The 72,089-nt window shown below is 34.0% G+C and overlaps 2 protein-coding genes and 1 long non-coding RNA gene across 7 annotated transcripts; all 3 read right to left on the bottom strand.

Moving 5' to 3' along the window:
• Positions 1-30,857: 30,857 nt before the first annotated feature.
• On the bottom strand, positions 30,858-46,034 carry LOC139849445 (uncharacterized). Its single transcript, XM_071839102.1, has 4 exons — positions 45,636-46,034; positions 31,895-32,172; positions 31,560-31,699; positions 30,858-30,928 (listed from the first exon to the last, which is right to left on the bottom strand). Exons 1-4 carry the CDS (start codon positions 46,032-46,034, stop codon positions 30,858-30,860), a joined length of 888 nt encoding a protein of 295 aa, XP_071695203.1.
• A 206-nt stretch (positions 46,035-46,240) lies between these two features.
• Positions 46,241-49,572, bottom strand: LOC139849444 (uncharacterized). The gene is made up of 3 exons (XM_071839101.1): positions 49,560-49,572; positions 47,763-47,817; positions 46,241-47,525 (listed from the first exon to the last, which is right to left on the bottom strand). Exons 1-3 carry the CDS (start codon positions 49,570-49,572, stop codon positions 46,241-46,243), a joined length of 1,353 nt encoding a protein of 450 aa, XP_071695202.1.
• Positions 49,573-51,055: 1,483 nt separating this feature from the next.
• LOC139847798 (uncharacterized) lies at positions 51,056-54,112 on the bottom strand. Of its 5 annotated transcripts, none has more exons than XR_011759686.1 (5): positions 53,541-54,112; positions 52,513-52,624; positions 51,683-52,217; positions 51,338-51,580; positions 51,056-51,242 (listed from the first exon to the last, which is right to left on the bottom strand). It is a non-coding gene; the product is annotated as an uncharacterized lncRNA (long non-coding RNA). The 5 variants fall into 5 exon arrangements; XR_011759687.1 differs by having other exon boundaries at positions 52,513-52,613; positions 53,574-54,112; XR_011759684.1 differs by having other exon boundaries at positions 53,574-54,110.
• Between the last annotated feature and the right edge of the window lie 17,977 nt (positions 54,113-72,089).

The raw sequence follows: 72,089 nt of genomic DNA, 5'->3' as shown, positions 1-72,089 counted from the left end.
ACGAAAGGACAAAAACTCCGAAATAGAAATTGGGGTATAAATCACAGCAAATAAAAGAGAGCATTAATTGGGGATGACAATGATTATAGAAGACAGAAGCAGGGACATCGAAATATAAGGGAAGATATAAAACCTAACAACAACCCAGAAACTATAAACCGTATATATCGATGCATATAGCAATATAAAAATACGAGAGAACTAAAAACACTATAAAACCAAGAGTATAGTAGAAGTAAATAGATTCTTCCAGAGGTAGATGAAAAAGAAGAATGACAGATATGAAAGTGAGGAGTATATCTAGAATCAGCACTGGATGAAGCATATTGACGAATAATTTTAAAGTAAGAATTGAGGGAGAAAGAATAGAAGGTGTGAATTAAAAGGAAACGAAGGAGGTGGATTTATAGTGAAATATCTGACAAAAAAATTGAGATGAATCATCGCATTAAATCGAAGAGGATCATAATTTCCTTAATCACCGAAGAATCAAATCCTATATAGATTACAAAGATTTTTTTTTAATCCGGATATCAACCATGATGACGTCAAAAGATAAGGCAAATCTCTATTTTCTCATTTCACTCTTTTACGATAGCTTCACTCATACGCTTCGAGTAATCGAGGTATTTTATCCATATTTCTCAATCATGATAAAACCCTATGAATCAACTTATATTCATCATAATAACATTCTTATTGTTAGCCATGATGATCTCGATCAAATTTCGGGACGAAATTTCTTTAACGGGTAGGTACTGTGACGACCCGGAAATTTCCGACCAAATTTAAACTTAATCTTTATATAATTCCGACTTGATAAGCAATGAATTTTTAATAAATCTTGAACCTCTAGAAAGAGTTTTACACAAGCTTTCGTTCACCTTTTTATTCCGACGATTCACAAACGTCATAACTTGATTTAATTATTTAATTGTTTAATTATTGTGTATATATATGGATTTATATATATATAACTTGAAAATATGATAACTAAATATCTCATTAAGTATATTACCAAAGTATTGTATATATATTTTCATACTACTAATTTAAAGAGTTTTTGAACAATATATATGTTACTATTTAAACTACGTAATTAACTTATGTTAAAATGTATTTACATATAATGTATTACGAGTGTAAATACATCCTTACAAGTATTGAATACACTTTATAATATACCAATACATATAAAGTGTAAGACCCGAATATTTATTTTGTATACTTGTTTATAAAAGACATACGAGAACGGGCTTCGTTTAATATTTATATTTAGTTAAAAAGCAAAAGAACCTGAAACTGACTACTTGCGCGCCGCGCGGGTCTGGTGCGCGCCGCGCCGAATCGCGCTGACAGAATCCTTTGTTTTTAATTATTTTAAATGAAGGGTAATTTGGTAAATTCACTTGGGGCCGGATTTGTGAGCCATATCAGTTGGTTTAGATCTAACTTTGGATCATTTCACATCCATTCATCATCTTCATCCATTCTTAGAGAGAGATTTGAGGTTTTGGTGAAGAAGAAGCTCGAATCGTTCAAAGTCTCGGGTTTTAAAGTTGTTCCTTTCGTTCCTAGCTACGTTGTGGTGGTATTGGTAAGCTCAAACTCCGAATTTCATTTATTTGATTTGATATTCAAGTTAGGGTTTTGAGTTAAATTGTTGTGTAACCCTTTTAGGTGATGAAATGGGTTTATGGTGACTAGTTATTCTTGTCACTTGGCGGGTTTTGGGTTGGATGACGATTTGGCCTTGATTAGGCTTTGGTTTGGAGTTTAATCACTAGGTATAGTGATTATTGAAGTATTGGAACCCATTTAGGGTATTATGGTTGACTAATTGTGACTTTGGGTCAAATTAGGGTTCGGTGGTAATTATGACCCAATTGGCGATTTAATGATGTTTATAAACTTAAAATGGATTAAGTTGAAGTATAGAACCGAGTTAAATGTGTTTAGGTGTCAAAACTTGTAAAGTATGTGATTTTGACCTTTATGGGTCAAAATTAGGGTTTAAGTGTCAAAATGGGTATGACACGTGTTTAACACTTGAGTTCGAGTTTAATTGACATATTGGGACCATTCTCACTTGTGTTAGTGATTATGGGTTAGTTTGGGCACGGTTTGTGCTTGGAAGTGCATTTGGGTCGAAATTACACTAATGGTTGAATTGGGTTGAATTGTGAATCCACTCTAAGTGTAATGTTGTAATTGTGATAATGGATTAGGTATTTTCCATTGGCGAGTTGCGGTTTACTTGGAAGCACTCTTCAAGACTTCAAGGTGAGTGATATTATCCTATGTACATATGTATGTGTAGGATGGGTGCGGGTCGGGTGGAGTGATTCTCGGCTATAGAGCTCACTTCACATGTAGGTGGACTTGATGGACTTTTGTATAAGTCCAATTGGCACGGCTGTGCGTTTGGTTGACCATCTTTGGCGAAGTACACGTTCGTGTGTACATTATCACACGTGATTGTGATTTGGATGTTGTAGCCCCGATGTGGTGGATTTTATAATCCCGTGACCGTGGGTTTGAGTTGGAGATGTGAATCGCGTGTGGTTTCGGATTCACGATGATGCGTGTGGTTTCCGTCATCTTATCAAATGAATCTCGTGTAGTTCGGATTCATGGTGACTCGTGTAGTTCGGTCATCTTATTGAGGTAGTAATCTCGTGTGGTTTCGGATTACTAAGGCTCGTGTAGTTCGGCCAACCTCGATGTTGTGAAGATAGTAATCTCGTGTGGTTTCGGATTACTAAGGCTCGTGTAGTTCGGCCAATCTTCATTGTGGTATTTGGTTCTCGGTATTGGGTTAAGGTGTTAACCTTGTTCATTTATATTGTTATATATTAATGTATTGTTGTGTTGTAGCTAACCCTCCGGGTGTAGCTATTTGGCGTTGTTCACATCGTCGTTGGTGAACTTATATTGTTGTATCTTTAGCTCGTTGCTTAGAGATCGTACGGTATGCTTAGTGTAGTGCCTTATATGGATGCCTCGGTATGCGGTATTTGTTATTTTTGTGACGTGTCCATTTTATACATATATATGTATGTAGTATATTATCATTCACTAAGCGTTAGCTTACCCTCTCGTTATTGACTCTTTTTATAGATTGCATGCGGATGGTGGCTCGGGTAAGCGCGAGGATTAGAGGACTTGCATAGTTTGCGTAGAAGGCTTGCTTTTGGATTTATTAGGATTGGGTAGCGTATCCCCAATCGCCATGCTCGGCTTTATTTTGTATTAAAAGTCTTATGGTCGAAAATTGTATTTTGATACTTAAAGGGTAATTTGGGTCGATGTGGGCCCCGCTTCGTAAACATAATTTTATTAATAGAACGTGCTAGTTTTTATATATGGAACATGGGGTTAAAAGCGTTACGCCTAAATATGTCGGGAACTAGTCAAACATTTTCGCATTTAAAGACTTTCCGGACAGTCAGGTTTGGCGCGCCGCGCAGCCTATATGGCGCGCCGCGCCAGGTGGCAGTTCAGCAATTTTTTTTTTATTTTGTAAATTTAACGCGGTTTAATGCGGGTTGGTTTGGGTTGTTACAAGTGGTATCAGAGCATGGTCTAAGGGATTTAGGTGACTTGAGATAGGTGCCTAGACTTAGACTTGTGTGTGCTTAAATTGTTGCGGGACTTGTAGGATTACGGGTCGGAATGGGTTTGGTTAGTGCCTTGTTTATAGGTCGACTAACGTTTATATTAGTAATGCGGATATTATTAATATATTATTTGTGTTGTGGTAATAATTCTCGCGTGTGTTTGTACCGCGTAGAATTTTGGTTGTGTTTGTTTATATCATCGAGCGAGACGGTCGTTGTACTAACGAGTCGATGCGGCGTGTGTGCGTAATAAGAACTTGCAAACCTTATTACGGGTGCAAATCGTGTCTAACAAGTGATGTACGATGGGTGTTTAGCAAGATGGGGCTGTGTCGTGCGTACGGTTTTACACGTTCGTGGACTAATCGTTTTGCATTCTTTAGAATGACGACGCGAAACGAGACCGAGGCGAATGACGCGGAGTTTAACACTAGAGTTGCGGCCGCCGTTGCGGAGCAAATGGGTGCGTTAGAAGAAAGAATGGAAATGAGGTATTCCGAACTTCAAAGTAGTGGTGAAATGGAGCGTTATCTTAAGAGCTTCATGAGGACTAAACCCCCGATGTATGACGGAAAGCCGAATCCTTTGGTAAGCACAACTTGGATTTCGGACGTCGAAGGGTGTTTCCGTACTATTGATTGCCCTCCCGAGAGAAAGACGAGACTCGCTACGAGTTTGTTGCGGGGTAGGGCAAGGGATTGGTTGGATGGTAAGATTGATCTTGTCGGTGGCGAGACGTTTATGGCTTTATCGTGGGACGACTTTAAGGAGGAATTCTTCGAGGAGTTCCGGACTTCGGCCGATTTGTGGGAATTGCGTAATGAGTTGCGAAATTTGCGACAAGGATCTATGGATTTGAGTACTCTCAAGACGACCTTTATGGCGAAGGCTCGTTTTTGTCCGGAGTATTTGGGGAATGATCGTTTGTTGATGGGAGATTTCTATCGGACCTTGAATGATGACTTGAAAAGTAAAATTAGCGGGGGTCAAGCGAAATCATTTTCGGAATTTTTCGACTTGGCTAGAGGTTTCGAGTCGTATTCACGATCGAAAAAGGGTGAACCTTCAAGTGAGCGAATGGTCGTTTCTTATGGTGCTCCGAGTAAGAGGGCTAAGGGTCCGAGTGTGAGCACGGGTGGTACGCAAACGGGTATGTCGGATTCTAGTGCGGCTAGATGTTACAATTGTGGCATGAGGGGTCACAAGTCTTGGGAATGTTCGGTACCAAAGGGTGATGGTATGGTGTGCTTCAATTGCCAAAAAGAAGGACATCGTAAGTCGGGATGTCCCAAGTTAGCGGGGACGGGTGCGGCCAGGATACGTTAAGGTACGTTTAATTTTGATAAATATGTCTTTTGATTATTTATTAAATGTCGTTTGAGTTTGAGTTGCATGCCTTGTTGTGCATGTTATGCTATGGGTGACGTTCCTAATGGAAGTACCCTATGTTGATGTTTGATTGACGGGCGAAGGGCGTAAGACTTGGTGCAACCAAGCATTCCTTAGTATTTGGGAAACGTTTCTACCAAGCCACGGAAATGGTTTTGGTGTTTGGTTGTTAAGCGCGTGTTCACTTTTATGTTGAAGTGACGAATCATGAGGTTCGTCGGTTGGTGGGAACCCTTGAGATCAAGTGTTTTAAATCTCGATGTGTGTTGGTAATGGAGTCTTTATGACGCGACATTAGGTGCCTCTTTTATACCTACTAGCGTGGTGTTCGACTCCGATTGTGTTGCGGTACACTTTTCGTACAAAGTGTTTAAGGGTTGGTTAAAATCCTTCGTGTGCCCAAGGTTGGAGCAAGATGTGGTAATGGGTCCTGTGAGCCCAATTGTTGGTAAAGTCTACTTGTGGTAGCATTGTGCGGTTGTACGAGTTGTGGATATGGAACGTGGTTCTAAGTGGGGGAGTTACACTCCCGCACGAGGAAGTTTTAGTGTGAGATTTCGGATGATGCTATTGGTAGATCCGGAAAATGCTGTCGAGACCTGGTTGGGTCGATTTGTGGTAGAGCACAATTTTGGATAAATTGTACTTATGATTTTGGATTTGAATTATCACCAAGGTGGTAATGTGGTAAATCTCGTTGAGGGATAATGGACGTATTTGGCGAGCAAGGTGAAATCCTCCGGTTAAGGGAGGTGTGTGTCGGGTTCTCTTGTGGAGAATTATTGTTTGGTACCTATGTTTGGTATAGGTGGTTCTTGCTCGATTATGGTATGGTTGTTTGATGAAGCATGATCTTTAGGGTCCGCTGACTTCATCATGGGAATACGTGATTGGTGGAGCATGACTTTCGGGGTCCGCTGACTTCATCATGAGCGTGGTGTTATATCGGTGAAGCATGATCTTCGGGTCCGCTGACTTCATCCGGTGTTGTGATCGGTGAAGCATGATCTTCGGGTCCGCTGACTTCATCCGGTGTTGTGATTGGTGGAGCATGACCTTCGGGGTCCGCTGACTTCATCAAGGGAGTAGTGTTATGTCGGTATGGTGTAACACTATCGGGAAATGCGAGTACCGGTGGGAAATGCGAGTACCATTCCTATGTTGAGATTGTGAATCGCGTGTGGTTTCGGATTCACGATGACGCGTGTAGTTCGGTCATCTTATTGGAATGAATCTCGTGTAGTTCGGATTCATGGTGACTCGTGTAGTTCGGTCATCTTATTGAGGTAGTAATCTCGTGTGGTTTCGGATTACTAAGGCTCGTGTAGTTCGGCCAACCTCGATGTTGTGGAAGTGAATCTCGTGTAGTTCGGATTCACAAATGACTCGTGTGGTTTCGGTCATTGTATTGAGGAGTGAGTCTCGTGTAGTTCGGATTCACAAATGACTCGTGTAGTTCGGTCATTCCTCCGGGATAGTGACTCTCGTGTAGTTCGGATTCACTATGGCGCGTGTAGTTCGGCCATTCCCGATTGTGTTGTGGTGAAGGTAGTGAGTCGCGTGTAGTTCGGATTCACTAAGGCGCGTGTGTTTTCGGCCATCCTTCGTGTTGTGTGATCTGTCGGTTGTTTTATACACCGATGGTGGGGTCGTGAGGACCATGTTGTGAGATTAGTGATGCGATAGCCGTGTTTCGCTCACATGTTGGTTACGGGTGTGACGATGGTTGATTTCGTACACCTTGGGATTTGCGTTTCCATAGTCGTTTGGGCGCTATCGGTTTTTAACCGTTGGATTATGATGTTACGGTAGTTGCGTATTGGTCGTGTTGCGCACTACAAGGGATGTCTATTGAGTGGTGTTATCCGTAAGGATTCGTTTGGATCGGTCTTCATCGGTTCGGGTTGTTGACCTTAGGTTGGGACTTGGGTGCTTTTAGCGTTGTACTCGGCAATAGTACGCTAAGGGATTTATATCTCGGTACGAGATTGGTTGAGTTTTCCCGATGTTAGGGAAGGACCATGGTTTTAGTGCTCGGATTGTGGATTGAGAAAATCGCGGATGACGATTTTAGTGTTAAAGGTGCTTCAATGAGAATAGTTGTCTAGGAAAGTCGGGTTGGAACTTATGTCTAGGACCGTAAGTGGGGTCCGTTTGGTTAAGTGACGAGGATCACGAGGACGTGATCGAGTTTAAGTGGGGGAGAGTTGTAAGACCCGAATATTTATTTTGTATACTTGTTTATAAAAGACATACGAGAACGGGCTTCGTTTAATATTTATATTTAGTTAAAAAGCAAAAGAACCTGAAACTGACTACTTGCGCGCCGCGCGGGTCTGGTGCGCGCCGCGCCGAATCGCGCTGACAGAATCCTTTGTTTTTAATTATTTTAAATGAAGGGTAATTTGGTAAATTCACTTGGGGCCGGATTTGTGAGCCATATCAGTTGGTTTAGATCTAACTTTGGATCATTTCACATCCATTCATCATCTTCATCCATTCTTAGAGAGAGAGAGGTCTAGAGAGAGATTTGAGGTTTTGGTGAAGAAGAAGCTCGAATCGTTCAAAGTCTCGGGTTTTAAAGTTGTTCCTTTCGTTCCTAGCTACGTTGTGGTGGTATTGGTAAGCTCAAACTCCTAATTTCATTTATTTGATTTGATATTCAAGTTAGGGTTTTGAGTTAAATTGTTGTGTAACCCTTTTAGGTGATGAAATGGGTTTATGGTGACTAGTTATTCTTGTCACTTGGCGGGTTTTGGGTTGGATGACGATTTGGCCTTGATTAGGCTTTGGTTTGGAGTTTAATCACTAGGTATAGTGATTATTGAAGTATTGGAACCCATTTAGGGTATTATGGTTGACTAATTGTGACTTTGGGTCAAATTAGGGTTTGGTGGTAATTATGACCCAATTGGCGATTTAATGATGTTTATAAACTTAAAATGGATTAAGTTGAAGTATAGAACCGAGTTAAATGTGTTTAGGTGTCAAAACTTGTAAAGTATGAGATTTTGACCTTTATGGGTCAAAATTAGGGTTTAAGTGTCAAAATGGGTATGACACGTGTTTAACACTTGAGTTCGAGTTTAATTGACATATTGGGACCATTCTCACTTGTGTTAGTGATTATGGGTTAGTTTGGGCACGGTTTGTGCTTGGAAATGCATTTGGGTCGAAATTGCACTAATGGTTGAATCGGGTTGAATTGTGAATCCACTCTAAGTGTAATGTTGTAATTGTGATAATGGATTAGGTATTTTCCATTGGCGAGTTGCGGTTTACTTGGAAGCACTCTTCAAGACTTCAAGGTGAGTGATATTACCCTATGTACATATGTATGTGTAGGATGGGTGCGGGTCGGGTGGAGTGATTCTCGGCTATAGAGCTCACTTCACATGTAGGTGGACTTGATGGACTTTTGTATAAGTCCAATTGGCACGGCTGTGCGTTTGGTTGACCATCTTTGGCGAAGTACACGTTCGTGTGTACATTATCACACGTGATTGTGATTTGGATGTTGTAGCCCCGATGTGGTGGATTTTATAATCCCGTGACCGTGGGTTTGAGTTGGAGATGTGAATCGCGTGTGGTTTCGGATTCACGATGACGCGTGTGGTTTCGGTCATCTTATCAAATGAATCTCGTGTAGTTCGGATTCATGGTGACTCGTGTAGTTCGGTCATCTTATTGAGGTAGTAATCTCGTGTGGTTTCGGATTACTAAGGCTCGTGTAGTTCGGCCAACCTCGATGTTGTGAAGATAGTAATCTCGTGTGGTTTCGGATTACTAAGGCTCGTGTAGTTCGGCCAATCTTCATTGTGGTATTTGGTTCTCGGTATTGGGTTAAGGTGTTAACCTTGTTCATTTATATTGTTATATATTAATGTATTGTTGTGTTGTAGCTAACCCTCCGGGTGTAGCTATTTGGCGTTGTTCACATCGTCGTTGGTGAACTTATATTGTTGTATCTTTAGCTCGTTGCTTAGAGATCGTACGGTATGCTTAGTGTAGTGCCTTATATGGATGCCTCGGTATGCGGTATTTGTTATTTTTGTGGCGTATCCATTTTATACATATATATGTATGTAGTATATTATCATTCACTAAGCGTTAGCTTACCCTCTCGTTGTTGACTCTTTTTATAGATTGCATGCGGATGGTGGCTCGGGTAAGCGCGAGGATTAGAGGACTTGCATAGTTTGCGTAGAAGGCTTGCTTTTGGATTTATTAGGATTGGGTAGCGTATCCCCAATCGCCATGCTCGGCTTTATTTTGTATTAAAAGTCTTATGGTCGAAAATTGTATTTTGATACTTAAAGGGTAATTTGGGTCGATGTGGGCCCCGCTTCGTAAACATAATTTTATTAATAGAACGTGCTAGTTTTTATATATGGAACATGGGGTTAAAAGCGTTACGCCTAAATATGTCGGGAACTAGTCAAACATTTTCGCATTTAAAGACTTTCCGGACAGTCAGGTTTGGCGCGCCGCGCAGCCTATATGGCGCGCCGCGCCAGGTGGCAGTTCAGCAATTTTTTTTTTTATTTTGTAAATTTAACGCGGTTTAATGCGGGTTGGTTTGGGTTGTTACATAAAGGATAGCTATACTCGTATTTCTGTTCAATTTTCTCAAGAATTCTACTCGCATTCATACGATATTTTTACCCGTATTATACACAGCTTCTAGAAGTATTTACTATTGGTATATACCAATAAAAATCTGCAATTATTTGTGTAATATGTCATCCATGACCTAATCAATTTAATATGTCATCCATGACTTAATACATTTTAACTTATCTTAGATATTTTCACTAAAAGCCAAATTTTCAAGCCTATAAATAAGCACCATTTATAACTCATTTTTACACATTCATTTTCCAAATTTTACTTCCAATTTTCACACACACTTGCAAGAACTCTCTCAAGTTTTATTCTACTACTTCTTTCCAGCAACTTTACATTCTAAACTTGAGGTAAAAACTCTACTTCAACTCTTGTTCAATTCATATGTTTATAGCTATTTATATAAGAGTTTATAAACTAGAACATAGTTTAGTTGATTCTAAACTTGTTTGAAAAACTAATCTAATCTTTCTAACTTAATTCTAATAACACTTATTTATATGTATTATGATGTTATATTAAGTTAATATAAGAACTTATAACTTGTACATATGAAGAACACCTTGAAACTTAACATATATCCTTTAATCTCCATTCAGTAAAAAGCGGGCTGTTTTGGGTTGGGAATTAAAAACCTATCTTAGACTTTGAGTTCGAGGCTAAGACTTTGGAAATATGTTAATATATGTAAATAAGATTTCCAGTATTTTTTTCATGATTTTAGACAAAGTGGAAGTATTTTATCAAAAATCATATATTGGGTGGATGCCGGGATTTTTCCAAATCTGTCCACTGACACAAAAAGAGGGTAAAGCTCTAAAAATTACTTCTTGGGATAAACTTTTCGAATTGGTTTTGTAAAATTGACTTCTTAAGGAATCCATAGCAATTTGATTCACTTTAAACGGAGTTGTAATGAATATTTGGCGAGCAAAACAAAATCTGCTAAAATTAACGTGGTATGGACGAAATTTATAATATAAAAACTATATTAACCATATCCTTGTTAACTTTTCATATATCCTATATATATTTGGACATGTTATCGTTAGTATAACAAAATATCATAATCTTGATTAATTTCGAGATTGTATATATATAATAATCTTGGTACGTTCCATGACAATACGTGCACAATACGTTTTGATAAATCCTAAGACAATACGTCTTAGTTAATTCTAAGACAATACGTGTACAATACGTCTCTGGATTGATGCAAGACAATAAATACACAATACGTCGTGGGGTAATGCTAAGATTATATATATATATATACCGATTATTGGACTGTTGGACTATTGAACTTTTCGGACTATTTTGGACTACTAAACTTGACAACTTAAATAATCACATGTGATTGAAAATATAAACTTAAATAATCACATGTGATTGAAAATATAAACTTAAACAATCACATGTGATTGAATATATGATATGAACTTGCTATATTAATTTTGTTCACATGTATTATTATCTGAATCGTTATTATTATTATAGGTTCGTGAATCCAAGGACGACGGCCATATTTTTAATAAGTTAAAAACTTATTATTAATATACTTTTACTACCGTGAGTATATAGTCCCATTTTTAAACTCTAAAAATATTTTGGGATGAGAATACATGCATTTTATGTTTTACGCCATGGACACAAGTACTTAAAATATATTCTACGTTGAGTTGTACCACATTGCATATCTTCCCTAATAGCTTGGTAACTAATATTTACATGTTGTAAGAACATGTAAGCGCGAATCCTATTGATAGATCTATCGGGTTTGACAACCCCAACCGGGCTAGTCGCTCTAGTATCGTAAACGGTTGCATAGTACTTCGTTTTTACTACACTTGGTACAGTGTAGGGAGATTTCATAATAAAGGGAATATGCCACATTAATGGTTAAGTATGGTTGCCGAAGCGCTCAACAACTTATAGAATACTTTTATACACTTGCGAGTGTACATATATTTATAACTATGAAAATCTTGTGGTCTATATTTATATCGATGCTAAACCTATATATCTCACCAACCTTTGTGTTGACTGTTTAAGCATGTTTATTCTCAGGTCCTTAAGAAAGTCTTCCGCTATTGCATTATCTGAGCAAGATGTGCATGGAGTCTCATGCTTTTGTTTAAATGAAGTGTTGCATTCAATAAAACCTTTGTCATGTATTATATTCGATTGTTATGTCACGTATGTAGTATTTGGAAATCGATGTATCATGGGGATTATTTCTTAAATAATCGCCCACTTGTTTAAAACATGCATTATGTATAATAATGGTGTGCTTTTTATGAAATGAATGCAATATTTTTCTAAAACGTATCATATAGAGGTCAAATACCTCGCTATGGGACCAATGAATAACGTACTGCGTTTATAGTAATATGGACGAGTCGTTTCAAAAGGTCCTAAAAAGCACATGTCAGGACTGTTAATGAATTTCATGACCCGTCCTAATCCATCTGGACGAATACATTACATTTGGTTACATCGCGAGGTACTTGACCTCTATATGATACGTTTTACAAACATTGCATTCGTTTTTAAAAGACAAACTTTCATCACATCGAAAGTTGACAGGCATGCATACTATTTCAGAATATATCCAACTATAATTGACTTAATAATAATCTTGATGAACTCAACGACTCGAATGCAACGTCTTTTGAAATATGTCATGAATGACTCCAAGTAATATCTCTAAAATGACGAAATGCACAGCGAAAGATTCCTTTAATACCTGAGAATAAACATGCTTTAAAGTGTCAACCAAAAGGTTGGTGAGTTCATTAGTTTATCATAATCCATATTCCATATTTTTAATAGACCACAAGATTTCATATTTCAATTTCTCATAAACATAATCTCATATCAGGCATTTCGCAAACTGCATAGAGATAAAAATTCATTCATATGGTGAACACCTGGTAACCAACCTTAATAAGATGCATATAGAATATCCCCATCATTCCGGGACTCCCTACGGATATGATAAATTCGAAGTACTAAAGCATCCGGTACTTTGGATGGGGCTTGTTGGGCCCAATATATCTATCTTTAGGATTCGCGTCAATTAGGGTGTCTGTTCCCTAATTCTTAGTCAGTTTAATAATCCAGCCATAGAATGTAGTTTTAAGTACTTGTGTCTATTTCGTCAAACATTTATTAAAACAGCGCATGTATTCTCAGTCCCAAAAATATATATTGCAAAAGCATTTAAAAAGGGAACAAATGAAACTCACGATACTGTATTTTGTAGTAAAAATACATATGACGACATTGAACAACTGAACAATGCAGGGTTGGCCTGGGATTCACGAACCTATATCATTAGTATATATATATATATATATATATATATATATATATATATATATATATATATATATATATATATATACACACACATAATCGTAATCGAATAAGTGATAATGCTAAAAACGAACATATATTTCATAGCATTATTCCTCAAGAAAGACAAGCTTTTAGTTGCAATTTTCCTATTTACAAGTGATATTCGTTTAAATAATAAAAGGTGAAGACAAAAGACAGATTCGACGAATTGAAGACGCAAACGACCAAAAAGCTCAAAAGTACAAAATACAATCAATGAGGTTCCAATTATTGATAAGAAACGTCTCAAAATTACAAGAGTACAAGATTCAAAACGAAAAGTACAAGATATTAAATTGTACGCAAGGACGTTCGAAAATCCGGAACCGGGACCAGAGTCAACTCTCAACGCTCGACGCAACGGACTAAAAATTACAAGTCAACTATGCATATGAATATAATATAATAAATAATTAATTCTTAAAGTTAATATATATTATATTATATTTAAATAAACGTCGGCAGAAGAAAACAACCAAAAGTGGCTCTCCCCAGCTGGCCATGCGATCGCATGGCCTGGAAGGCATAAATCAATGCGATCGCATGAGCTCCTTTTCCAGATCACAGGCCTATAAAAATCGAGCATTGGTGCACCATTTTTCCATCCATAATATCAATCTCTCTATCTATATACGTAGTATATATATATATATTTATATTTTAATTTTAATTTTAATTCTAATAATAAGGGTATGTTAGCAAATGTTGTAAGGGTGTAAGTCGAAATTCTGTCCTTGTAACGCTACGCTATTTTTAATCATTGTAAGTTTTGTTCAACCTTTTTAATTTAATGTCTCGTAGCTAAGTTATTATTATGCTTATTTAATCCGAAGTAATCATGATGTTGGGCTAAAAATATTAAAATTGGGTAATTGGGCTTTGTACCATAATTGGGGTTTGGACAAAAGAACGACACTTGTGGAAATTAGACTATGGGCTATTAATGGGCTTTATATTTGTTTAACTAAATGATAGTTTGTTAATGTTAATATAAAGATTTGCAATTGGACGTCCCTATAAATAACCATATACACTCGATCGGACACGATGGGCGGGGTATTTATATGTACGAATAATCGTTCATTTAACCGGACACGGGAATGGATTAATAGCTACTAGAATTATTAAAACGGGAGTGAAATTATGTACAAGGACACTTGGAATAATTGATAACAAAGTATTAAAACCTTGGGTTACACTCAGTCGACATCCTGGTGTAATTATTAAACAAAGTAATAAAACCTTGTCACAGTTGAAGTCCCCAATTAGTTGGAATATTTGACTTCGGGTATAAGGATAATTTGACGAGGACACTCGCACTTTATATTTATGACTGATGGACTGTTATGGACAAAAACCAGACGGACATATTAAATAATCAGGGACAAAGGACAATTAACCCATGGGCATAAAACTAAAATCAACACGTCAAACATCATGATTACGGAAAGTTTAAATAAGCATAATTCTTTTATTTCATATTTAATTTCCTTTATTTTATATTTAATTGCACTTCTAATTATCGCACTTTTATTTATTGTTATTATATTTAATTGCACTTTTAATTATCGTACTTTTTAATTATCGCAAGTTTATTTTATCGCACTTTTATTTATCGCAATTTCATTATCGTTATTTACTTTACGCTTTAAATTAAGTCTTTTATTTATTTAATATTTTACATTTTGTTTTAACTGCAACTAGAGTTTTTAAAATCGACAAACCGGTCATTAAACGGTAAAAATCCCCCTTTAAAATAATAATATTACTTATATATATATTCGTATTTTTATAAATTAAACTAATATAGCGTTAAGCTTTGATTAAAAGATTTTCCCTGTGGAACGAACCGGACTTACTAAAAACTACACTACTGTACGATTAGGTACACTGCCTATAAGTGTTGTAGCAAGGTTTAAGTATATCCATTCTATAAATAAATAAATATCTTGTGTAAAATTGTATCGTATTTAATAGTATTTCCTGCTAAAATTTAATAGTATTTTATACCCTTAGCTTTAACCATCAAGTATTTTTGGCGCCGCTGCCTGGGAACCAACTAGCTTAAAAGCCGGAAGCGCAACGCTAATATAAAAAAAAAAACAATTACGCTTTTGTAAAAATACGTTTTAATATATTCGAAAATATAAAAAGAAAACAAAAATATAAATATTTTTAAGAGTTTGTTAAATATTTAAGTTCTATAAAAGTTTATTTATCTTTATTTTAAAAAAATATAAGTTTTATTTAATTTATATAAATATATTACATAAATATATAAAACAGAAAATTCAACACAGCAAAAAAAATAATAAAAACACTCGAGTCTGGTACTGTAGCAGCCCACTCTGTGGCCCGAAACCCTAGCTCATGCGATCGCATGGCTGGATAACTTAGGACTCATGCGATCGCATGAGCCCGTCTGACACGCCACAGTTGACTGAGTACTGCATTAATTACGGTTTATAATTATTATTATTATTATATTTAAACCCTAATTAGGTTAGATTAGTTAAATATTTAATTTAGTTATTTATTTAATTTGTATTTTTAAGTTTAATTAGTTTTATAAAATATAAAATTAATAGTTTTATAAAATAAATAATATAAAAATAATATTTTTATAAAAATTGTACTTTTTACAACTTTTAGTATATTTTTATATTTTATCTCTTTTTAATTGTTTTAGCGTAACTTTTGTAATTTTTGCTCGTATTTATTTTTAATTCATAGTTTTTGCCATAGTTATTTTTATTTTTAGATTTTTAGGCTTTGCCGTAAAATCCCTTAAGTGCTTTTTCTTTAGACTAAGATTTAAGTGCTTTAGAATTCTGCGACGTTTTTTTTAAGTTTTAATACCTTTTTGAGATATTGCCATTTGGGATATAGTTTTTCCTGTAAGCTTTAATATTTTTAGACACCTTTTACCTATGTATCAATTATCATTCCAATTAGTAATCTCAATTTGCGAATATAATTTTAAGTTAGTGATAGTAATAAGGTTGGGTTAGTCGAGTTTTTTTTTTTAAGTTTTATAGTCATTTTTTTTTCTTTCTTATTTTTCGACGCCTTTTATTTTTCGATCTTTTCTTTTACGACCTTTTTCGATGCGCTCTTTTTCTTTCTTATTTCTCGTCATTCTAGTTTTTAGGACTTAGAATTTTTTCTACTTCTTATCTATACTTCTTAAAATTACGAAAATTTATTTTAAGTGGTTAAATTGATAGACATCAAAATTTTCTGGTTCGTAGTAATAGTTGGATTTGTACGTGGACCGGGTTATTGGAGTCAAACAGTCCTCAATTATATTGAGACCAAACGAATCCTGCCCTTCTGATGCATCTTTTGGCTATTCGAAATGTGGGCAAAATCAGAAAAGTCTATTAATTGGATAACTTATATAATTTTTTCTTTCCTTTTAAAAACTAATAGGATATTCACTGAATGCACCGAGCAAGACGTTCACCACCTTTTGTACGTTCACCACCTATAACTCGATGAAGACATCTAGCAAATATTATCGCCGTTGATTTTTCTTTAGAATCGTCATCCAGTCGACCAAATACTCCAATTCAAATTTCCGATAATCCATTTTTTGAACCCGACCTCACAATTGAGAATCCGGATAATATTCAGGGACAATTCATAGATCCTAAACCATTAAATTTTCCTCCGGAACCACGAATCATTCAAACAGAGATTGTTGAGGAACGAACCATTAAATCAGAATCCTCTAGTGATTCGGATTCAACAAATTCAATCATGGAAAATCTGGAACCTTTAAGTATGGAAGACCGAATGAGAGCTAAACGCACTGGCCAAGGTCACGCAATTACTCATCCAGACATTAATGCGCCAGATTATGAAATCAAAGGACAAATTCTACACATGGTGACTAATCAATGCCAAGTTAGTGGTGCGCCGAAGGAAGATCCAAATGAACATCTTCGTACCTTTAATAGGATCTGCACTCTATTTAAAATTCGAGAAGTGGAGGATGAACAGATATATCTCATGTTATTTCCCTGGACTTTAAAGGGAGAAGCCAAAGATTGGTTGGAATCGTTACCTGAAGGGGCGATCGATACATGGGACGTTTTAGTTGAAAAATTTCTTAAACAATTCTTTCCGGCATCTAAAGCCGTAAGACTTCAAGGAGAAATTGTTACGTTCACACAGAAACCGAATGAAACTCTATATGAGGCGTGGACAAGATTTGGATAGTTATTAAGAGGATGTCCGCAACATGGTTTAGACACCTGTCAAATAGTACAAATATTCTACCAAGGATGCGACATCACTACAAGAAAAGACATAGATATAGCAGCTGGTGGTTCCATTATGAAGAAAACCGAAACTGATGCTTACAAAATTATTGTTAACACTCCTTCCCACTCACATGAGTGGCACCAAGAAAAAGATATCGTTAGATCATCTAAAGCAGCTAGAGCCAATTCTAGCCATGACATAGATTCCATTTCTGGAAAGATAGATGCTGTCGAGAGACGAATGGAAAAGATGACTAAAGATATCCACTCAATACGAATTAGTTGTGAGCAGTGTGGAGGACCACATTTGACAAAAGATTGTCTTAGTATTGAATTAACAATGGAACAAAGAGAGAATATTTCATACATAAACCAAAGGCCTGGAAATAATTATCAGAATAATTATCAACCGCCAAGATCGATTTACAATCAAAATCAGAATTATAACCGAAATATTCCATACAACAACCAACAAGGTCCTAGCAATCAACAAGTATCTAACAATACTTACAACCAGCAAAGACCTAATTTTCAAAACAAACCACCATAACCCGATGATAAAAAGCCGAATTTAGAAGATATGATGACGAAGCTAGTTGAAACTCAAACGCAGTTTTTCACATCTCAAAAACAAACAAATGAACAAAATGCTCAAGCATTTAGAAATCAACAAGCTTCTATTCAAAACTTGGAACAAGAAGTAAGTAACCTAGCAAGGTTAATAGGTGAAAGAAAACCGGGAAGTTTACCTAGTGATACAAATGCAAACCCCCGGAATGAAACAGCTAAAGCCATTACCACAAGAAGTGGTACAACACTTAAACCACCTGAAATACATGTAACTTCTGATGAAGCTATTCCTACTCCACAAGAACCACAACCTGATCAAGATAAGGAAAAAGAACCGGTAGTTGAAAAGGTTAATGAAGATAACACAGTTAAGACTAAACTTTATGTTAAACCATACCAACCACCACTTCCTTACCCGAGTAAAATGAAAAAAGAGAAACTTGAAGTCGAGCAATCCAAATTCTTGGATATGTTTAAACAGATAAATGTAAATCTTCCTTTCATTGATGTGATTTCAGGAATGCCTAGATATGCTAAATTTCTGAAAGATCTAATCTCAAATAGAAAGAAAATGGAAGAACTCTCGGCTGTTACTATGAATGCTAATTGTTCAGCAGTGCTGTTGAATAAGATACCAGAAAAATTATCTGATCCAGGAAGTTTCACAATTCCATGTTTTCTGGGTAGTCTTAGTTCAATAGAAGTATTGGCAGACTTAGGTGCTAGTATAAATTTAATGCCGTATTCACTATACACTAAACTAGACCTTGGAGAATTGAAACCAACAAGAATAAGTATACAACTAGCCGATCGATCAATAAAATATCCTAGAGGGATAATGGAGAACATGCTAGTTAAAGTTGGTACTTTAGTATTTCCAGTAGATTTTGTTGTTCTGGACATGGAAGAAGATTCTAAAGTTCCTCTCATATTAGGAAGACCATTCTTAAACACGGCTAAAGCAATGATAGACGTGTTTGGTAAGAAACTGACCCTAAGTATAGAGGATGAGAGTGTTACCTTTTCAGTTGATAGAGCAATGCAACAACCGCAATCTGCAGATGATACATGTTATTATATTCAAACTATAGATTCACATGCAGAATTGTTAGAAGAATTTCCAGAATTACAAGGAACAGGAGAATGTTCTTTAGGAGAAGGAACTGAACAAATTGATGAAGCTGAAATGTTAGCTACACTAATAGCAAATGGATATGAACCAACAACAGAAGAAATTCAAATGCTAAAAGAAGAAGACAGATATCGATATAAATCATCGATAGAAGAACCTCCAACAATAGAGTTAAAGCCACTTCCAAATCATTTGGAATACGCTTATTTACATGGTCAATCTGAATTACCTGTAATAATATCATCTTCTCTTACTGAAAATGAAAAATCTCAACTCATTTCTGTGTTGAAAGCTCATAAACCAGCCATTGCATGGAAGATTCGTGATATTAAAGGAATAAGTCCTTCGTATTGCACACATAAAATCCTTATGGAAGAAGGTCATAAAACGTATGTGCAACGCCAACGAAGACTAAATCCGAATATGCAAGATGTAGTTAAAAAAGAAATTATTAAACTGCTAGATGCAGGTTTAATTTATCCAATCTCTGATAGTCCATGGGTAAGCCCAGTTCAATGCGTGCCTAAGAAGGGTGGCATGACTGTCATTACAAATGAAAAAAATGAGCTTATTCCTACAAGGACTGTAACAGGATGGCGTGTATGTATTGATTATAGAAAATTAAATGACGCCACCAGAAAAGATCACTTTCCCTTACCTTTCATTGATCAAATGTTGGAAAGATTAGCCGGAAATAGTTATTATTGTTTTCTTGATGGATTTTCCGGATACTTTCAAATTCCAATAGCACCCGAAGATCAAGAGAAAACCACATTCGCGTGCCCTTATGGTACTTTTTCTTACAAACACATGCCATTTGGACTTTGCAACGCCCCTGCAACCTTTCAAAGGTGCATGATGGCGATTTTTCACGACATGATAGAAGAATGCATGGAAGTTTTCATGGATGACTTTTCAGTCTTCGGTGATACATTTGAATCATGTCTAGTTAATCTGGAACGAATGCTTATTAGATGCGAACAATCAAATCTAGTACTTAATTGGGAGAAATGCCATTTCATGATTAAAGAAGGCATCGTTCTTGGACAAAAAATTTCAAAAGAAGGAATTGAAGTGGATAAAGCTAAAGTAGATGTAATTGCTAAACTTCCACATCCCACCAATGTTAGAGGAGTTAGGAGTTTTCTAGGGCATGCCGATTTTTACCGACGTTTCATAAAAGATTTTTCTAAAATTGCCACTCCTATGAATAAACTCCTAGAAAAGGATGCTCCATTCATCTTTTCAGATGAATGTATCAAATCTTTTAATATTCTTAAAGAGAAACTCACTAATGCGCCGATCATGATAACACCAAATTGGAATCTATCGTTTGAACTAATGTGCGATGCAAGTGATTTTGCAATGGGAGCCGTTTTAGGACAAAGGATTGAAAAACGATTTCAACCTATATATTATGCTAGTAAGACGTTACAAGGAGCACAAACGAACTATACAACTACTGAAAAATAACTCCTTGCTATTTTCTTTGCTTTTGACAAATTTCGTTCATATCTCGTTCTAGCAAAAACGGTGGTCTATACCGACCATTCTGCTCTTAGATACCTATATTCGAAACAAGATGCCAAACCAAGATTAATCCGTTAGATCTTACTCTTACAAGAGTTCGATATTGAAATCCGAGATAAAAGAGGAGCAGAAAATCTCGCCGCTGATCATCTTTCTCGTCTTGAAAATCCTGAATTAGAAGTTCTAAATGAATCGGCCATACAAGACAACTTTCCTGATGAATATCTATTGAAGATAGATTATAATGAAATTCCATGGTTTGCAGACTATGCAAACTACTTAGTATGTGGATTCCTTGAATAAGGATTATCGTACCAAAAACGAAAGAAATTCTTCAGTGATATAAAACACTATTTTTGGGAAGATCCACATCTGTTTAAAAGTTATCCCGATGGAATAATACGCCGATGTGTATTCGGAGATGAAGCTAGTAAAATTTTAAACGATTGTCACACAGGACCAACAGGAGGGCACTATGGGCCTCAACTAACAGCAAGAAAAGTTTATGATGCTGGATTCTATTGGCCTACAATTTACAAAGACGCACACCTTCTTTGCAAATCCTGTGATGCTTGTCAAAGGGCCGGAAAAATAAGTCAACGTGATGAAATGCCACAAAATGTCATCCAAGTATGTGAAGTATTTGACATTTGGGGTATTGACTTTATGGGTCCATTTCCAAAATCTCATAATAATCTCTATATTCTCGTAGCCATTGATTATGTATCTAAATGGGCGGAAGCACAAGCTCTCCCAACTAACGATGCACGAGTTGTAGTTAACTTTTTAAAACGTCTTTTTGCAAGGTTTGGAACACCGAAAGCTTTAATAAGTGATCGGGGAACTCATTTCTGTAATAATCAACTTGAGAAAGTTCTTAAAAGATATGGAGTAACTCATAAAATCTCCACCGCATATCATCCACAAACAAGTGGACAAGTTGAAAATACCAACCGAGCTTTAAAACGTATTCTAGAGAAAACCGTAGGATCAAATCCGAAGGAATGGTCCATTAAATTGGAGGATGCACTCTGGGCTTTTAGAACAGCCTACAAAACTCCAATTGGAACCACACCTTTTAAACTCATCTACAGAAAAGCATGTCATCTTCCAGTAGAAATTGAACACAAAGCATTTTGGGCTTTGAAGACATGTAATCTTGATTTACATGAAGCTGGATGTCTACGATTAAGTCAACTAAACGAATTAGAAGAATTAAGACATGAAGCATACGAAAATTCGTTAATCTATAAATAAAGAACGAAGAAATGGCATGATAAAAGAATCAGAAGTTCAAAAGAATTTAAAGAAGGAGACAGAGTTCTTCTTTTCAATTCACGATTCAAGCTATTTCCTGGAAAATTGAAATCAAGATGGTCTGGACCATTCATAGTCAAAAGAGTTTTCCCATACGGAACGATAGAATTAATAAATTCAAATGGAATTCAATTTAAAGTTAATGGTCACAGAGTTAAACATTACATAGATAGTCCGATGGAAGTCGACAACGAAGTTAATCACAATTTTGATACCACAGCTAACTAAGTGTGGGGAGAATCAAGTCTTTAAAGGATAATATGTATTTCTATTAGAGTTAGATTGTCTGTTTTCGTGTAGTTCTCGAAAATGGAACTCGAATGGTCTTTCCCTAGCAGACCCTAAAGAACTAGTCTTCTCCCCCCATTCTGAATTTTTATTTTTTTAGGTTTTTACGAAATGAAGACTGCCTGTGAACTAAACCATGGTCTAATGCTACACGCTTTGATCACTAAACGTAATAATGACACACTTCCGAGTGAAATAGTATCAGTAATCAGAGAAAGATTGGACGGAGTAAGAAAAGAATCCAGATGTGAAGATAATAAGTTACAATTTGGTAAAGGAAAATCAAAATCCGCAACGAAAAGAAGAGCACGACACCTTGAAAGATGTCACAAATGCGGAAAATGGTCACATGGAGGTAAATGTTCAAATAATCAAACCTATTCAAATACCGAATTTGTTACTTTATGCAGAGACGGACCGTTCATATGTTTAGAAGAAAAAACACTGAATGCTCGAGGTTACGCCTATGTAGCTATGGAAAACCAATTAAACCGACTATCTTATGAATGGGATAGATCATATGACTAAGAATACTGTCTCACAGGTAAGTCTGTACAGTTTTTATTTTTTTTATTTTTATTTTTAACCTTTTGATAATAAACGCTAATTTGTTCGCTATAAAGTATTAAATTGGTATTGAATAAAATTAGGTTTGGCGACCGAAATTATTGATATCATACAAAAATTTATTACATCACTGCGAAATTTAACGTTTATTCTTAAGGTATAAATATCTTTAATCAATCAACCCAAAATATTTCAAAAATTCGTCATGAGTTAAATTAGGTCATGGAACCGAAATTACTTTACTGAAAAGAGGGGCGCATATTTTTGATAATATTTGATTGATTAAAGTGGGATAAAAGCCAAAAAGATTTTTAATTTTATTTTTTTACCATGTTTTTAAAATTAATATATAAATATTAAATTAATATTTTGAACTTTGTAAAATCAATATATTTAAAATTGTAAATATTTGAAAAATTAATCTTTTTAATATAATTTTGTATGTATAAAAACAAAAATATAATATAAGTTTGGTGTGAATTTATAATATGAATTTTTATTTAAGTTTGGTGTGAATTTTTAATTTTATGCATATTTTAAATTTAAGTTTCGTGTGAATTTAAAAACAAAAATTTACTTTATTTCGCTAAGTTAAAAATATGATTTTTAAAATTCGTCGTGAGTTGAAGACTAGATCGTTGAACCGAAATTGCTTTACCAGAGGGAGGGACGAGAACTTTTATTATCATTATTTTTAATCTTATTGAATTAAAGTATGCCAAAAATATTAAAAAATCCAAAAATCTTTACTTTTAAAATCGCGCTTTGATTTGACAAATTTTAAAAATTTTGTCGATGGACAGACTAGGACATCGATCCGAAACGCCCTCATCCTAAAAAGAAACAAATTTCTAAAATTTTATTAATTTTATGTTTTATAAAGTATAAGGTTTTATTTATTTAAAAAAAAAAAGAGGCAAAACACTGTAGCCGGCACCCCATGCGATCGCATGGGATTTGCACTTGGAACCCATGCGATCGCATGGGGACCAAATGCAGGTCAGACTCAAAACTCCCAGCGGGTCTGTCTTCTCCACACAACACACAACACATACGAAAATACTCTCAAATCTTCACCAAAATCCACCGTAATTCGTCATTTTTCTTGCTCTAATCATGCCTAGATTCTCATTCTTCAGCAAAATGGTAAAAATTACACCCCTAAACTCTATAAATTCCTAGTTTTTGTGATAATTATCAATTTTTTACCTAATGCAATTTTGTTAATTTCTAGTGTAATTAGTGTTAAATTGTTAGTATTTTATGCATGTATAACCTAGATTGATGCTATTTAACATGATTTGAAGCCAAAAACTTCAAAAAATTTAGAAATCTAGGGTTTGTGTTCTTGAGCAATTTGGGACTTTTTGATATAAACAGGTTATGGCCAATTTTTGTCATGAATTATTGCTAAATTGAGTAGTGTAACATGTTTAGATAGTTAAATGATCCAAACATTGATCCTAAACATGATTTTTGGAGATTAAATTGGACTTTTTAAGTCCAAAATTCATGAACTTGATTAATTTGATATATTTGTCATTTGAGACTTGTTTAATTATTAGTAATGAATATTTTGACATGTTATTTGAGTTAAAAGCTTATGAACTTTGTATACATTCTCATATTTGCTTATTTGAAAAGTGTAGAATTGTGAAAAATTGTGAAAATGTGTATAAGTTTAATTTTGATTTAACATGTTATAGTGATTGTTTTAAGTTGTTATTTTGCTAACACTAATGCATATTTGGATGCACAAATTTTGTGTTTAATGTGTTTTGCAGAAAGCCGATACTGGAGGTTCAGGAGCATCATCATCTAGACGACCAGCACCAGAACCAGAACCAGAAATGCAACACGAACAAGAACCACAACAAGAACCACAACAACAGCCTGATCAGCACATACCTTATTATGATCCGGTACAGTTTGTTGATGAATTCATAGTATTCCCAATGAGGCTGCCAGTAGAATTCCCAACGATTCCTGAGCACACTCTGCATCCTAATCTGAGATTTGATAGGAGATGGAGAGATTACGAGACATATCAAAGGAACAAATTCAAATTGGTAACAAAAAATGTAGAGGTGCCAAGGTTAATCGATTGGGCCCCTTTGGAAACGGTCCTTCTAGCTGACTGTGTTAGACAGCTTTTAGTTCAAAGGTATGGCAGTTCTTCTTTTACAGATTGGGAACGTCTTTTCACCATTCGTAGACCTGTATATAAGGAATGGTGTGTTGAGTTGATGAGTACTATATCACTTGATACAAATATAGTTAGAATAGATGATAGAAGATTTCTTAGGTTTATCCTTGGCGGTAGGATGTATAGACTGTCCATGCTGGACATGGCCAGGGCCTTACAGATATATACTCCTGGTGAGTTGCTATTACCCGATTGTACAAATTTGATTCATTATGGTGAAAGGGTAGATAGTAACTTTGACGCTGATGCCATTTGGAGGCGTATGTCACATTTTGATGTTTTTACACGAGCAGGAGGACAGTCCTATACACATATTGACAGAGCCGAGCTTCGTATTATTCATAGATTTTTGGCTAACTCGATTACACAGAGAGGTCACAATAAAGAAAAAATTACCTTACATGATTTATTCTACCTAAAGTGTATTCGAGATCCTAGAAGCTTTGTCAATATCCCTTACTGTGTTGCTTTTTATTTATCTAAAATGGTAGAGGGAATGCATGAAGGGAGTATAATAGGAGGAGGTATTTTTGTTACTCTCATTGGAGAGTATTTAGGTGTTGATAGGAACCAAGGGGGTCCATTACAGCTTTGTAGAGAACAGGTTGAGCCCTTAGGATTGAAAGTTTATGTGGGTGCTAAGGTATTGAAAAGTAGACATAACCAGGCAGTACCCTATGAGGGATCTCATCCTCAGGTAGAGAGAGGCTCAGACGAGGAAATGGAGGAGGCGGAAGACATTAGGGATGTCTTTCGAGATGCTATTCTTGACGTCCACGTTCGTATAGATGAGGAAGCAATGATGAACGCGGCCAGACATAGTATGTATGAGCAGTGGAACTCCGAGCGAGTATACGAGGATTATAGGCGATGCCAACATGATAGCTGGTTAGTTCATCAGCACCAAATCATGAGCCAGCTATCATATCAGGTACCAAATAACTATGTACCTACTCGACCTGCTCATTTTCCGCCACACAGCCCCGATATCCGACCACCCTTTAACCGGTATGACTATAATCAAGCCTATCAGAACACCTATAACCAACATGGAACCCACCTGACGAGATGAACTGGAACCCATATCCAGACTGATTTAGTTCCATTTGGTTATTTATATGATTTTTATGTTTTTATCTTTTTACTTATTCATGTTTAAACTTATGTTATTGAATATACTTATGTAATCTTTATCATTTTTATTATTATTGTGTACTAATATTTCACATTTAGGATTTGAAAGTGGGATATTAAGTCCCATTTCAAATTGCCATGCATGTTTATATTTGTATGTATGGATATTGTAAATTGTACAAAACAGGGTAAAACAGCGCATTTTCAAAGAATGGCATTAAATTCAGCAAAAGCTACTAATTTTGACGACAAGATGACAAATAAATGTGATGTAACAACAGACGGAATGAACAAATGATATGCACCATTTATCATTCAGCAAACAAACGCCAATATGTTTGGAAACTTTGGTAAAATTTAATCATTTCTACGCTAATCACCCTCAATAATTTAAATTGTTACTGATTTCTTGCAAATGAGGGCATTGCAAGATCTTAAGTGTGGGAAGGGGTTAAATTCTTTCGGATTTTTAAATTTTTTTTACTTTAAACACTTGGTTACCATTAGAAATACTAGTAAAGTAGTAGTTGTATTAGAATCTAGTGCTCTCTGATGCCCTAGTCTTATATACTGACTACCCAATTCTAGTAAAAATTTTCAAAATTTTCAATTAAATGAACTCAAAATCATGTTTATACATATTTATGAACGATAAAACTAGGTGTTAACACCGAAATTATTGTTACCTCGGAAAGGACATAAATTGAGAAACAAACCAAAATGTTAGAATTCATTTAAAATGGAATAGAGGACAATAAAAAGGAAAATAAAAGCCAAGTGTGGGAAAAATTACCAAGTTATCTTAAACATATGTCACATATTTCTGTAACAAATAATTGAAGATACTTTTGCTTTGGACTAAACTAAACTGTTTTACCCGATGAAAGAAAAGAAGAGATGGATCTACACGATGAATCAATTCCATCGTTAAAAGGAAGTAAAGCCTTTCGAAAAAGACACGCGCTTCTTGATTTAGGTCATGAAGTTGTCGTCCAGACCAGCTGTAGGTTGATGAAAAATCTAGAAAAGTCATCTCTAAAATCAGCAGGAAATCCACGGACCTCAGCATCAAACAGGGTCGCCAAGTGGTCAGACTTATCCTAACCATGAGAGGATCTGTCTTATAAAATGGGGAGGACACCGTGCAAATTAGCTTGATAAGACTAATAAATCAGACCCCCAGAAAGGATAATCCCCTTAAAGATTAAAAATCAGCTTTTAAGCCTGATATTACTCAATCCTTGATATTGACCTTAAAGATTGAGAATTACAAACTCAAGGAATTCAATGATATCTAAACTCGAGCTTGAACGAGAAAATATTTTGATCAAAATTACAAACCGATTTATTTTCTGAAAACCCATTTTCAATGCGTTCATTACCATTGAACGTAAAATCCTAAGAATTCACCTGGAATCCATTAGGTCACCTGAACTAAATCGGGTGTCAACCGTAAGAACGGTGGTTGCATAGCATGGTCAAAGACAGGACCTTGTGCCAGACCGAAAAATCATAAGGGTGAGCTTTACTATTGATCCTACCAAGGATAGTAATTGCGTCCGACACGTTATAGACCATAATTAAAAGCATGTCAGGGGACATTGCCTTAACAGTTGCTTGTTCAACGCTTTCCTTTATAACCGGACGGTAGTTTACCGAAAGGTAATATACGGAGCAAGTATATTGGATGTGTTGCTTTCCTAATACAAGGTTAGCAAGTGGGTGACACAAAACCACAAGTTTTGAGCTAAAATTTTCAAATCTAAAACCCACCAAGCCCACAAAAATATTTTGCAAACACCGGTGAAGGGTTATTCCGGAAAACTTATCTAGGGTAAAAACTAGATTTAATTTTCAAAAGATCAAATGTTTTCATAAAGATCCAATTTCCTTAATGGATCTAAATTTTATAGTCATGTGGGACTGTAAACCACATCGTTACTACCATTGTTTATACCGCCGTAAAGAAATCACTGATGTACAAAGTGTGAAGAATAAAGAAGTGATTCTAGTATTTCAAGACTATATTGCTTGAGGACAAGCAACGCTCAAGTGTAGGAATATTTGATAATGCTAAAAACGAACATATATTTCATAGCATTATTCCTCAAGAAAGACAAGCTTTTAGTTGCAATTGTCCTATTTACAAGTGATATTCGTTTAAATAATAAAAGGTGAAGACAAAAGACAGATTCGACGAATTGAAGACGCAAACGACCAAAAAGCTCAAAAGTACAAAATACAATCAATGAGGTTCCAATTATTGATAAGAAACGTCTCAAAATTACAAGAGTACAAGATTCAAAACGAAAAGTACAAGATATTAAATTGTACGCAAGGACGTTCGAAAATCCAGAACCGGGACCAGAGTCAACTCTCAACGCTCGACGCAACGGACTAAAAATTACAAGTCAACTATGCATATGAATATAATATAATATATAATTAATTCTTAAAATTAATATATATATTATATTATATTTAAATAAACGTCGGCAGAAGAAAACAACCAAAAGTGGCTCTCCCCAGCTGGCCATGCGATCGCATGGCCTGGAAGGCATAAATCCATGCGATCGCATGAGCCCCTTTTCCAGATCACAGGCCTATAAAAATCGAGCTTTGGTGCACCATTTTTCCATCCATAATATCAATCTCTCTATCTATATACGTAGTATATATATATATATTTATATTTTAATTTTAATTTTAATTTTAATTCTAATAATAAGGGTATGTTAGCGAATGTTGTAAGGATGTAAGTCAAAATTCTGTCCGAGTAACGCTACGCTATTTTTAATCATTGTAAGTTATGTTCAACCTTTTTAATTTAATGTCTCGTAGCTAAGTTATTATTATGCTTATTTAATCTGAAGTAATCATGATGTTGGGCTAAAAATATTAAAATTGGGTAATTGGGCTTTGTACCATAACTGGGGTTTGGACAAAAGAACGATACTTGTGGAAATTAGACTATGGGCTATTAATAGGCTTTATATTTGTTTAACTAAATGATAGTTTATTAATGTTAATATAAATATTTACAATTGGACATCCCTATAAATAACCATATACACTCGATCGGACACGATGGGCGGGGTATTTATATGTACGAATAATCGTTCATTTAACCGGACACGGGAATGGATAATAGCCACTAGAATTATTACAACAGGAGTGAAATTATGTACAAGGACACTTGGCATAATTGATAACAAAGTATTAAAACCTTGGGTTACACTCAGTCGACATCCTGGTGTAATTATTAAACAAAGTAATAAAACCTTGTTACAGTTTAAGTCCCCAATTAGTTGGAATATTTGACTTCGGGTATAAGGATAATTTGACGAGGACACTCGCACTTTATATTTATGACTGATGGACTGTTATGGACAAAAACCAGACGGACATATTAAATAATCCAGGACAAAGGACAATTAACCCATGGGCATAAAACTAAAATCAACACGTCAAACATCATGATTACGGAAAGTTTAAATAAGCATAATTCTTTTATTTCATATTTAATTTCCTTTATTTTATATTTAATTGCACTTCTAATTATCACACTTTTATTTATTGTTATTATATTTAATTGCAATTTTAATTATCGTACTTTTTAATTATCGCAAGTTTATTTTATCGCACTTTTATTTATCGCAATTTCATTATCGTTATTTACTTTACGCTTTAAATTAAGTCTTTTATTTATTTAATATTTTACATTTTGTTTTAACTGCAACTAAAGTTTTTAAAATCGACAAACCGGTCATTAAACGGTAAAAACCCCCCTTTAAAATAATAATATTACTTATATATATATTCGTATTTTTATAAATTAAACTAATATAGCGTTAAGCTTTGATTAAAAGATTTTCCCTATGGAACGAACCGGACTTACTAAAAACTACACTACTGTACGATTAGGTACACTGCCTATAAGTGTTGTTGCAAGGTTTAAGTATATCCATTCTATAAATAAATAAATATCTTGTGTAAAATTGTATCGTATTTAATAGTATTTTCTGCTAAAATTTAATAGTATTTTATACCCCTTAGCTTTAACCATCAATAAGTTTATATGTATAACCTATTAATGCTATTATTAGTATATTAATAATATATTTATATTTCATATATTCCTTTTATATGATAAAATATTTTGTTATGTTATATGTGTTAAATATATTTTTAATATATGTATATATATGTATATATATATGTATGTATATATATATATATATATATATATATATATATATATATATATATATATATATATATATATATATATATATATATATTTATCATTTATATATTAATAATAGTAGTTATATAAAATTTATACTAAATTCCATTTAAATCATAGACTTATATTATCTTTTAAATTATGTTTTATATATGTTTATTTTGTATATATATATATATATATATATATATATATATATATATATATATATATATATATATATATATATATATATCTAAAGTGATTAGTATAGTTATATTAATATCTATATATATTTAGTATTATATTAAAAATACCAAATTTGTTATATATAAGTATTTATATAAATAATGTTAATATGTTTTATATAGTTATATGGAATATCAATATAATTATATTATATGTAATAAGTGTGTGTTTTTATGTATAAAATATTTACAACAACAATACCCAATTCCACTAAAGTGGAGTATGGGGGAGGTTAGATGTAGACAGTCTTTCCTCTACCCTAGAGTAAAAGGGAAGTCATTCCTCCCCCCACGGATACCTATCGGTCCGCGGGTAAAAGAAGTCGTCCCTCCCTATACTATAGGGCAGAGAGGTTGCTTCCCAAGGACCTCCGGCCAGAAGAACCATGAAATCCGTTAAGTGAAGTAACTAAATGCAAGTAAAGTAAAGTAGATAAAAGGAACCTTACCGTGAAAAATGTAAAGGTAAATATGGCATGTAACAAAGTAAAGTAAAAGAACATATAAGTGAAAAATGTAAGTGTCAAGTATGCAAGTATAACAAGCCATGTAAGTATAAAATGTGTATGTAAGCATGTAGGTATAAAGCATGTAGTTATAATATGCAGTATAAAACATATAAGTATACTATGTAAGCATAAAGACATGTAGCATGTAAATGTAAATACGTGTAATTTAATGTGATATAATGTAATGCAACATGTAACGGTATAGTGCTATAAGGCAGGTAAATAAGTATAATGTAATGCACACAACATGTTGGGATATGCTACAATAAGTATTAGTATGTGAAAAAAAAAATGGTAATACAAACATATATGAAGCAAAAAAGCAAGTAGGCAAAAAGGCATACGATAAAAATATATAACTAAATAGAAAATTAAAAAAATAAGAATATAAAATAAAATATATATATACAACCTAGTCATCAATCCTAATTCTACTCCTCCACAAATTTCTATCAGAAGTCATGTCCTCGATCAATAAAAACTCCTTCATGTCAAGCTTCAGTCTATCCTCCAACCTACGTGTAGGTCTACCTCTTCTCCTTACGCCGCCAACCGTGAGGGCTTCCACTCTCCTGACCGGTGCGGTGGGTGGCCGCCTCCTTATATGGCCAAACCATCTAAGTCGTCCTTCTCTCATCTTGTTGACGATATTCCCAACTTTTAAGTTCTTTCTAAAAATTCCATTAGGTATCATGTCTAACATGGTCTTACCACACGTCCACCTAAGCATCCTCATTTCTGCCACCTCCATCCTCCTCTCTTGGGCCTTCGTCATTGGCCAACACTCCGATTCGTACAACATGGCATGTCTAATCGCTACCTTGAAGAATTTCCCCTTCAATTTAAGGGGTATCTTCTTGTCGCACAAAACCCCTTTCGCAGCTCTCCACTTCAGCCATCCTACTCTTATACGGTGAGACACATCCTCATCTATCCTTCCCGATTTGTGTAGCATTGATCCTAAGTATCTAAAGGAATCCTGTAGATGTAAGACCTGATCCCCAATACGAATATCCACAGTATCATTGTGATCTTCGATCCTCCCGTAGTCGCATCTAAGATACTCCGATTTAAGTCTACTAATCCGAAGTCCATTTTGTTCCAGGGCATTCCTCCATTGCTCCAGCCTTCTGTTTAGCTCATCCTGGGATTCCGATACTAAGACAATATCATCGGTAAAAATCAAGCACCAAGGGATACTCCCTTGTATCCTTTGAGACAGGTCATCTAAGACTAAAGCGAAAAGAAAAGGGCTAAGAGCAGATCCTTGATGTAAACCTACTTCTACTGGGAAATACTCTGTGTATCCTACTATCGTTCAAACGCGAGTTTTCGCCCCCTGGTATGAAATGTCCCGTTCTTATTGATTAAAAACGTTCCATATTAATTGATTTCGTTGCGAGGTTTTGACCTCTATATGAGACGTTTTTCAAAGACTGCATTCATTTTAAAACAAGCCATAACCTTTATTTCATCAATAAAGGTTTAAAAAGCTTTACGTAGATTATCAAATAATGATAATCTAAAATATCCTGTTTACACACGACCATTACATAATGGTTTACAATACAAATATGTTACAACAAAATAAGTTTCTTGAATGCAGTTTTTACACAATATCATACAAGCATGGACTCCAAATCTCGTCCTTATTTAAGTATGCGACAGCGGAAGCTCTTAATAATCACCTGAGAATAAACATGCTTAAAACGTCAACAAAAATATTGGTGAGTTATAGGTTTAACCTATATATATCAAATCATAATAATAGACCACAAGATTTCATATTTCAATACACATCCCATACATAGAGATAAAAATCATTCATATGGTGAACACCTGGTAACCGACATTAACAAGATGCATATATAAGAATATCCCCATCATTCCGGGACACCCTTCGGATATGATATCAATTTCGAAGTACTAAAGCATCCGGTACTTTGGATGGGGTTTGTTAGGCCCAATAGATCTATCTTTAGGATTCGCGTCAATTAGGGTGTCTGTTCCCTAATTCATAGATTACCAGACTTAATAAAAAGGGGCATATTCGATTTCGATAATTCAACCATAGAATGTAGTTTCACGTACTTGTGTCTATTTTGTAAATCATTTATAAAACCTGCATGTATTCTCATCCCAAAAATATTAGATTTTAAAAGTGGGACTATAACTCACTTTCACAGATTTTTACTTCGTCGGGAAGTAAGACTTGGCCACTGGTTGATTCACGAACCTATAACAATATATACATATATATCAAAGTATGTTCAAAATATATTTACAACACTTTTAATATATTTTGATGTTTTAAGTTTATTAAGTCAGCTGTCCTCGTTAGTAACCTACAACTAGTTGTCCACAGTTAGATGTACAGAAATAAATCGATAAATATTATCTTGAATCAATCCACGACCCAGTGTATACGTATCTCAGTATTGATCACAACTCAAACTATATATATTTTGGAATCAACCTCAACCCTGTATAGCTAACTCCAACATTCACATATAGAGTGTCTATGGTTGTTCCGAAATATATATAGATGTGTCGACATGATAGGTCGAAACATTGTATACGTGTCTATGGTATCTCAAGATTACATAATATACAATACAAGTTGATTAAGTTATGGTTGGAATAGATTTGTTACCAATTTTCACGTAGCTAAAATGAGAAAAATTATCCAATCTTGTTTTACCCATAACTTCTTCATTTTAAATCCGTTTTGAGTGAATCAAATTGCTATGGTTTCATATTGAACTCTATTTTATGAATCTAAACAGAAAAATTATAGGTTTATAGTCGGAAAAATAAGTTACAAGTCGTTTTTGCAAAGGTAGTCATTTCAGTCGAAAGAACGACGTCTAGATGACCATTTTAGAAAACATACTTCCACTTTGAGTTTAACCATAATTTTTGGATATAGTTTCATGTTCATAATAAAAATCATTTTCTCAGAATAACAACTTTTAAATCAAAGTTTATCATAGTTTTTAATTAACTAACCCAAAACAGCCCGCGGTGTTACTACGACGGCGTAAATCCGGTTTTACGGTGTTTTTCGTGTTTCCAGGTTTTAAATCATTAAGTTAGCATATCATATAGATATAGAACATGTGTTTAGTTGATTTTAAAAGTCAAGTTAGAAGGATTAACTTTTGTTTGCGAACAAGTTTAGAATTAACTAAACTATGTTCTAGTGATTACAAGTTTAAACCTTCGAATAAGATAGCTTTATATGTATGAATCGAATGATGTTATGAACATCATTACTACCTTAATTTCCTTGGATAAACCTACTGGAAAAGGGAAAAATGGATCTAGCTTCAATGGATCCTTGGATGGCTCGAAGTTCTTGAAGCAGAATCATGACACGAAAACAAGTTCAAGTAAGATCATCACTTGAAATAAGATTGTTATAGTTATAGAAATTGAACCAAAGTTTGAATATGATTATTACCTTGTATTAGAATGATAACCTACTGTAAGAAACAAAGATTTCTTGAGGTTGGATGATCACCTTACAAGATTGGAAGTGAGCTAGCAAACTTGAAAGTATTCTTGATTTTATGAAACTAGAACTTTTGGAATTTATGAAGAACACTTAGAACTTGAAGATAGAACTTGAGAGAGATCAATTAGATGAAGAAAATTGAAGAATGAAAGTGTTTGTAGGTGTTTTTGGTCGTTGGTGTATGGATTAGATATAAAGGATATGTAATTTTGTTTTCATGTAAATAAGTCATGAATGATTACTCATATTTTTGTAATTTTATGAGATATTTCATGCTAGTTGCCAAATGATGGTTCCCACATGTGTTAGGTGACTCACATGGGCTGCTAATAGCTGATCATTGGAGTGTATATACCAATAGTACATACATCTAAAAGCTGTGTATTGTACGAGTACGAATACGGGTGCATACGAGTAGAATTGTTGATGAAACTGAACGAGGATGTAATTGTAAGCATTTTTGTTAAGTAGAAGTATTTTGATAAGTGTATTGAAGTCTTTCAAAAGTGTATAAATACATATTAAAACACTACATGTATATACATTTTAACTGAGTCGTTAAGTCATCGTTAGTCGTTACATGTAAGTGTTGTTTTGAAACCTTTAGGTTAACGATCTTGTTAAATGTTGTTAACCCAATGTTTATAATATCAAATGAGATTTTAAATTATTATATTATCATGATATTATCATGTATGAATATCTCTTAATATGATATATATACATTAAATGTCTTTACAACGATAATCGTTACATATATGTCTCGTTTAAAAATTATTAAGTTAGTAGTCTTGTTTTTACATATGTAGTTCATTGTTAATATACTTAATGATATGTTTACTTATCATAGTATCATGTTAACTATATATATATCCATATATATGTCATCATATAGTTTTTACAAGTTTTAACGTTCGTGGATCACCGGTCAACTTGGGTGGTCAATTGTCTATATGAAACATATTTCAATTAATCAAGTCTTAACAAGTTTGATTGCTTAACATGTTGGAAACATTTAATCATGTAAATATCAATCTCAATTAATATATATAAACATGGAAAAGTTCGGGTCACTACAGTACCTACCCGTTAAATAAATTTCGTCCCGAAATTTTAAGCTGTTGAAGGTGTTGACGAATCTTCTGGAAATAGATGCGGGTATTTCTTCTTCATCTGATCTTCACGCTCCCAGGTGAACTCAGGTCCTCTACGAGCATTCCATCGAACCTTAACAATTGGTATCTTGTTTTGCTTAAGTCTTTTAACCTCACGATCCGTTATTTCGACGGGTTCTTCGATGAATTGAAGTTTTTCGTTGATTTGGATTTCATCTAACGGAATAGTGAGATCTTCTTTAGCAAAACATTTCTTCAAATTCGAGACGTGGAAAGTGTTATGTACAGTCGCGAGTTGTTGAGGTAACTCAAGTCTGTAAGCTACTGGTCCGACACGATCAATAATCTTGAATGGTCCAATATACCTTGGATTTAATTTCCCTCGTTTACCAAATCGAACAACGCCTTTCCAAGGTGCAACTTTAAGCATGACCATCTCTCCAATTTCAAATTCTATATCTTTTCTTTTAATGTCAGCGTAGCTCTTTTGTCGACTTTGGGCGGTTTTCAACCGTTGTTGAATTTGGATGATCTTCTCGGTAGTTTCTTGTATAATCTCCGGACCCGTAATCTGTCTATCCCCCACTTCACTCCAACAAATCGGAGACCTGCACTTTCTACCATAAAGTGCTTCAAACGGCGCCATCTTAATGCTTGAATGGTAGCTGTTGTTGTAGGAAAATTCTGCTAACGGTAGATGTCGATCCCAACTGTTTCCGAAATCAATAACACATGCTCGTAGCATGTCTTCAAGCGTTTGTATCGTCCTTTCGCTCTGCCCATCAGTTTGTGGATGATAGGCAGTACTCATGTCTAGACGAGTTCCTAATGCTTGCTGTAATGTCTGCCAGAATCTTGAAATAAATCTGCCATCCCTATCAGAGATAATAGAGATTGGTATTCCATGTCTGGAGACGACTTCCTTCAAATACAGTCGTGCTAACTTCTCCATCTTGTCATCTTCTCTTATTGGCAGGAAGTGTGCTGATTTGGTGAGACGATCAACTATTACCCAAATAGTATCAAAACCACTTGCAGTCCTTGGCAATTTAGTGATGAAATCCATGGTAATGTTTTCCCATTTCTATTCCGGGATTTCGGGTTGTTGAAGTAGACCTGATGGTTTCTGATGCTCAGCTTTGACCTTAGAACATGTCAAACATTCTCCTACGTATTTAGCAACATCGGCTTTCATACCCGGCCACCAAAAATGTTTCTTGAGATCCTTGTACATCTTCCCCGTTCCAGGATGTATTGAGTATCTGGTTTTATGAGCTTCTCTAAGTACCATTTCTCTCATATCTCCAAATTTTGGTACCCAAATCCTTTCAGCCCTATACCTGGTTCCGTCTTCCCGAATATTAAGATGCTTCTCCGATCCCTTGGGTATTTCATCCTTTAAATTTCTCTCTTTTAAAACTCCTTGTTGCGCCTCCTTTATTTAAGTAGTAAGGTTATTATGAATCATTATATTCATAGATTTTACTCGAATGGGTTCTCTGTCCTTCCTGCTCAAGGCATCGGCTACCACATTTGCCTTCCCCGGGTGGTAACGAATCTCAAAGTCGTAATCATTCAACAATTCAATCCACCTACGCTGCCTCATATTCAGTTGTTTCTGATTAAATATGTGTTGAAGACTTTTGTGGTCGGTATATATAATACTTTTGACCCCATATAAGTAGTGCCTCCAAGTCTTTAATGCAAAAACAACCTCGCCTAATTCCAAATCATGCGTCGTATAATTTTGTTCGTGAATCTTTAATTGTCTAGATGCATAAGCAATCACCTTCGTTCGTTGCATTAATACACAACCGAGACCTTGCTTTGATGCATCACAATAAATCACAAAATCATCATTCCCTTCAGGCAATGACAATATAGGTGCCGTAGTTAGCTTTTTCTTCAATAACTGAAACGCTTTCTCTTGTTCATCATTCCATTCAAATTACTTCCCTTTATGCGTTAATGCAGTCAAGGGTTTTGCTATTCTGGAAAAGTCTTGGATGAACCTTCTGTAGTAACCAGCTAGTCCTAAAAATTGGCGTATGTGTTTCGGAGTTTTCGGGGTTTCCCACTTTTCAACAGTTTCTATCTTTGCCGGATCCACCTTAATACCTTCTTTGTTCACTATGTGACCGAGGAATTGAACTTCTTCCAACCAAAATGCACACTTTGAAAACTTAGCGTACAATTCTTCCTTCCTCAATACTTCTAACACCTTTCTCAAATGTTCACCGTGTTCTTGGTCATTCTTTGAGTAAATAAGTATGTCATCAATGAAAACAATGACAAACTTGTCAAGGTATGGTCCACACACTCGGTTCATAAGGTCCATGAACACAGCTGGTGCATTAGTTAAACCAAACGGCATGACCATAAACTCGTAATGACCGTAACGTGTTCTGAAAGCAGTCTTTGGAATATCATCTTCTTTCACCCGCATTTGATGATACCCGGAACGTAAGTCAATCTTTGAATAAACAGACGAGCCTTGTAGCTGATCAAATAAGTCATCGATTCTCGGTAGTGGGTAGCGGTTCTTGATGGTAAGTTTGTTCAACTCTCGGTAGTCGATACACAACCTGAATGTACCATCTTTCTTCTTGACAAACAAAACAGGAGCTCCCCACGGTGATGTGCTTGGTCGAATGAAACCACGCTCTAAAAGTTCTTGTAATTGGCTTTGTAGTTCTTTCATCTCGCTGGGTGCGAGTCTGTAAGGAGCACGAGCTATTGGTGCAGCTCCTGGTACAAGATCTATTTGAAATTCAACGGATCGATGTGGGGGTAATCCCGGTAATTCTTTCGGAAATACATCGGGAAATTCTTTTGCAATGGGAACATCATTGATGCTCTTTTCTTCAGTTTGTACTTTCTCGACGTGTGCTAGAACAGCATAGCAACCTTTTCTTATTAGTTTTTGTGCCTTCAAATTACTAATAATATGTAGCTTCGTGTTGCCCTTTTCTCCGTACACCATTAAGGGTTTTCCTTTTTCTCGTATAATGCGAATTGCATTTTTGTAACAAACGATCTCTGCTTTCACTTCTTTCAACCAGTCCATACCGATTATCACATCAAAACTCCCTAACTCTACTGGTATCAAATCAATCTTAAATGTTTCGCTAACCAGTTTAATTTCTCGATTCCGACATATATTATCTGCTGAAATTAATTTACCATTTGCTAATTCGAGTAAAAATTTACTATCCAAAGGCGTCAATGGACAACTTAATTTAGCACAAAAATCTCTACTCATATAGCTTCTATCCGCACCCGAATCAAATAAAACGTAAGCTGATTTATTGTCAATAAGAAACGTACCCGTAACAAGCTCCGGGTCTTCCTGTGCCTCTACCGCATTAATATTGAAAACTCTTCCACGGCCTTGTCCATTCGTGTTCTCCTGGTTCGGGCAATTTCTAATAATGTGGCCTGGTTTTCCACATTTATAACAAACTACATTGGCATAACTTGCTCCGACACTACTTGCTCCGCCATTACTCGTTCCGACACCATTTGTTCCTTTCGTTCTATTAACCCCTGGTCCGTAGACCTCACACTTCGCCGTGCTATGACCATTTCTTTTACACTTGTTGCAAAATTTGGTGCAGAACCCCGAGTGATTCTTTTCACACCTTTGGCATAGCTGCTTCTGATTGTTGTTGTTGTTGCGGTTATTATTGTTGTTGGGATGATTATTGTAGTTGCTGTTGTTGTTGTTGTTGTTGTTGTTGGGCCGTTTGTTGTAGTTGCGATTGATGTTGCGATTGTTGGGATAATTGTTGCGATTATTGTTGTAATTGCTGTTGTTGTTGTTGTATTGGTGATTCTTATCACCGTTTTCCTCCCACTTTCTTTTGACTTGCTTCACATTGGCCTCTTCAGTAGTCTGTTCTTTAATTCTTTCTTCAATCTGGTTCACGAGTTTGTGAGCCATTCTACATGCCTGTTGTATGGAGGCGGGCTCGTGTGAACTTATATCTTCTTGGATTCTTTTCGGTAATCCTTTCACAAACGCGTCGATCTTCTCTTCCTCATCTTCGAATGCTCCCGGACACAATAGGCACAATTCTGTGAATCGTCTTTCGTACGTGGTAATATCAAATCCTTGGGTTCGTAACCCTCTAAGTTCTGTCTTGAGCTTATTGACCTCGGTTCTGGGACGGTACTTCTCGTTCATCAAGTGCTTGAATGCTGACCACGGTAGTGCGTACGCATCATCTTGTCCCACTTGCTCTAGATAGGTATTCCACCATGTTAACGCAGAACCTGTGAAGGTATGCGTAGCGTACTTCACTTTGTCCTCTTCAGTACACTTACTTATGGCAAACACCGATTCGACCTTCTCGGTCCACCGTTTCAATCCGATCGGTCCTTCGGTTCCATCAAATTCCAAAGGTTTGCAGGCAGTGAATTCTTTGTAGGTGCATCCTACACGATTTCCTGTACTGCTAGATCCAAGGTTATTGTTGGTATGTAGCGCAGCCTGTACTGCGGCTATGTTTGAAGCTAGAAAAGTACGGAATTCCTCTTCATTCATATTCACGGTGTGTCGAGTAGTCGGTGCCATTTCCTTCAAAATAGTTAAATGGAACAAGTTAATCATACAGAATATTAAGAGTAGTTAATAGTATTTCGTAGCATAATATGAACTCATTTATAAAAGCTTTTTCTTCATATTAGCGTTTTATAAGTTTAAATTCGGGTAGTACCTACCCGTTAAGTTCATACTTAGTAGCTAATATACAATTCAACTACTACAATTCTATATGAAAAACTGATTATAATAATATTTCGCGTTCAAACTTTTATACAATATTTTACAAACTTACAATACCGCTTATTTTACATAAAGCATGAAATATAGCACACAATAACTTTGATACAAGATAGTTTTGAAGATAATTCTAGCTAGTACACAAGTCGTTCAGCAAAGGCAATAAAGACACGTAATTCATACGTCCAGAAACAAGTCATGCATTCTGGTTTTACTAGGACTACTTCCCATCCTTGGTCTTGTGCAACATAACCGTTATGGCCGTTGATAAGACAGCGTGTTGTAGCATCGTCAAAGGGACGAGGGTTACGTAATGTCCAACAGTCCCGTAATAATCTAAAAACCTCATTTCTTACCCCAATTACCGACTCCGTCACTTGTGGAAACGTTTTGTTTAATAGTTGTAGCCCGATGTTCTTGTTCTCACTTTGGTGAGAAGCGAACATTACTAATCCGTAAGCATAACATGCTTCTTTATGTTGCATGTTAGCCGCTTTTTCTAAATCACGAAGTCCAATATTCGGATATATTGAGTCAAAATAATTTCTTAACCCGTTGCGTAAAATAGCATTTGGGTTCCCCGCAATATATGCGTCAAAGTAAACACATCGTAACTTATGGGTTTCCCAATGTGATATCCCCCATCTTTCAAACGAAAGTCTCTTATAAACCAAGACATTCTTGGAACGTTCTTCGAATGTCTTACAAACTGATCTCGCCTTAAATAGTTGTGCCGAAGAATTCTGGCCGACTCTAGACAAGATTTCATCAATCATGTCTCCGGGTAGGTCTCTTAAAATATTGGGTTGTCTATCCATTTTGTGTTTTTAAACTGTAAAATAGACAAGAGTTAGTTTCATAAAAAAAATACTTATTAATACAAGCAATTTTTACATATATCATAAAGCATAAGAACACTATATTACATATATTACACCACACGAATACAACTATCTTATTCCGACTCGCTCGTTTCTTCTTCTTCGGTTTTGGTTCGTTTTGCCAAGTTTCTAGGGATATATGATGTTCCCCTAATACGAGCCGTCGTTGTCCACATTGGTTTAGAAAAACCTGGTGGTTTAGAGGTTCCCGGGTCATTGTTACAACTTAAGGACTTCGGGGGTTGACGATACATATAAAGTTCATCGGGGTTGGAATTAGATTTCTCTATTTTTATGCCCTTTCCCTTATTATTTTCTTTTGCCTTTTTAAATTCAGTTGGGGTAATTTCTATAACATCATCGGAATTCTCGTCGGAATCCGATTCATCGGAGAATTGGTAATCCTCCCAATATTTTGCTTCCTTGGCGGAAACACCATTGACCATAATTAACTTTGGTCGGTTGGTTGAGGATTTTCTTTTACTTAACCGTTTTATTATTTCCCCCACCGGTTCTATTTCTTCATCCGGTTCCGATTCTTCTTCCGGTTCCGACTCTTCTTCCGGTTCCTCTTCGGGAACTTGTGAATCAGTCCACGAATCATTCCAATTTACATTTGACTCTTCATTATTATTAGGTGAGTCAATGGAACTTGTTCTAGAGGTAGACATCTATCACATAATATCAAACACGTTAAGAGATTAATATATCACATAATATTCATATGTTAAAAATATATAGTTTCCAACAAAAATGTTAAGCAATCATTTTTAAAGAAAACACGGTCGAAGTCCAGACTCACTAATGCATCCTAACAAACTCGATAAGACACACTAATGCAAATTTTCTGGTTCTCTAAGACCAACGCTCGGATACCAACTGAAATGTCCCGTTCTTATTGATTAAAAACGTTCCATATTAATTGATTTCGTTGCGAGGTTTTGACCTCTATATGAGACGTTTTTCAAAGACTGCATTCATTTTAAAACAAACCATAACCTTTATTTCATCAATAAAGGTTTAAAAAGCTTTACGTAGATTATCAAATAATGATAATCTAAAATATCCTGTTTACACACGACCATTACATAATGGTTTACAATACAAATATGTTACAACAAAATAAGTTTCTTGAATGCAGTTTTTACACAATATCATACAAGCATGGACTCCAAATCTCGTCCTTATTTAAGTATGCGACAGCGGAAGCTCTTAATAATCACCTGAGAATAAACATGCTTAAAACGTCAACAAAAATGTTGGTGAGTTATAGGTTTAACCTATATATATCAAATCATAATAATAGACCACAAGATTTCATATTTCAATACACATCCCATACATAGAGATAAAAATCATTCATATGGTGAACACCTGGTAACCGACATTAACAAGATGCATATATAAGAATATCCCCATCATTCCGGGACACCCTTCGGATATGATATCAATTTCGAAGTACTAAAGCATCCGGTACTTTGGATGGGGTTTGTTAGGCCCAATAGATCTATCTTTAGGATTCGCGTCAATTAGGGTGTCTGTTCCCTAATTCATAGATTACCAGACTTAATAAAAAGGGGCATATTCGATTTCGATAATTCAACCATAGAATGTAGTTTCACGTACTTGTGTCTATTTTGTAAATCATTTATAAAACCTGCATGTATTCTCATCCCAAAAATATTAGATTTTAAAAGTGGGACTATAACTCACTTTCACAGATTTTTACTTCGTCGGGAAGTAAGACTTGGCCACTGGTTGATTCACGAACCTATAACAATATATACATATATATCAAAGTATGTTCAAAATATATTTACAACACTTTTAATATATTTTGATGTTTTAAGTTTATTAAGTCAGCTGTCCTCGTTAGTAACCTACAACTAGTTGTCCACAGTTAGATGTACAGAAATAAATCGATAAATATTATCTTGAATCAATCCACGACCCAGTGTATACGTATCTCAGTATTGATCACAACTCAAACTATATATATTTTGGAATCAACCTCAACCCTGTATAGCTAACTCCAACATTCACATATAGAGTGTCTATGGTTGTTCCGAAATATATATAGATGTGTCGACATGATAGGTCGAAACATTGTATACGTGTCTATGGTATCTCAAGATTATATAATATACAATACAAGTTGATTAAGTTATGGTTGGAATAGATTTGTTACCAATTTTCACGTAGCTAAAATGAGAAAAATTATCCAATCTTGTTTTACCCATAACTTCTTCATTTTAAATCCGTTTTGAGTGAATCAAATTGCTATGGTTTCATATTGAACTCTATTTTATGAATCTAAACAGAAAAAGTATAGGTTTATAGTCGGAAAAATAAGTTACAAGTCGTTTTTGCAAAGGTAGTCATTTCAGTCGAAAGAACGACGTCTAGATGACCATTTTAGAAAACATACTTCCACTTTGAGTTTAACCATAATTTTTGGATATAGTTTCATGTTCATAATAAAAATCATTTTCTCAGAATAACAACTTTTAAATCAAAGTTTATCATAGTTTTTAATTAACTAACCCAAAACAGCCCGCGGTGTTACTACGACGGCGTAAATCCGGTTTTACGGTGTTTTTCGTGTTTCCAGGTTTTAAATCATTAAGTTAGCATATCATATAGATATAGAACATGTGTTTAGTTGATTTTAAAAGTCAAGTTAGAAGGATTAACTTTTGTTTGCGAACAAGTTTAGAATTAACTAAACTATGTTCTAGTGATTACAAGTTTAAACCTTCGAATAAGATAGCTTTATATGTATGAATCGAATGATGTTATGAACATCATTACTACCTTAATTTCCTTGGATAAACCTACTGGAAAAGGGAAAAATGGATCTAGCTTCAATGGATCCTTGGATGGCTCGAAGTTCTTGAAGCAGAATCATGACACGAAAACAAGTTCAAGTAAGATCATCACTTGAAATAAGATTGTTATAGTTATAGAAATTGAACCAAAGTTTGAATATGATTATTACCTTGTATTAGAATGATAACCTACTGTAAGAAACAAAGATTTCTTGAGGTTGGATGATCACCTTACAAGATTGGAAGTGAGCTAGCAAACTTGAAAGTATTCTTGATTTTATGAAACTAGAACTTTTGGAATTTATGAAGAACACTTAGAACTTGAAGATAGAACTTGAGAGAGATCAATTAGATGAAGAAAATTGAAGAATGAAAGTGTTTGTAGGTGTTTTTGGTCGTTGGTGTATGGATTAGATATAAAGGATATGTAATTTTGTTTTCATGTAAATAAGTCATGAATGATTACTCATATTTTTGTAATTTTATGAGATATTTCATGCTAGTTGCCAAATGATGGTTCCCACATGTGTTAGGTGACTCACATGGGCTGCTAAGAGCTGATCATTGGAGTGTATATACCAATAGTACATACATCTAAAAGCTGTGTATTGTACGAGTACGAATACGGGTGCATACGAGTAGAATTGTTGATGAAACTGAACGAGGATGTAATTGTAAGCATTTTTGTTAAGTAGAAGTATTTTGATAAGTGTATTGAAGTCTTTCAAAAGTGTATAAATACATATTAAAACACTACATGTATATACATTTTAACTGAGTCGTTAAGTCATCGTTAGTCGTTACATGTAAGTGTTGTTTTGAAACCTTTAGGTTAACGATCTTGTTAAATGTTGTTAACCCAATGTTTATAATATCAAATGAGATTTTAAATTATTATATTATCATGATATTATCATGTATGAATATCTCTTAATATGATATATATATACATTAAATGTCTTTACAACGATAATCGTTACATATATGTCTCGTTTAAAAATTATTAAGTTAGTAGTCTTGTTTTTACATATGTAGTTCATTGTTAATATACTTAATGATATGTTTACTTATCATAGTATCATGTTAACTAAATATATATCCATATATATGTCATCATATAGTTTTTACAAGTTTTAACGTTCGTGGATCACCGGTCAACTTGGGTGGTCAATTGTCTATATGAAACATATTTCAATTAATCAAGTCTTAACAAGTTTGATTGCTTAACATGTTGGAAACATTTAATCATGTAAATATCAATCTCAATTAATATATATAAACATGGAAAAGTTCGGGTCACTACATGGTACATGTCCATAATAGCTCTTATATACCTACTTGGGATACCTCTACCATTAAGGATCTTCCAAACCAACTCTCGTGGGACACTATCATAAGCTTTTTCCAAGTCTAAGAAAGCCATGTGTAGGTTCTTTTGTTTCTCTCTATACTTCTCCATAAGACTTCTAATAATGTGAATTGCCTCCATCGAGGAGCGTCCTGGCATGAACCCAAATTGATTCTCTGACACCTTTGTCTCACGTCTAAGCCTAGTCTCAATCACTCTCTCCCATAGTTTCATGGTATGGCTAAGTAACTTTATACCTCTATAGTTACTACACGTCTGTGCATCCCCTTTGTTCTTGTAAATGGGAATAACCTCGCTCAGTCTCCACTTCATTGGCATTTTTGCGCTTCTAAACGTCATGTTGAAAAGGTTTGTCAACCACCTAACCCCATCATCGCCTAAGCACCGCCACGCCTCTATGGGGATTTGGTCCGGTCCTACTGCTTTGTTTCTCCCCATCTTGCGTAGGGCCACTCTAACTTCCTCATGGTTGATCCTCGTGCAGAAACAGTTGTTTTGATATTGTGGGGCCATATCATAGACAGGAGGTTCTCCATTCCTAGTCCTTCCCCCATCGAAAAGGGATGAGAAGTATTCTTCCCATCGTTTCCTAATTTTGTCTTCCTTCACTATGCTTTAACCTGCTTCATCCTTGATATATTTGATGTTATCCAGATCCCTTCGCCGACGCTCCCTAGCTTTGGCTATCCTGTAGATGTCGTTTGCCCCTTCTTTAGAGTCTAGTCTCTTATATAAGTCTTCGTAAGCTTTATCTTTTGCACGTGTATCTTTGCTTCTCTCTTGGCTTCTTTATAGCTATTTTCTATGCTAGTTCTGTCTGCTAGTGTACCCCCTCTAAAGGAGGTGAGCTCCCGAAACCTCGCTTGTTTAAGCGCGACTTTAGTTTGGACCTCGTCGTTAAGCCACCATGATTCTCTACAACCATTTTGGGCTCTCGACATCCCAACTGCCACTCCCAAGGATTCTTTTGCCACCCCTCTAATAGTGGACGCTAGGTTGTTCCACATCTGATCTGCATCAATAAAGGCTGCATTTTCCAATTCAGCACCCATTCTTTCAACAACATTAGCCCTAAAAGTCTCCGCCTTCTCTCCATTTAAGTTCTTCCAGAGGATTCTGGGTTGTTGTACCTCTCTCGCCCTCCTGTTTACCCGTCCCTGGGTACCTAACTCCATGACCAATAGTCTATGCTGGGATGAACAAGTCCAGGTTGGGAGGACCTTACAGTCCATACAGTTCCTAAGGTCACCCCTGCGAAGAAGGAAAAAGTCAATTTGGGTACTATGACCCCCACTATGGAAGGTGACTAGCTGAGCATCCCTCTTCTTGAAGAAAGAGTTTGCAACAACCAGATCATGGGCAATGGCGAACTCAAGAATTGAGCGCCCTTCTTCATTTCTAACCCCATACCCAAAGCCCCCATGGGCTCCCCTATATCCCTCTACCTCCGCTCCTATATGACCATTAAGATCGCCCCCTATAATCAATCGATGGTCCGCTGGACATCCCCTTACAACCTCATCTAACAATTCCCAGAAACTCTTCTTCTCCGCTTCTCCTAAACCTACGTGGGGTGCGTAAGCGCTAATGACCGTGAACGTCTCCTCATTAATTATAAACGTAACCGACATAATCCTATCGCTAAACCTACCCACATCAACAACATGATCCTTGTGTGTTGGACCTAAAAGGATTCCTACTCCATTTCGAGCTGTCCTAGAGCCCGAGTACCATAACCTGTAGTTATTAAAGTCCACCGCCTCCTGTCCCTTCCATCTAGTCTCTTGAACGCACACTATTTCCACCTTACACTTAAGAAAGATATCCACAAGCTCAATCCTCTTGCCCGTCAAAGTTCCTACATTCCAACTTCCCACTCTAATCTTACCTGGGGTTGCTACTCTACTCCCTCCTCCAACCCCTCTAAAGCTACCCGCCCCTAAACTAGGAGGACATGACCTCACGTGACCATACGAAAGTGTGGTGTCTATATTATCCGGTAGGCTACAACGTAGCAAAAAAGCAAGAAAAGAGAAATTTATATAACTAATTAATAGATAAATATATAGATATAAATATATAGGTATATATATATATATAGCTAATAATAATTATATATATTTAATATTTACTAATTAATAGATAAATATAAATAATACGCCGTATATGTTGATGTTATAATAACAATTGTAGTATGGATACAGATAGGTATCAAAACAGCAGCAAATAATAATTAAAAACAACACTAGTGGGTAAAGTACACAAGGTCTAAGCAGAAGCAACAATATAAGACTCCCTGAATAATACAGAATCAATAATCAATATACAGTCCTAAAACAAGAAGCAAAGATAGAAGTAAGTAAAGGGAGCAAAAACAGAAGCGTGGACAAATACTAAATCAATAAACGGTCCTAAAAAGTAGTAGTAAAAATTAAGATATAAGTTAAACGTAAAGGAGAAAATAAAAGCCAAAAAGGAAAATACGAAGGGGGAGAAACGCAAAACCAGTCGTGGTAGGGTCTATTCGCGGTGGTCGGAGTTGCCCGGCAGTTGCTGAAAATATGCCGGAAAACACAATACCGCCGAGCTGGGTGATCTAAAACCACCTTGAAACTGAAAATATGTATAAAATATTTATTTGTTAAAAAAAATGATAATTTTGACATTAATAATTTACTAATGATAATAATAATAACTTTATTAATAATGATAATATTAATGCTAATAATGATGTTGTTAATAATGATATTTATGTTAATAATAATAATAATAATAATCCTAATAACTATAACAATGATACTAAAGATATAATGTTAATTCCAATACTAATGTTTATAATTGTATTATTTTGATAATAGTTATAATAATAATAATAATAATAATAATAATAATAATAATAATAATAATAATAATAATAATAATAATAATAATAATAATAATAATAATAATAATAATAATAATAATAATAATAATAATAATAATAATAATAATAATCATAATCATAAAAATGATAATAATACTAAAATGATAAAATTAATAATAATTATTATATAACTAATACTTATAATTATAATCATAATTATAATAATGATAGTTATAACAATAATAATTATAATCATAATAATAACATTAATCATAATAATAACAATAATAATCATAATAATTAATAATAATAATAATAATAATAATAATAATAATAATAATAATAATAATAATAATAATAATAATAATAAGAATAAGAATAAGAATAAGAATAAAAGTGTATACCCTTGTAAAAGCTTTTCTAAAAAAAAAAAAAAATTGCCCAAGATGGGGCTCGAACCTCCGACCTCTCGTTAACCCGAATCATCCTTTAACCACTCCTCTGTCTCAGTTTATCTGCTATTATTCGTAACTCAAATTTATTTAACTTATTTTCTGTTTTTCCCTCTTCTTCTCCATTTAATCGACCAGAGACCCAACACTCAATCAATTAACTAATTACTGTTTGAAATAAAATTTGAAATTCAGTTGTAAATAATCTGTAATGAAAATTGGTTTAATTAAACAAAAGAAAGAAAGAAAAATTTAAAAGACCTGTTGTGTAGTCGAAGAACACGATTCAACTCAAATCCCAATTTCAAATTCTAAATCGTTTTAGTTGAATATTATAACATGAATTTGATAGTAAAATTTTCCTAGAAACTTTCTCAACCATCAATCGACCCACAAACATTGAAACCCGTTCGAATTTCTCGATGAACACATAAGTTGACTTTTTAATTAAAAACTTTGACTGTCAAATTCGTACTTGATATAGAAAATTAAAACCTGAGATTTTGAAGAAAGGCTCACGACTTGATTTAGAAACCTTCTGCATTTATGGATTTTGAAATTCGTTTCTAGATTGTGTTTTGGCTAAAAAGTTGTATAACAGAGATGAACGAGCTGTTATTTTTATTATTTTTTTTATTATTTTTTTTTTGTTTTAATTCCCAAATGCAGTTGTGAATTGGCTGTATTTAAAGGTGAAAATCGATTATGTAGAGTTAGTGATACTGATATGATCCATTTTTGTCTGTAATACGATTTGAGTTTCGACTAGTCACAAATTTCGCAGACAAGAGAATCAATTAAGAAGAATAAAAGAAATTGGAAAGTGACATAAAATAGATTTCGTACAAATTAAAGTCAAGGAAACAAAAATGAACAACAGGTTGAAAGTTACTTGCAACTGATTCGATTCTTTTTTTTTTATATAAATTATATAATTAGTTTTAATAATTAATAAATATATATTAATAATAATAATAATAATAATACTAATTAATAATAATTAATAACACTAATTTGTACTAATAGAACTATTAATAATAGAAATACTAATTTTATTAATGATATTAATAATAAATTGTATTATTTTCTAATAATAATAACTATAATATTATTAATGATATTAATAATACTAATATCGATAAAGGTAATAAGTATCCATTAATAATAACTAAAATTGTAATCTTACTACTAATTATGATAACAATAACATTAGTAATAATAATATTGTAGCAGATTAAATGTATCAAATTTCATATTTATGTATTATATATAATAATATTATTAATATCGATATTAATATTAACATTAGTTTTGATATCAATAATAATGAAAGTAATAATAATAGTATTGATATAACAACTATATTTTAACTTGTAATTTTAATATTACATATTATTGTTTATGTAACATTAAATGATTATATTATATATTATATAATAACTTATTGAATTCTAAATTTTATACATTTTAATATATACATACGATTAATAATTATGTATAGCAATTATATGTATATAGATTCATTTTATCAACCTTTTATTATATCGTTTATTATTTTATAATTTTTAGTTTTTACAATTTAAATCATATATTATTTTAATTTATATTTCAAATTTCAAATTATTATATATATATATATATATATATATATATATATATATATATATATATATATATACATATTTATTTATACACATTTGTTCGTGAATCGTCGGGCATAGTCAAAGGGTAATTGATTACATTAAAGTAGTTCAAAATTTTTGAGATTCAACTTTACAGATTTTGCTTATCGTGTCGAAATAATATAAAGATTAAGTTTAAATTTGGTCGGAAATTTCCGGGTCGTCACAATGAAGGTCCTAATATCCTAACTAAGATGATGATACCCTTTTTAGGGTCCTATAATATAATTATTTACATTATAAATGGGTCTTAAAACATATATTATGATCCATTAAAAAGGTCCTAATATCTCAACTAAGATTATAAAACCTTTTTTAGGGTCTTATAATATAAATATTTACAATACAAATTGGTCCTAAAAACATATATTAGGACCTTTTAAAAGGGTCCTTAAATCTCAAAGTAAAATCATGAAACCGATTTTTGGAGTCGCGGAAATCAGCTATAATGGTCATGATAAATATAAAATAATTATGGGCATGATATTAAAAATATAATTAAAAGAAACAAATTCTATAAATGAAATTGATATCCAACAACTGATTTTTATTTAATAGCAAACTCAGAATCTCATATATGTTTCATCTGGAAGTAAACATAGTTACAAAAATCAATATATAAAAGTCTAGTAACATTTGACGATAATAATAAAGAAGTAAACACATGAATACTAAGAACGAGCAGATCGATCATGAAGCAATCTTCTTAATCAAGAGGTACTACCTACAAAAAAATATATATGTATTTCATATGTTAGTTTTAAACCTTCGCGTTAATATAACTTATAATTACAAAAGTACACTTTAAGAAGGTCATACCTCGACAAAATTTCTTGGCCATGCAATAGGCGTGCCTATAGCTTCAATAATTGTGTCCATGTGTCCATACGGCCTAACCAGCTCTTCGTCTTTTTGAATTGCCACCTGAGGATTAACCGAACAGTATCTTGTACCAATCTCTTTCCCTCCCACCACCTCTTTTGGATCTAAACTCAAAACTCATCCCCTTGCTACTATGTCAAACGGCTTGTGAATGCTCCTCAGATATACGTCAGACTTAACCTGAATATCATTTTACAGCAAATAAGAGTTAAACTATACGGAGTATTTGTTAATATATTTGTTAACATTGAGAAGACATAGTTTTTAATAACATAAACATACCCGTAAAGGTGGAGGTTAAATGACTGGTGAGGTAACTGGGGAAATAGTTGAATCACTGTTGGACCGATTCTTTTCACGATTCAGTTGTGCTTTTTCCGCCTCTAATTCCACGATCTTTGATTTCAACATTTGATTCTCTCGTGTGTAAGCAACACGAGATGGTGTTACACCCCATAGATTAGTAGCCCGGACTGCGGAGTGTAGCGTGTGGATTCAATATTGTTGACGAATCAGTGTGTATAACTGTTAAGGAAATAAGGTATGATGGGGCGGTAGGTTAAGTAAAAAAATAAATAAAAGAATCAATGTGTTGGGGAAATAGATTTTGAACAAGATAGAATGGCAGCCGCGCGTTGCTGCAGCAGCGGTAGCTCATTGCTGGTATCACTGGTTGCGCATCCGACTTCGAGAATTCGCTTGTGAAGTCTACTACATCCTGGTATTCATGTAACTAAAGTTATGTATAAGTTTGGAATCCATGCTACTGGGACACTTTTTATGCCTTGTAAGCATTCATATTTCTGTATTCTGAAACCTAAATAATATAATAAAGGCTTAGTTAAATAAGGTTCTGTTTAAAAAATTTAAAGCTAATAATCAATTGTATTCTGAAACCTAAATCCTTACAGAAATTGTGTGATCAATTTAAACAAAGTAAATCAGTTTTTTAATCCCTCAGGTTGTCCTATATATTAAACTGACCCAATTTAAAAATAGCATAATCAATTGACCATAACCCTGGCTATAACAGTCAAATAGCAAGCAAGTATATTTGAATTTATGTAAAATTCAACATCATAATGTTAACTACATGTTTAAGAATTACTAACCACTTTGCTAAGTTTTTGGCTTCCAAATGACTCCAATACACGCCTATTCAGGTATTCGTCTTTCTTTGTACCATGTTCGGTCCATAAACTGCAGCAATCACCTTCATTTCACCTAATACAAAATGAGAAAAACGACAAACTAAACAGAGAGAATAGTTTATCATATACCTTTTTCTAATAACGTTCAACAAAGTAGATACATAATTATTCATCGTTAACTCTAATTATATACTGTGGCGAATAGATAAAATTGATACAAAGGCCCGACATTACAAAAATCCATCTACTGTAATAATATATGCTCTAGCAAGTAAAACAAATACATACATCCAATATGCAAATATACTCGATGCACATAAGTTTGATTTGTGTCTCACATACAACCTGTTATTGTATTTATAAAAACCAAGTATAAATTAACTACTATTACTAAATCGCTATTAACATACTCATACATCCAATATTAACATAGCATAACAATAATAAAAAAAATCAAAGTAGACTAAATCAGCATTATGACCGGCTAACAGAAAGAACCAGTGTCACTCATGTACATAATGGTGCTTAATTGGTCCGTAACCATAAACTGTATCAAAAGAAATTTCCCATAAACAAAACAATTGTAGTCATGATGATGTATAACTTTTCATCTTCAATAGTGCTGCAATGATAATATGATTTGATCATTATTGAAGAGGTACCTCGTAACTTAATAAGACAATGCAAGTAACACCATAAAGCAACTCCAATATACAAAACAAAAAACCATAATCCACTGGTAAAATATGAAGATGTAACTTGGATGAATTAAAAAAACAGACAACATACAAAACTCAATGAAAACATATATATATATATATATATATATATATATATATATATATATATATATATATATATATATATATATATATATATATATATATATATATATATATATATTAGAAAGTAAAAATGGATGACTGTATTTCCAATTAAAAAAAAAAAAAAACTCCAAATAACCAAACATGAAATCAAAGATAAATTACCTAATACTAAATTATTAGCATAAAGAATCTTACAACTGCGGTAGCGAAAGTCACGGCAACGATATGAATCGAATCAACTGAAACCCTAATTGGTGACCCAAATCGTCAATCGATCGTAAAAGAGAAATATTTTGAAGCTGCAGAAGGGATATTTGATCATAATCAAATCCGATGTATGTCTCCCTCTGAGTCGACTCCAAATCCACAAAATAAGAAACCCTAATTTGAGGCTGTGGTTCGCAATTGGTGGAGGAAAAAGAAAAGATACATGTGATATGATAACGAGAGAAGGCCGATGTATATCTCTTTCTCAATCAGCCAAAAATCCACAAAAGAAGAAGAAACCCTAATTTGAGGTTGTTGCTGCAGTCGGTGGAGGAAGAAGGAAGCAAACATATGTGATATGCTAATGATATGGTGAACGATATAAAAAAATAATTAGCAATTAATAACTGTATGAACATTACTCTTAGTAATGATAGGAAAAAAGACGATGAAAATCAGTAACTTTTTGATACAGGAATTGAATCTAAAGAAATGAAGAAATTGGTATACGAATTTTGGTGGATTGAAAAATTTGGAGTGGCGCCATGGCGGTATGAAATTTTGGGAAAAAATTTGAGTTTGGAATTTCGGGCAAAGTGGGGAATTTCTCTATAATATATCCAGATTTTAAGCTCCGTATTTTTTTTTTTATGCAATACTCTGTATTTTTTTTTATCCATCCATCCAAAGTATTACGGTCTACGAGTATATTTTATATAAAAATTTTAAATTTTATTTAAATATTCAATTAATTATGTATATGAATCTATATGAAATTAGTCTTATGAGCTCGTCCGTTGAACGGAATCGTAAAAAAATATTAAATATAGTTATACGACAATGATACATGAAATCTTAAAAATAAAAGAGGTAAATTCATTTGTGAAACAAATATATTACAAAAGTTTCTACTAATAGATTTTTTAAGCTTGATTGTTGGACGAAAACGTAAAAGATAATGTTTTATCAAAAATCAATGTAAAGTCATTAAGATTAAGATAACATGACTATTAATTACCCGTTGTGTATTTGATAATATAGTATTATTATGAAAATAACGTTTTTTTTTTACATAGATGAATACTAACTTGAACATTTTTTCTCTAAAACTGCAAGAAGTATTTAAATTAATAAAGTACAATTATTAGTACTAAAATGATACCAATAAACTTATTAAACTTATAGATAAAATATTTTGTTTCCTAAAACATTTTTTCTCTAAAACATTTTTTCTCTAAAACTTGAACATTTAACGAACTTTCGACGAGATTTTTGTTGTCTAAAATGATACCAATAAACTTATTAAACTTATAGATGTTTATAGACATTCATCTTTTATAACGTTTATTTTCATGATGGTGATTTTGTGGGTCCTTGATGTGTATATAATGTTTCTCAAATGTCTCTGTATATGTTATCAAGAGAAGCCGAACTCTTTCACCGGACTGCAGCTAAGCGAATCATGTGTTATCTGAAGGGTAATCTTTGTTTTGGGATTTGGTAATCAATTAAGAAAGAAGATTTCGAGCTATATGCGTATATTGATTCTGACTATGTTAGGTGTAAGATCAACAAGAATCAATGTCGGGAGGTTATCGAATAATGGATACTTGATTTCGCCTCAAATTGCTTTTGTCACGTGTGTATTCAACGCCTATAACCTAGACCCTAGTGTCACACCCTCAGTTAGGGCCTGGGCGAAATGTGACTTAATATCGAAATATACCAACATATTATAATAAACGAGAACAATACTAAATGATGAATTTAACTTTAATGAGTACGCAGCGGAAAATGAAATGTAGTTACAATGACAGGAATAATGATAATGGAAATGTTCACATGCAGAAGTAATAAATGCGATATCTCTTGATCCTATGTCCAAGTAGCATCACATAAGCAGTAAGTATAAGAGCTTGAATCAAACAGCACCTGAGACAAAACATGCTAAAGTGTCAACCAAAAAGGTTGAGTGAAGTTCATAGGTTTAACAAAAAGTTTGACCGTTGTTTTAGACCACAAGATTTAGTTTGTAAAGTTGATCTCGAAAGATCGAAAGAAATAGTTATGCCAATTCGTGATATTTAAACTAAACGATAGTATGCCCCATGACAAGTTAGTTCTACTTGTCGGTTTAATTTCATTATCAAGTAATACAAAGACATAGTCAAATGTATCGGGGACGTTACTCCCGATAGGCCTACCCCCAATAACCTAGCATGCCGAGCACTTAAAAATATCACTGTAGGGACTTTAGCCGAACAAAGCTGGGTATAGCATAGTTTAAGCAGTTTGGTACTTGTGTCTAAAGTGTAAAAAGTAAAAAAAAAAAAAAAAAACAGCATGTGTCTCACCCCAAAAGTAAGTAAGTTTTGCTAGCAATAAAGAGGGGCTATGAATTCACCTTAAATAGCAGTTGAAGTATTCCACGCAAGAAAGGAAAGTAAAGAAAGTAAGTGACCGGGATATCAACTAGAAGTAGTTCTTCAAGAGAGATATGAGAGATTAAGGTGCAAGTTTTAAATGAGAAACGTATGTGGTATTTATAGTTGAAAATGTTAGGTAAAAAAAATAAAATAAGTAAAAGAAATAAAAAGAAAAATATATATTAAATCTTAAAATAATAAAAATAGTTTGTATTTTTATTAAAAGTAATTCTTAAAAGTTAAAATAAGAAAAAGTAATTTGTATTTTTATTAAAAGTAAATCTTAAAAGTTAAAATAAGAAAAAGTAGTTTGTATTTTTATTAAAAGTAAATAAGAAAAAGTAGTTTATATTTTTATTAAAAGTAAATCTTAAAAGTTAAAATAAGAAAAAGTAGTTTATATTTTTATTAAAAGTAAAACTTAAAAGTTAAAATAAGAAAAAGTAGTTTGTATTTTTATTAAAAGTAAATAAGAAAAAGTAGTTTGTATTTTTATTAAAAGTAAATCTTAAAAGTTAAAATAATAAAAGTAGTTTATATTTTTATTAAAAGTAATTCTTAAAAGTTAAAATAAGAAAAAGTAGTTTATATTTTTATTAAAAGTAAATCTTAAAAGTTAAAATAAGAAAAAGTAGTTAGTATTTTTATTAAAAGTGAATAAGAAAAAGTAGTTTGTATTTTTATTAAAAGTAAATCTTAAAAGTTAAAATAAGAAAAAGTAGTTTGTATTTTTATTAAAAGTAAATAAGAAAAAGTAGTTTGTATTTTTATTTAAAGTAAATCTTAAAAGTTAAAATAAGAAAAAGTAGTTTGTATTTTTATTAAAAGTAAATCTTAAAAATTAAAATAAGAAAAAGTAGTTTGTATTTTTATTAAAAGTAAATAAGAAAAAGTAGTTTGTATTTTTATTAAAAGTAAATCTTAAAAGTTAAAATAAGAAAAAATAGTTTGTATTTTTATTAAAAGTAAATAAGAAAAAGTAGTTTGTATTTTTATTAAAAGTAAATCTTAAAAGTTAAAATAAGAAAAAGTAGTTTGTATTTTTATTAAAAGTAAATCTTAAAAGTTAAAATAAGAAAAAGTAGTTTGTATTTTTATTAAAAGTAAATCTTAAAAGTTAAAATAAGAAAAAGTAGTTTGTATTTTTATTAAAAGTAATTCTTAAAAGTTAAAATAAGAAAAAGTAGTTTGTATTTTTATTAAAAGTAAATCTTAAAAGTTAAAATAAGAAAAAGTAGTTTGTATTTTTGTTAAAAGTAAATCTTAAAAGTTAAAATAAGAAAAAGTAGTTTGTATTTTTATTAAAAGTAAATCTTAAAAGTTAAAATAAGAAAAAGTAGTTTGTATTTTTTTGTATTTATTTATTAAAAGTAGATATAGTTTTGATGATTTTTTTTAATAAAATTCTAAAAAAAAATCATTTAATACATTTCTAAGAACATTTAACATTTTATTTCTATATTTGTTTAATTATTAAATACGAATTTTATATAAAAATTATTATTATATTCAGTTTTTATAATTAAAATTAAAATTTATGATTATTACTTTATAGTTTTTATTAGTTTTATAAATGTTATAATATTATTTATTATTTAGTTAATTATATATTCTATTAACTAAATAACAAAAGTAATATAAATATTATATATATTCATTGATGTAATTATGTTATATTATATAACATAACCTTATTTATAATTATATTATTTATTTTAAGCGTACGTTTATTCGGTCAACGTTAAATTTATTCGTATATAACAACTCTAAGTATTTTAGTAAAATCGGAAGTCGAAAAGTGAGGGTTGTTACATTACCTCCCCGTTAATAAAAACTTCGTCCCGAAGTTTTAGATAGACTTCTCGGATGCATCAGCGGTTGAGAAGAGATGGGGATATTTTTGTTTCATTTGGTCTTCACGTTCCCAGGTATACTCGGGGCCACGTCGTGAATTCCAACGGATCTTAACAATAGGTATGGTACTTTGTTTTAAGCGTTTAGCAGATCGGTCCATGACTTCTACGGGTTTCTCTATGAAGTGCATTTTATCATCAATGCGAACGTCATCTAAAGAAATAACGAGAGTGTCATTAGCAATACACCGTTTAAGATTTGAGACATGAAACACATCATGTACTTGACTGAGTTCGGTTGGTAGTTCTAATCGATATGCCACGGGACCAATTCTTTCAGTGATTGTGAAAGGTCCAACATATCGTGGACTGAGTTTACTTCGTTTACCGAAACGGACAACACCTTTCCAAGGGGATACTTTCAACATGACTTTATCTCCAACTTGGTATTCGATGTCCTTTCGTTTCTTATCGGCATAACTCTTCTGTCGACTACGGGCAGTTTCTAAACGTTGCTTGATTTGAACAATCTTTTCGGTAGTTTCGTGAATAATTTCAGGACCAATTAAATGTCTGTCCTCAAGTTCATCCCAACACAGAGGGGATCTACACTTCCTTCCATATAGAGCTTCAAAAGGTGCAACTTTAATGCTAGAGTGATAACTGTTGTTATAAGAAAATTCAACCAAAGGCAGATGTCTATCCCAGCCTTTGTCGAAGTTGATAACACAAGCGCGAAGTATATCTTCCAATGTTTAAATGGTCCGTTCACTTTGACCATCGGTTTGTGGATGATAAGCAGTACTCATGTCGATTTGAGTTCCAAGAGCAGTTTGTAAGGATTTCCAGAATCTGGAAGTGAATCTACTGTCGCGATCGGATATGATTGATATAGGAACACCATGACGAGAGACAATTTCTTTGATATACAGTTGTGACAATCTCTCCATCTTGTCGGTCTCCTTGATCGGTAAGAAATGAGCAGATTTATTAAGACGATCTACTATGACCCATATAGTATCATTGCCACTAGAAGTCTTGGGCAATTTAGTAATAAAGTCCATAGCGATACATTCTCACTTCTGTAGTGACCCGAACTTTTCCATGTTTATATATATTAATTGAGATTGATATTTACATGATTAAATGTTTCCAACATGTTAAGCAATCAAACTTGTTAAGACTTGATTAATGGAAATATGTTTCATATAGACAATTGACCACCCAAGTTGACCGGTGATTCACGAACGTTAAAACTTGTAAAAACTATATGATGACATATATATGGATATATATATAGTTAACATGATACTATGATAATTAAACATATCATTAGGTATATTAACAATGAACTACATATGTAAAAACAAGACTACTAACTTAATGATTTTTAAACGAGACATATATGTAACGATTATCGTTGTAAAGACATTTAATGTATATATATCATATTAAGAGATATTCATACATGATAATATCATGATAATATAATAATTTAAAATCTCATTTGAGATTATAAATATTGGGTTAACAACATTTAACAAGATCGTTAACCTAAAAGTTTCAAAACAACACTTACATGTAACGACTAACGATGACTTAACGACTCAGTTAAAATGTATATACATGTAGTGTTTTAATATGTATTTATACACTTTTGAAAGACTTCAATACACTTATCAAAATACTTCTACTTAACAAAAATGCTTACAATTACATCCTCGTTCAGTTTCATCAACAATTCTACTCGTATGCACCCGTATTCGTACTCGTACAATACACAGCTTTTAGATGTATGTACTATTGGTATATACACTCCAATGATCAGCTCTTAGCAGCCCATTTGAGTCACCTAACACATGTGGGAACCATCATTTGGCAACTAGCATGAAATATCTCATAAAATTACAAAAATATGAGTAATCATTCATGACTTATTTACATGAAAACAAAATAACATATCCTTTATATCTAATCCATACACCAACGACCAAAAACACCTACAAACACTTTCATTCTTCAATTTTCTTCATCTAATTGATCTCTCTCAAGTTCTATCTTCAAGTTCTAAGTGTTCTTCATAAATTCCAAAAGTTCTAGTTTCATAAAATCAAGAATACTTTCAAGTTTGCTAGCTCACTTCCAATCTTGTAAGGTGATCATCCAACCTCAAGAAATCTTTGTTTCTTACAGTAGGTTATCATTCTAATACAAGGTAATAATCATATTCAAACTTTGGTTCAATTTCTATAACTATAACAATCTTATTTTAAGTGATGATCTTACTTGAACTTGTTTTCGTGTCATGATTCTGCTTCAAGAACTTCGAGCCATCCAAGGATCCATTGAAGCTAGATCCATTTTTCTATTTTCCAGTAGGTTTATCCAAGGAACTTAAGGTAGTAATGATGTTCATAACATCATTCGATTCATACATATAAAGCTATCTTATTCGAAGGTTTAAACTTGTAATCACTAGAACATAGTTTAGTTAATTCTAAACTTGTTCGCAAACAAAAGTTAATCCTTCTAACTTGACTTTTAAAATAAAATAAACACATGTTCTATATCTATATGATATGCTAACTTAATGATTTAAAACCTCGAAACACGAAAAACACCGTAAAACCGGATTTACGCCGTCGTAGTAACACCGCGGGCTGTTTTGGGTTAGTTAATTAAAAACTATGATAAACTTTGATTTAAAAGTTGTTATTCTGAGAAAATGATTTTTATTATGAACATGAAACTATATCCAAAAATTATGGTTAAACTCAAAGTGGAAGTATGTTTTCTAAAATGGTCATCTAGACGTCGTTCTTTCGACTGAAATGACTACCTTTACAAAAACGACTTGTAACTTATTTTTCCGACTATAAACCTATACTTTTTCTGTTTAGATTCATAAAATAGAGTTCAATATGAAACCATAGCAATTTGATTCACTCAAAACGGATTTAAAATGAAGAAGTTATGGGTAAAACAAGATTGGATAATTTTTCTCATTTTAGCTACGTGAAAATTGGTAACAAATATATTCCAACCATAACTTAATCAACTTGTATTGTATATTATGTAATCTTGAGATACCATAGACACGTATACAATGTTTCGACCTATCATGTCGACACATCTATATATATTTCGGAACAACCATAGACACTCTATATGTGAATGTTGGAGTTAGCTATACAGGGTTGAGGTTGATTCCAAAATATGTATAGTTTGAGTTGTGATCAATACTGAGATACGTATACACTGGGTCGTGGATTGATTCAAGATAATATTTATCGATTTATTTCTGTATATCTAACTGTGGACAACTAGTTATAGGTTACTAACGAGGACAGCTGACTTAATAAACTTAAAACATCAAAATATATTAAAAGTGTTGTAAATATATTTTGAACATACTTTGATATATATGTATATATTGTTATAGGTTCGTGAATCAACCAGTGGCCAAGTCTTACTTCCCAACGAAGTAAAAATCTGTGAAAGTGAGTTATAGTCCCACTTTTAAAATCTAATATTTTTGGGATGAGAATACATGCAGGTTTTATAAATGATTTACAAAATAGACACAAGTACGTGAAACTACATTCTATGGTTGAATTATCGAAATCGAATATGCCCCTTTTTATTAAGTCTGGTAATCTAAGAATTAGGGAACAGACACCCTAATTGACGCGAATCCTAAAGATAGATCTATTGGGCCTAACAAACCCCATCCAAAGTACCAGATGCTTTAGTACTTCGAAATTTATATCATATCCGAAGGGTGTCCCGGAATGATGGGGATATTCTTATATATATGCATCTTGTTAATGTCGGTTACCAGGTGTTCACCATACGAATGATTTTTATCTCTATGTATGGGATGTGTATTGAAGTATGAAATCTTGTGGTCTATTGTTACGATTTGATATATATAGGTTAAACCTATAACTCACCAACATTTTTGTTGACGTTTTAAGCATGTTTATTCTCAGGTGATTATTAAGAGCTTCCGCTGTCGCATACTTAAATAAGGACAAGATTTGGAGTCCATGCTTGTATGATATTGTGTAAAAACTGCATTCAAGAAACTTATTTTGTTGTAACATATTTGTATTGTAAACCATTATGTAATGGTCGTGTGTAAACAGGATATTTTAGATTATCATTATTTGATAATCTACGTAAAGCTTTTTAAACCTTTATTGATGAAATAAAGGTTATGGTTTGTTTAAAAATGAATGCAGTCTTTGAAAAACGTCTCATATAGAGGTCAAAACCTCGCAACGAAATCAATTAATATGGAACGTTTTTAATCAATAAGAACGGGACATTTCAGTTGGTATCCGAGCGTTGGTCTTAGAGAACCAGAAAATTTGCATTAGTGTGTCTTATCGAGTTTGTTAGGATGCGTTAGTGATTCTAGACTTCGACCGTGTTTTCTTTAAAAATGATTGCTTAACATTTTTGTTGAAAACTATATATTTTTAACATATGAATATTATGTGATATATTAATCTCTTAACATGTTTGATATTATGTGATAGATGTCTACCTCTAGAACAAGTCCCATTGACACACCTAATAATAATGAAGAGTCAAATGTAAATTGGAATGATTCGTGGACTGATTCACAAGTTCCCGAAGAGGAACCGGAAGAAGAGTCGGAACCAGAAGAAGAATCGGAACCGGAAGAAGAATCGGAACCGGAAGAAGAATCGGAACTGGTGGGGGAAATAATAAAACGGTTAAGTAAAAGAGAATCCTCAACCAACCGACCAAGGTTAATTATGGTCAATGGTGTTTCCGCCAAGGAAGCAAAATATTGGGAGGATTACCAATTCTCCGATGAATCGGATTCCGACGAGAATTCCAATGATGTTATAGAAATTACCCCAACTGAATTTAAAAAGGCAAAAGAAAATAATAAGGGAAAGGGCATAAAAATAGAGAAATCTAATTCCAACCCCGATGAACTTTATATGTATCGTCAACCCCCGAAGTCCTTAAGTTGTAACAATGACCCGGGAACCTCTAAACCACCAGGTTTTTCTAAACCAATGTGGACAACGACGGCTCGTATTAGGGAAACATCATATATCCCTAGAAACTTGGCAAAACGAACCAAAACCGAAGAAGAAGAAACGAGCGAGTCGGAATAAGATAGTTGTATTCGTGTGGTGTAATATATGTAATATAGTGTTCTTATGCTTTATGATATATGTAAAAATTGCTTGTATTAATAAGTATTTTTTTTATGAATCTAACTCTTGTCTATTTTACAGTTTAAAAACACAAAATGGATAGACAACCCAATATTTTAAGAGACCTACCCGGAGACATGATTGATGAAATCTTGTCTAGAGTCGGCCAGAATTCCTCGACACAACTATTTAAGGCGAGATCAGTTTGTAAGACATTCGAAGAACGTTCCAAGAATGCCTTGGTTTATAAAAGGCTTTCGTTCGAAAGATGGGGGATATCACATTGGGAAATCCATAAGTTACGATGTGTTTACTTTGACGCATATATTGCGGGGAACCCAAATGCTATTTTACGCAATGGGTTAAGAAATTATTTTGACTCAATATATCCGAATATTGGACTTCGTGATTTAGAAAAAGCGGCTAACATGCAACATAAAGAAGCATGTTATGCTTACGGATTAGTAATGTTCGCTTCTCACTAAAGTGAGAATAAGAACATCGGCCTACAACTATTAAACAAAACGTTCCCACAAGTGACGGAGTCGGTAATTGGGGTAAGAAATGAGGTTTTTAGATTGTTACTGGACTGTTGGACATTACGTAACCCTCGTCCCTTTGACGATGTTACAACACGCTGTCTTATCAACGGCCATAACGGTTATGTTCCACAAGACCAAGGATGGGAAGTAATCCTAGTAAAACCAGAATGCATGACTTGTTTCTGGACGTATGAATTACGTGTCTTTATTGCCTTTGATGAACGACTTGTGTACTAGCTAGAATTATCTTCACAACCATCTTGTATCAAATTTATTGTGTGCTATATTTCATGCTATATGTAAAATAAGCGGTATTGTAAGTTTGTACAATATTGTGTAAAAGTTTGAACGCGAAATATTATTATAATCAGTTTTTCATATAGAATTGTAGTAGTTGAATTGTATATTAGCTACTAAGTATGAACTTAACGGGTAGGTACTACCCGAATTTAAACTTATAAAACGCTAATATGAAGAAAAAGCTTTTATAAATGAGTTCATATTATGCTACGAAATACTATTAACTACTCTTAATATTCTGTATGATTAACTTGTTCCATTTGACTATTTTGAAGGAAATGGCACCGACTACTCGACACACCTTGAATATGAGCCAAGAGGAATTTCGTGCCTTTCTTGCTTCAAACATAGCCGCAGTACAGGCTGCGCTACATACCAACAATAACCTTGGATCTAGCAGTACAGGAAATCGTGTAGGATGCACCTACAAAGAATTCACTGCCTGCAAACCTTTGGAATTTGATGGAACCGAAGGACCGATCGGATTGAAACGGTGGAACGAGAAGGTCGAATCGGTGTTTGCCATAAGTAAGTGTACTGAAGAGGACAAAGTGAAGTACGCTACGCATACCTTCACAGGTTCTGCGTTAACATGGTGGAATACCTATCTAGAGCAAGTGGGACAAGACGATGCGTACGCACTACCGTGGTCAGCATTCAAGCACTTGATGAACGAGAAGTACCGTCCCAGAACCGAGGTCAATAAGCTCAAGACAGAACTTAGAGGGTTACGAACCCAAGGATTTGATATTACCACATATGAAAGACGATTCACAGAATTGTGCCTATTGTGTCCGGGAGCATTCGAAGATGAGGAAGAGAAGATCGACGCGTTTGTGAAAGGATTACCGGAAAGAATCCAAGAAGATATAAGTTCACACGAGCCCGCCTCCATACAACAGGCATGTAGAATGGCTCACAAACTAGTGAACCAGATTGAAGAAAGAATTAAAGAACAGACTGCTGAAGAGGCCAATGTGAAGCAAGTCAAAAGAAAGTGGGAGGAAAATGGTGATAAGAATCACCAATACAACAACAACAGCAATCGCAACAATTATCCCAATAATCGCAACATCAATCGCAACTACAACAAACGGCCCAACAACAACAACAACAACAACAGCAACTACAACAATCATCCCAACAACAATAATAACCGCAACAACAACAACAATCAGAAGCAGCTATGCCAAAGGTGTGAAAAGTATCACTCGGGGTTCTGCACCAAATTTTGCAACAAGTGTAAAAGAAATGGTCATAGCGCGGCGAAGTGTGAGGTCTACGGACCAGGGGTTAATTGAACGAAAGGAACAAATGGTGTCGGAACGAGTAATGGCGGAGCAAGTAGTGTCGGAGCAAGCTATGCCAATGTAGTTTGTTATAAATGTGGAAAACCGGGCCACATTATTAGAAATTGCCCGAACCAGGAGAACACGAATGGACAAGGCCGCGGAAGAGTTTTCAATATTAATGCGGCAGAGGCACAGGAAGACCCGGAGCTTGTTACGGGTACGTTTCTTATTGACAATAAATCTGCTTACGTTTTATTTGATTCGGGTGCGGATAGAAGCTATATGAGTAGAGATTTTTGTGCTAAATTAAGTTGTCCATTGACACCTTTGGATAGTAAATTTTTACTCGAATTAGCAAATGGTAAATTAATTTCAGCAGATAATATATGTCGGAATTGAGAAATTAAACTGGTTAGCGAAACATTTAAGATTGATTTGATACCAGTAGATTTAGGGAGTTTTGATGTGATAATCGGTATGGACTGGTTGAAAGAAGTTAAAGCGGAGATCGTTTGTTACAAAAATGCAATTCGCATTATACGAGAAAAAGGAAAACCCTTAATGGTGTACGGAGAAAAGGGCAACACGAAGCTACATCTTATTAGTAATTTGAAGGCACAAAAACTAATAAGAAAAGGTTGCTATGCTGTTCTAGCACACGTCGAGAAAGTACAAACTGAAGAAAAGAGCATCAATGATGTTCCCGTCGCAAAAGAATTTCCTGATGTATTTCCGAAAGAATTACCGGGATTACCCCCACATCGATCCGTTGAATTTCAAATAGATCTTGTACCAGGAGCTGCACCAATAGCTCGTGCTCCTTACAGACTCGCACCCAGCGAGATGAAAGAACTGCAAAGCCAATTACAAGAACTTTTAGAGCGTGGTTTCATTCGACCAAGCACATCACCGTGGGGAGCTCCTGTTTTGTTTGTCAAGAAGAAAGATGGTACATTCAGGTTGTGTATCGACTATCGAGAGTTGAACAAACTTACCATCAAGAACCGCTACCCACTACCGAGAATCGATGACTTATTTGATCAACTACAAGGCTCGTCTGTTTATTCAAAGATTGACTTACGTTCCGGGTATCATCAAATGCGGGTGAAAGAAGATGATATTCCAAAGACTGCTTTCAGAACACGTTACGGTCATTACGAGTTTATGGTCATGCCGTTTGGTTTAACTAATGCACCAGCTGTGTTCATGGACCTTATGAACCGAGTGTGTGGACCATACCTTGACAAGTTTGTCATTGTTTTCATTGATGACATACTTATTTACTCAAAGAATGACCAAGAACACGGTGAACATTTGAGAAAGGTGTTAGAAGTATTGAGGAAGGAAGAATTGTACGCTAAGTTTTCAAAGTGTGCATTTTGGTTGGAAGAAGTTCAATTCCTCGGTCACATAGTGAACAAAGAAGGTATTAAGGTGGATCCGGCAAAGATAGAAACTGTTGAAAAGTGGGAAACCCCGAAAACTCCGAAACACATACGCCAGTTTTTAGGACTAGCTGGTTACTACAGAAGGTTCATCCAAGACTTTTCCAGAATAGCAAAACCCTTGACTGCATTAATGCATAAAGGGAAGAAATTTGAATGGAATGATGAACAAGAGAAAGCGTTTCAGTTATTGAAGAAAAAGCTAACTACGGCACCTATATTGTCATTGCCTGAAGGGAATGATGATTTTGTGATTTATTGTGACGCATCAAAGCAAGGTCTCGGTTGTGTATTAATGCAACGAACGAAGGTGATTGCTTATGCGTCTAGACAATTGAAGATTCACGAACAAAATTATACGACGCATGATTTGGAATTAGGCGCGGTTGTTTTTGCATTAAAGACTTGGAGGCACTACTTATATGGGGTCAAAAGTATTATATATACCGACCACAAAAGTCTTCAACATATATTTAATCAGAAACAACTGAATATGAGGCAGCGTAGGTGGATTGAATTATTGAATGATTACGACTTTGAGATTCGTTACCACCCGGGGAAGGCAAATGTGGTAGCCGATGCCTTGAGCAGGAAGGACAGAGAACCCATTCGAGTAAAATCTATGAATATAATGATTCATAATAACCTTACTACTCAAATAAAGGAGGCGCAACAAGGAGTTTTAAAAGAGGGAAATTTAAAGGATGAAATACCCAAAGGATCGGAGAAGCATCTTAATATTCGGGAAGACGGAACCCGGTATAGAGCTGAAAGGATTTAGGTACCAAAATTTGGAGATATGAGAGAAATGGTACTTAGAGAAGCTCATAAAACCAGATACTCAATACATCCTGGAACGGGGAAGATGTACAAGGATCTCAAGAAACATTTTTGGTGGCCGGGTATGAAAGCCGATGTTGCTAAATACATAGGAGAATGTTTGACGTGTTCTAAGGTCAAAGCTGAGCATCAGAAACCATCAGGTCTACTTCAACAACCCGAAATCCCAGAATGGAAATGGGAAAACATTACCATGAATTTCATCACTAAATTGCCAAGGACTGCAAGTGGTTTTGATACTATTTGGGTAATAGTTGATCGTCTCACCAAATCAGCACACTTCCTGCCAATAAGAGAAGATGACAAGATGGAGAAGTTAGCACGACTGTATTTGAAGGAAGTCTTCTCCAGACATGGAATACCAATCTCTATTATCTCTGATAGGGATGGCAGATTTATTTCAAGATTCTGGCAGACATTACAGCAAGCATTAGGAACTCGTCTAGACATGAGTACTGCCTATCATCCACAAACTGATGGGCAGAGTGAAAGGACGATACAAACGCTTGAAGACATGCTACGAGCATGTGTTATTGATTTCGGAAACAGTTGGGATCGACATCTACCATTAGCAGAATTTTCCTACAACAACAGCTACCATTCAAGCATTGAGATGGCGCCGTTTGAAGCACTTTATGGTAGAAAGTGCAGGTCTCCGATTTGTTGGAGTGAAGTGGGGGATAGACAGATTACGGGTCCGGAGATTATACAAGAAACTACCGAGAAGATCATCCAAATTCAACAACGGTTGAAAACCGCCCAAAGTCGACAAAAGAGCTACGCTGACATTAAAAGAAAAGATATAGAATTTGAAATTGGAGAGATGGTCATGCTTAAAGTTGCACCTTGGAAAGGCGTTGTTCGATTTGGTAAACGAGGGAAATTAAATCCAAGGTATATTGGACCATTCAAGATTATTGATCGTGTCGGACCAGTAGCTTACCGACTTGAGTTACCTCAACAACTCGCGGCTGTACATAACACTTTCCACGTCTCGAATTTGAAGAAATGTTTTGCTAAAGAAGATCTCACTATTCCGTTAGATGAAATCCAAATCAACGAAAAACTCCAATTCATCGAAGAACCCGTCGAAATAATGGATCGTGAGGTTAAAAGACTTAAGCAAAACAAGATACCAATTGTTAAGGTTCGATGGAATGCTCGTAGAGGACCTGAGTTCACCTGGGAGCGTGAAGATCAGATGAAGAAGAAATACCCGCATCTATTTCCAGAAGATTCGTCAACACCTTCAACAGCTTAAAATTTCGGGACGAAATTTATTTAACGGGTAGGTACTGTAGTGACCCGAACTTTTCCATGTTTATATATATTAATTGAGATTGATATTTACATGATTAAATGTTTCCAACATGTTAAGCAATCAAACTTGTTAAGACTTGATTAATGGAAATATGTTTCATATAGACAATTGACCACCCAAGTTGACCGGTGATTCACGAACGTTAAAACTTGTAAAAACTATATGATGACATATATATGGATATATATATAGTTAACATGATACTATGATAAGTAAACATATCATTAAGTATATTAACAATGAACTACATATGTAAAAACAAGACTACTAACTTAATGATTTTTAAACGAGACATATATGTAACGATTATCGTTGTAAAGACATTTAATGTATATATATCATATTAAGAGATATTCATACATGATAATATCATGATAATATAATAATTTAAAATCTCATTTGAGATTATAAACATTGGGTTAACAACATTTAACAAGATCGTTAACCTAAAAGTTTCAAAACAACACTTACATGTAACGACTAACGATGACTTAACGACTCAGTTAAAATGTATATACATGTAGTGTTTTAATATGTATTTATACACTTTTGAAAGACTTCAATACACTTATCAAAATACTTCTACTTAACAAAAATGCTTACAATTACATCCTCGTTCAGTTTCATCAACAATTCTACTCGTATGCACCCGTATTCGTACTCGTACAATACACAGCTTTTAGATGTATGTACTATTGGTATATACACTCCAATGATCAGATCTTAGTAGCCCATGTGAGTCACCTAACACATGTGGGAACCATCATTTGGCAACTAGCATGAAATATCTCATAAAATTACAAAAATATGAGTAATCATTCATGACTTATTTACATGAAAACAAAATAACATATCCTTTATATCTAATCCATACACCAACGACCAAAAACACCTACAAACACTTTCATTCTTCAATTTTCTTCATCTAATTGATCTCTCTCAAGTTCTATCTTCAAGTTCTAAGTGTTCTTCATAAATTCCAAAAGTTCTAGTTTCATAAAATCAAGAATACTTTCAAGTTTGCTAGCTCACTTCCAATCTTGTAAGGTGATCATCCAACCTCAAGAAATCTTTGTTTCTTACAGTAGGTTATCATTCTAATACAAGGTAATAATCATATTCAAACTTTGGTTCAATTTCTATAACTATAACAATCTTATTTTAAGTGATGATCTTACTTGAACTTGTTTTCGTGTCATGATTCTGCTTCAAGAACTTCGAGCCATCCAAGGATCCATTGAAGCTAGATCCATTTTTCTCTTTTCCAGTAGGTTTATCCAAGGAACTTAAGGTAGTAATGATGTTCATAACATCATTCGATTCATACATATAAAGCTATCTTATTCGAAGGTTTAAACTTGTAATCACTAGAACATAGTTTAGTTAATTCTAAACTTGTTCGCAAACAAAAGTTAATCCTTCTAACTTGACTTTTAAAATAAAATAAACACATGTTCTATATCTATATGATATGCTAACTTAATGATTTAAAACCTGGAAACACGAAAAACACCGTAAAACCGGATTTACGCCGTCGTAGTAACACCGCGGGCTGTTTTGGGTTAGTTAATTAAAAACTATGATAAACTTTGATTTAAAAGTTGTTATTCTGAGAAAATGATTTTTATTATGAACATGAAACTATATCCAAAAATTATGGTTAAACTCAAAGTGGAAGTATGTTTTCTAAAATGGTCATCTAGACGTCGTTCTTTCGACTGAAATGACTACCTTTACAAAAACGACTTGTAACTTATTTTTCCGACTATAAACCTATACTTTTTCTGTTTAGATTCATAAAATAGAGTTCAATATGAAACCATAGCAATTTGATTCACTCAAAACGGATTTAAAATGAAGAAGTTATGGGTAAAACAAGATTGGATAATTTTTCTCATTTTAGCTACGTGAAAATTGGTAACAAATATATTCCAACCATAACTTAATCAACTTGTATTGTATATTATGTAATCTTGAGATACCATAGACACGTATACAATGTTTCGACCTATCATGTCGACACATCTATATATATTTCGGAACAACCATAGACACTCTATATGTGAATGTTGGAGTTAGCTATACAGGGTTGAGGTTGATTCCAAAATATGTATAGTTTGAGTTGTGATCAATACTGAGATACGTATACACTGGGTCGTGGATTGATTCAAGATAATATTTATCGATTTATTTCTGTATATCTAACTGTGGACAACTAGTTATAGGTTATTAACGAGGACAGCTGACTTAATAAACTTAAAACATCAAAATATATTAAAAGTGTTGTAAATATATTTTGAACATACTTTGATATATATGTATATATTGTTATAGGTTCGTGAATCAACCAGTGGCCAAGTCTTACTTCCCGACGAAGTAAAAATCTGTGAAAGTGAGTTATAGTCCCACTTTTAAAATCTAATATTTTCGGGATGAGAATACATGCAGGTTTTATAAATGATTTACAAAATAGACACAAGTACGTGAAACTACATTCTATGGTTGAATTATCGAAATCGAATATGCCCCTTTTTATTAAGTCTGGTAATCTAAGAATTAGGGAACAGACACCCTAATTGACGCGAATCCTAAAGATAGATCTATTGGGCCTAACAAACCCCATCCAAAGTACCGGATGCTTTAGTACTTCGAAATTTATATCATATCCGAAGGGTGTCCCGGAATGATGGGGATATTCTTATATATATGCATCTTGTTAATGTCGGTTACCAGGTGTTCACCATACGAATGATTTTTATCTCTATGTATGGGATGTGTATTGAAGTATGAAATCTTGTGGTCTATTGTTACGATTTGATATATATAGGTTAAACCTATAACTCACCAACATTTTTGTTGACGTTTTAAGCATGTTTATTCTCAGGTGATTATTAAGAGCTTCCGCTGTCGCATACTTAAATAAGGACAAGATTTGGAGTCCATGCTTGTATGATATTGTGTAAAAACTGCATTCAAGAAACTTATTTTGTTGTAACATATTTGTATTGTAAACCATTATGTAATGGTCGTGTGTAAACAGGATATTTTAGATTATCATTATTTGATAATCTACGTAAAGCTTTTTAAACCTTTATTGATGAAATAAAGGTTATGGTTTGTTTAAAAATGAATGCAGTCTTTGAAAAACGTCTCATATAGAGGTCAAAACCTCGCAACGAAATCAATTAATATGGAACGTTTTTAATCAATAAGAACGGGACATTTCAACTTCCACTGCGGAATATCGAGTTGTGTCAACAGATCAGAAGGCTTTTGATGTTCAG

The sequence above is a fragment of the Rutidosis leptorrhynchoides genome, chromosome 5 (genome assembly GCF_046630445.1).
Source record: "Rutidosis leptorrhynchoides isolate AG116_Rl617_1_P2 chromosome 5, CSIRO_AGI_Rlap_v1, whole genome shotgun sequence".
Classification (NCBI taxonomy): domain Eukaryota; kingdom Viridiplantae; phylum Streptophyta; class Magnoliopsida; order Asterales; family Asteraceae; genus Rutidosis; species Rutidosis leptorrhynchoides.
Note: the sequence above shows the minus strand (reverse complement) of the source record. Positions and strands in the feature narration are given on the sequence as shown.

What these genes read in the sequence shown, in the direction of transcription:
- LOC139849445 (XM_071839102.1), bottom strand. Translation starts at nt 46,034, where the DNA reads ATGGCCCCACAATATCAAAACAACTGTTTCTGCACGAGGATCAACCAT. An exon ending in AGAGCTGCGAAAGGGGTTTT is followed by an intron (nt 31,700 to 31,894) that starts GTGCGACAAGAA and finishes TGGAATTTTTAG; the next exon opens with AAAGAACTTAAAAGTTGGGA. An exon ending in TGGCGGCGTAAGGAGAAGAG is followed by an intron (nt 30,929 to 31,559) that starts GTAGACCTACAC and finishes ACTTGCATTTAG; the next exon opens with TTACTTCACTTAACGGATTT.
- LOC139849444 (XM_071839101.1), bottom strand. An exon ending in GTACTTTACCCACTAGTGTT is followed by an intron (nt 47,526 to 47,762) that starts GTTTTTAATTAT and finishes GCTACGTTGTAG; the next exon opens with CCTACCGGATAATATAGACA.